The 61,642-nt window shown below is 43.2% G+C and overlaps 1 protein-coding gene across 8 annotated transcripts; it reads right to left on the bottom strand.

Moving 5' to 3' along the window:
- Positions 1-10,644: 10,644 nt before the first annotated feature.
- On the bottom strand, positions 10,645-49,852 carry PENK (proenkephalin). Of its 8 annotated transcripts, XM_069960027.1 has the most exons (7): positions 49,706-49,852; positions 47,515-47,785; positions 46,054-46,168; positions 30,444-30,553; positions 20,592-20,651; positions 20,265-20,405; positions 10,648-11,564 (listed from the first exon to the last, which is right to left on the bottom strand). In XM_069960027.1, exons 5-7 carry the CDS (start codon positions 20,613-20,615, stop codon positions 10,923-10,925), a joined length of 807 nt encoding a protein of 268 aa, XP_069816128.1. In that variant the 5' UTR covers positions 20,616-20,651; positions 30,444-30,553; positions 46,054-46,168; positions 47,515-47,785; positions 49,706-49,852; the 3' UTR covers positions 10,648-10,922. The 8 variants fall into 8 exon arrangements, with proteins under 8 accessions (XP_069816125.1, XP_069816128.1, XP_069816127.1 ...); XM_069960026.1 differs by lacking the exon at positions 47,515-47,785; XM_069960028.1 differs by lacking the exons at positions 47,515-47,785; positions 49,706-49,852 and adding an exon at positions 47,453-47,467.
- Positions 49,853-61,642: the final 11,790 nt, after the last annotated feature.

Raw genomic sequence — 61,642 nt, 5'->3', positions numbered from 1 at the left:
AGTTTTGGAAACTTTCACGAAAATGTGGTAATTTGCTAATAAATTTCTAAGCCCCGTAACATCCTAAAAAAGTAAAATATGTTTATGAAATGAAGCCAGAATAAAGAGGACATATCGGTAATGTGACTTAGTAACTAATTTATGTGATACGACTTTCTTTTTTTAGAAGCAGAGAATTTCAAAGTTCATAAAATGCTAATTTTTTAACATTTTTCATGATATTTTGATGTTTTTCACAAAAAACACACAAAGTAGTGACCAAATTTTGCTACTAATATAAAGTGCCATATGTGACGAAAAAACATTCTCAGAATCGCTAGCATACGTTAAAGCATCACTGAGCTATAAGAGCATAAAGTGAGACAGGTCAGATTTTGAAAAATGAGCCTGGTCTTTTAGGTGCAAATAGGCTTGGTCTTGAAGGGGTTAAGTGATGCCGTTGCCGGAGGCCGTGGTTCAGGGCAGGGTGACACAGCAGCACCTGTTGAGGAGGTAGCAGTGGCACACCGCAAACGTCCACTCCCTAGTTTCTTTGCCCAACTTGCGGGGTCTCAAGGTAGACCGATATTGAAACTGCAGCAGTGTGAACAGGTGATCACGTGGATAGCGGATAATGTGTCCAGTAACTTATTCACCACCCAGTCTTCCACGCAGTCCACCCACGCTACCCAAGGGAGTGAAACCCTTGCTCCATTAGCTCAGCCTCCTTCCCCAAAGCCTGGCCCCTCCAGGGAAAGAAGGGATTCAGATCCACCACCATGCTCCCAGGAACTCTTTTCTGGACCCTTCCCTGAGTCAAAGCGACTGGAGCAGTCTATCTGTCCTGATGCCCAAACTATACAGCTCACACAGTCAGTGGGTGATGAGAGTGGGGACTTGCAAGCGGGGTTGGAAGAGGTGTCTGATGATGACGATGAGACCCGGTTGTCAGACAGTGAGGTTGTTGTCATGGATGTAACTCAAAGTGAGGAGGAGAGTGAGGAAATGGAGTTGACAAAAATGACGTTTAGGATGCACACCGCCACAGTTAATAGTTGCTGTTTGTGCCTTAAAGGGGAGGGTAACTATCACTTCATAGAATGATTGACGTGACTATAACTTTCATATTGACATGTCAGCCTCCTTAACCCCAACAGTTGCAAAAATAGGGCAGAGGTGGTCAGGTTGTCACCTTTTTGTTTCTGTTTGTCTATCCGGGATGTGCTGATCAGGAAGGAACAGATGTCGCACTCTGCTGAGGGCCCTCTACCCCTTCCTTTAAGCAAGTAGGGTTAGGGTCAGCACTTGGACCCTAACAAGTTTGGTGACATGTCAGAAATTTGGAAATGATGGTTACCCTTCAGTTTAATTTGTTGGGATATATACATATTGTAAGTTTGCACAGTATGAGAAATCTATCTAGCTGTGCTCATGCTTGTTTGTTAGCACTTAAACCAGTTAGCACTTAGAATTGTCACATTAGTCAACTAGGGAATGGGATGTCACTATTGTTGGGTGACTGTTTTCAGTTCATAGTTCACATTGTAAAAGTTTAAAGTTTTGCACTTATTTCACTTTTCATTGGTTGTTGTTGTTTGATTGCACAGTTTGAGTTTACTTTTACCACTTTGATAGTTTAGAAGGATGTGTGTTTCCCCCCCCAAACATTTGCACTATGATGTACCGCACCACCCCTTACTAAGACACCATGTATAGATATATTGTACTTTTTTCTTAATTTATTTTTTTATAAATTTTTCTTAATGGTTCTGTGTGCTCACTGCCATGCTGTGTCTGGTATAGTTTTTGGAAAGCTCACTTGCTTCCTCACTCACTTTTAATGGTTCTCTGTGTGCTCACTGCCATGCTAGGTCTGGTATAATTTTTGGAAGGCTCACTGACTACCGTTTCTACCTTGTTCACTCTGTCCTCACTGCCATGCTGTGTCAGGTGGTTCATGATATACTACCTCTGTTTTAATGGTTCCCTGTGTTCTCACTGCCATGCTGTGTCAGGCTGAGTTTTTGGGTGGTCCATATGCCTACCTCTGTTTTAACCAGGCTGTTGTACAGAATTAGGCATATAGGTGCCATTAGGCAGCCTCAGAGGCATGCATACATGCTGTCCCTGCTGTTTCCTGTCCATTTCCGTTGTGTTTCCATCAATTTCTGAGGTTGACAGGTTTTCACACGACCTTCCCTCTACCAAACTTGAGTCTCCTGCAAAAATGCTCGAGTCTCCCATTGACTTCAATGGAGTTCATTACTTGAAACAAGCTCTCGAGGATCGGGAGATATTCGTTTCGAGTAAGGAGCACCCGAGCATTTTAGTACTCGCTCATCACTAGCCCAGACTAAATGCTGCCAGAACTCCCGCCCCAGCTACTGATAGGAACAAGGAGTCTGACAGCTGAGATGAAGACCAATAGCAGCTAGGGAGCAGCTCCTGTGCTCTGAATGGAGCAAGCCTCACAAGCAGCTAGCAACACCTGAAGCTTTAACCCCACGAGCACCAGAAAAGAGGAGTCAGGAGAAGCATGAAGCTGGGTGTTGGCTCCCTGGCAGCACAGTGTGATGTGTGTGAATCAGGTCAGAGAGACATTGGGTGTCGGCTGGTTCTTCCAGCCAAATTCACACACAATGAATGAACTCTACACTTGAGTTTTCGTTGAAAAGTCTTTGGGGGGAGTTCAGTTTTAAATTCTTACAGTGCTCTGGTAGAATAAAAACTGAGTTGTGTTTGGTTTTTATGGGTAACAATGAAATCTTGATAAATCTCCCTCTTCGTGCTTTTATTTTAACCCCTTAAGGACAGAGCCAATTTCGATTTTTGCGTTTTAGTTTTTTCCTCCTTGTGCTTAAAAGGCCATAGCACTTGCATTTTTCCACCTAGAAACCCACATGAGCCCTTATTTTTTGCGTCACTAATTGTACTTTGCAATGACAGGCTGAATTTTTGCATAAAGTACACTGCGAAACCAGAAAAAAATTCAAAGTGTGGTGAAATTGAAAAAAAAAAAAGCATTTTGTTTATTTGGGGGAAATGTGTTTTTACGCCATTTGCCCTGGGGTAAAACTGACTTGTTATATATGTTCATCAAGTCGTTACGATTAAAACGATATGTAACATGTATAACTTATATTGTATCTGATGGCCTGTAAAAAATTTAAACCATTGTCAACAAATATACGTCACTTAAAATCGCTCCATTCCCAGGCTTATAGCCCTTTTATCCTTTGGTCTATGGGGCTGTGTCAGGTGTCATTTTTTGCGCCATGATGTGCTCTTTCTATCGGTACCTTGATTGCGCATATATGACTTTTTGATCGCTTTTTACTATTAACAATACTTTTTTTTTTACTTTTACACTTATACTAGAAGCCCCCCTAGGGGACCTCTAGTATAAGTGCACTGATCTCTCATAGAGATCTCTGCAGCATAGATATGCTGCAGAGATCCATGAGATAGGCACTCGTTTACTTCCGGCTGCTGCAGCCGGAAGTAAACGAGTGCCGAGCCGGGGACGGCGCCATCTTGGAGCGGTCCCCGGCCGGCTTCAGTTACGGAGATCGCTCCTCCGGGATAACATTCCGGGGGAGCAATCTCCGCCACTAGACACCAGGGAACAGCTGAATCCGGCAATCGGATGCAGCTGTCATGTTTGACAGCTGCATCTGATTACTGTATTAGCGGGCACGACGATCGGACCGTACCCGCTAATACCTACGGTCCCGGGCTACAAGCGGCACCCGGGACCGCCGCGGTTCAGAGCGGGGTCGCCGCGCGGCCCCGCTCTGAACGTCCTTACCGGCATCAGGGCATAAATATACGCCCGATGTCGTTAAGGGGTTAAAGTCGCCTGTTTATATAGTTCTTGGTATTTAGCTTCCTGCCTAAGCTTCCCTTTGTCTCTGGGTCCTACTGCCCGTTTGCTGTTTCTGATAGGGAAAGTTAGTCCAGGATATCCATAGGGACATTTGCAGGGACATTTGCTGTTAGTTTCATGTTTAGGGAAAGATTTGGGCTAACTAGCTAAGTCAATCCTTAGTATTTGTTCCTATCTATTATATTTTTCTTCATCCCTGTTTTTCATCATTATAAATTTCTGTCATTACAGAGTTACATAGTTAATACGGTTAAAGAAAGACACATTATCTATTCTTTTTTTTTTTTTTTTTTTTGTTCCCCTTATTTATTGGTGAGTTGCTATTCTTGTTACCTGCCAGTATTTATAGGGAACCTGTCACCCCCCTTGCCGGGGTAAAGGTCGCCTGACCCCCGGCTCCATGATGGCTCCATTCATTCTCTATAGGCATCAGACTCATTTATGCAGCGCGCGCCGGGCTTCCGACAAGAATATCTCCGTCCTGGGACTGGCTCCAGGAGCGGGACTTGGCGAGATGGGGTAAGTATCCGGGGCTCCAGCAGGGAGTCGGGCGGCCTTCACCCTGACATGGGGGGTGACAGGTTCCCTTTAAACATGCTTTGTATGTTTTACTCTAATTGGTTCTACTCTACTAGGGGTAGCTGAGCACTGGGAACCACTGTTAAGACCCCATTTATAACATTAACTATGTTTGAACTGGTAAAAAAGGATAATTATTAGAGATAAGCGAACCGGGTTCGGGTTCGAGTCCATCCAAACCCGAACTTTCGGCATTTGATTAGCGGGGGCTGCTGAACTTGGATAAAGCTCTAAGGTTGTCTGGAAAACATGGATACAGCCAATGACTATATCCATGATTTCCACATAGCCTTAGGGCTTTATCCAACTGCAGCAGCCACCGCTCAGTGGCGGATTATAATGTGGGTGGTGTGGGCGGCCGCCCGGGGCCCGAGGCTCCGGGGGGGCCCACGCCATGCCGCCCACATTATAATCCGCCACTGCAGAGCCACGGCTGATGCGCGGCTGCTGGGGGTTTCTGTTCTATCCCCGGAAGCACGCGCATCAGAGAGCTCCACGTGCGCCTGTGGCTGTGATTTCCGGCGCACGGGAAGCTCTCTGATGCGCGCGTGCATCATTCGGAGGCTGCAGAAAGAGAGAAGCTCGACGGGGGAATGGACGGCAGGTGAGTTGTGTTGTTTTTTGTTTTTTTTTGTGTTATCTGCTGGGGGGGACCATCTATAAGGTGGGGGAAAGGGGGACCAGCTATAAGGTGGGGGAAAGGGGGACCAGCTATAAGGGGGGGGAGGGGGACCAGCTATAAGGGGGGAGGGGGACCAGCTATAAGGGGGGAGGGGGACCAGCTATAAGGGGGGGGGACCAGCTATAAGGGGGGGAAGGGGGACCAGCTATAAGGGGGGGGGGGAAGGGGGACCAGCTATAAGGGGGGAGGGGGACCAGCTATAGGGGGGGAGGGGGACCAGCTATAAGGGGGGAGGGGAAGGGGGTAGAGCTATAAGGGGGGGAAGGGGGACCAGCTATAAGGGGGGAGGGGGACCAGCTATAAGGGGGGGGGGGAAGGGGGACCAGCTATAAGGGGGGAAGGGGGACCAGCTATAAGGAGGGGGAGGGGGACCAGCTATAGGGGGGGAGGGGGACCAGCTATAAGGGGGGAGGGGAAGGGGGTAGAGCTATAAGGGGGGGAAGGGGGACCAGCTATAAGGGGGGGAAGGGGGACCAGCTATAAGCGGGGGGAGGGGGACCATCTATAAGGGGGGAAGAGGGGGACCATCTATAAGAAGGGAAGAGGGGGACCATCTATAAGAAGGGAAGAGGGGGACCATCTATAGGGGGGGGAGAGGGTGACCATCTATAGGGGGGGGGGAGGGTGACCATCTATAAGGGGGGGGGAAGAGGGGGACCATCTATAAGGGAGGGGGACCATCTCCTATAGGATTACCACCCTCCTCTCCTGACATCCTCTGTGCTTCTGTGACCTCCCCTATAAGATCAGCCCCTTCCTCTCCTGACATCCTCTGTGCTGCTGGGACGCTGTGACCTCCCCTATAAGATCAGCACCCTCCTTTCCTGACATCCTCTGTGCTGCTGGGACCCTGCAACCTCCCCTATAAGATCAGCCCCCTCCTCTCCTGACATCCTCTGTGCTGCTGGCACCTCTCCTATAAGATCAGCACCCTCCTCTCCTGACATCCTGTGCTACTGTGACCTCCCCTATAAGATCAGCATCCTCCTCTCCTGACATCCTCTGTGCAGCAAGGGACCAAACATTATGTTTATTGGGGCCATCAGGGAGGGGAGGCAGGCAGTGTTTATTGGGGACAGCATTGGGGGGGGGGAGTAGTGGATTATAATGTGGGCGGATAGACGGGGGGGGGGGGCAGGGTGGGTGGACAGCCCGGGGCCCAGGGTACATTTAATCCGCCACTGCCACCGCTAATCAAATGCCGAAAGTTCGGGTTCGGATGGTCTCGAGCATGCTCAAGGGACTCTCATCTCTAATAATTATTTAGCAAAAAACAAACAAACTAAAAATTTGTGATTCCAAACTTTTTGACTCATTGTTTCTCATTAGCCAGCAACTGTTTTGTGACTCTTGTGACTCTTAACATGTGATATATTGATAATATTTCCTCATTATCCAAGCTTTATTGCTTTACCCAGAGATAGAGTCATAACTGCTGATTATAAAGTATAATTCAATAGACTTTTAAAACGGCATGCTGTAAAATTGTCCTGTAGTTTGTATTGTCCTATTAGGTCCTGAATTTAATTTACTAAAGGTCTGTTTTAATGTATGAATAATCATTATTGTCATTATTCTTTGTAACTGAAAGCTTAAAAATAAGTGGGGCTGCATGGTTGCAGACTGAGAGTGCCCATACTGCCCAGTGTCTATTGTCAAAAGCACCTACAACGGGCGAGTAAGCAGGGGGCAATGGAGGAAGATGACCCTGTCTGATTAAACATATTTTACACTATATCTTGTGAACAGTCAGGTGCATGCATGTCATACAACTAGGGAGGAAACAGCAATAGGATGGACCGTGAGGGCAAGCTTTTGTAGGATTTGTGATGCTGCGTCCACTCTTGAAAACACCTGCAATGGTGATGGACACTTAAAGGGGTTGGCCATTTAATAGTAAAATTGCTCAGTGTACAGTATTAGTGAGTGTACTCATTGCACTTACAGACAGCAGCTTACTGTGTACCTCATAGAACTAAAATCAGAGTCCCCTCATCCAGGCTGGGCTGCCCTGCTCTGTGGTGTTTTGATCCATAATATTGCTGACAGGGAGGAACATGTGACCATACCCCGCCCCCCAGTGTCCACCACTGAGCCTGTATATGTCTATGGAGGACACAGTGGACAGGGCATGGTCACATGCTCCTCCATGTCGGCCATTTTATGGACTGAAACAAAACAGAGCAGGGCAGCCCAGCCTGGTGAAGGGGAGTCTGATTTTAGCTCTATGAGGTACACAGAGAGCTGCTGCCAGTATATACATTGAGTACACTTACTAATACTTTGTACTGACCTATTTTACTATAAAGTGGCCAACCCCTTTAAGCATCAGAACTGGAAAAGAGAGCAATAAAATGGCACCTGGCCTTATAAAATATATATTTTCTTTTATGTGGATGGTTGGGTGCATGTATCTTACTAACATGGGGAAGAGAGGTGGAAGCAAGCCAAAGCAGGGAGCAGGTGATGTATGCTCCGGCCGGCGGGGGGTTTGTGTTAACTTACATACTTGCAGTGGGATGTCAATTCCACTGTGAGTATGTATTCTCATAGGGATGAACTGGTAATGGATTTTGCTGCAAATTTGCAGTGTGAAATCCGCTGCGGATCCGGTGTGTGTGAAGGCACCCTAATGGCAGTGACCTCTTTAGCAGGATAATTTACCTTCCCACAACATCCAGAATTGTTCAGAGATTGTTTGAGAAACATAACAAACAGTTTAACTGGGTTATCCAGCGTTATAAAAACATGGCCACTTTCTTCCAGAGACAGCATGATCCTTGTCTCCAGTTCGGGTGGGTTTTAGCAACTTTGTTCTATTGAAGTAAATGAAGCTTAATTGCAAACTATACCTGAACTAGAGACAAGAGTTGTGTGATATCTGAAAGAAAGTGCCCATGTTTTTCTAACGCCGGATAACCTTTTTCGGGTGTTAACGTGACCTCTTTGATCTCAATCTGATCAAGCAGTTAAGGGATGTAATTTAAAAACATGTCTGTTCAATAAGAACACCTATAAGAACTACCCTGCAACATACAGGACTTAAAGCGACTCTGTACCCACAATCTGATCCCCCCAAACCACTTGTACCTTCGCATAGCTGTTTTTAATCCAAGATCTGTCCTGTGGTCCGTTCAGCAGGGGATGCAGTTATTGTCCTAAAAAAATACTTTTAAACTTGCACCCCTGCCAAACAGGAGTATCTGTGCCCTAACTTTGCACCACGCCTCCGTCCCTCCTCCCCACCCTCTTCATCATTAGGAATGCCACTGAAACATTTTCTACATGCTGAACATGTGCTTAACGATCCAGCCCATGTGCCGGGCTGACACAGCTGAGGAATAGTAGGCAATCTGCCTGGAGCATTACTAATGGGGAGGAGGGACAGAGAGGGTGTGCCAGCCTAATCAGGGGCCGTCTTGGCATTTCTGGGGCCCCAAGCGAAGTTATGTCTAGGGCCCCACCTCGACACGTGTTCCAAAACAATAAACCGCTGTGTGTTGCCCCCAGTAGTATATACCCCTTGTGCGCTACCGCCAGTAATATATACTCCTTGTGTGCTGCCCCCAACAGTATATACCCCTTGTGTCCTGCCCCCAGTAGTATATACCCCTTGTTTGCTTCCCCCAGTAGTATATAGACCCCTGTGTGTTCCCCCAGTTATATATAGCCCCCCCCCGTGTGCTCCCCCAGAAGTATATAGACCTCCTGTGTGCTGCCCCAGTTGTATATAGACCCCCTGTGTGCTCCCCTACTAGTATATAGGCCCCCTGTGTGATCCTTCAGGGGTATTTAGCCCCCTGTGGGCTCCCCCACTTGGATATAGACCTCCTGTGTGCTCCCCCACTTGGATATAGACCCCTGTGTGCTCCTCCAGTAGTATATAAACCCCCTGTGTGGTTCCCCCAGTAGTATATAGATCCCCTGTGTGCCCCACCAGTATTATATAGACCCCTTGTGTGCTGCCCCAGTAGTATTCAGACCCCTGTGTGCTCCCCCAGTTATATATAGACCACCTATGTGCCTCACAAATAGTATATAGACCCCCTGTATGTTCCCCCAGTAGTATATAGACCCCCTGTGTGCCCCACCAGTAGTATATAGACCCCTGTGTGCTCCCCCAGTAGTATATAGCCCCCCTGTGTGCTCCCCCACTTGGATATAGACCTCCTGTGTGCTCTCCAAGTTGTATATAGACCCCATTCTGCTGTCCCAAGTAGTACATAGACCCCCTGTGTGCTGCCCCCAGTAGTATATAGACCCCTCTGTGAAGCCCCAGTAGTCTATAGCCCCCACTGTGTGCTCCCCCTATTATATAGCCCCCCCTGTGTGCTCCCCCCATTTATATAGACCCCCGATGTGTGCTCCCCCTCCCATATAGTATATAACACAATAAAACAAACACTTATACTCACCTGGGTCCAGGCTTCTCCTCTTCTCTTCACTCTTGTGGCTGCAGGAAGGGTTTTCCCTGCGATCACAAGAGGCCGCACTCCCCTTGTCCTGGCGCCGATGCTCCAGTGATGTCACTGGAGTGCCGGCACCACAAGGACAAAGCTGCCACTTGTGACCGCAGGGAAAACCCTTCCTGCGGCCACAAGAGTGACTGACAGGAAGGGAGCCAATGTCTCCCGCCCTGTCAGTGCTGCTGCATGTAACTATGAGGGCTCATTACGAGTGCTCATAGTAACAGTTCAGATGGCAGCAGTGAGCGGGGCAGCGGCCCTGTCCAGCGGTCTTGAGCACAAGAGCGGGGCGTGGGGGCCCCCCTGGATGTTGGGGGCCCCAAGCGATCGCTTGGGGTGCTTGGTGCCAAAGACCGCCACTGAGCCTAATGCATATACAATCTAAGCCCCGACCGTTGGGCACGGGGCTGCCAGTTTAAAAGTTGTTTTTTAGCACAATAACTGCATCACCTGCCGAACGGACCCCAGGACAGATCTTGGATTAAAAGCAGCTATCAGAAGGTACAAGCGGTTTGGGGGGTCAGATTGTGGGTACAGAGTCGCTTTAAAGTGGTAATCTAGCGAATAGTTATTTTTTTCAAATCAACTGGTACCAGAAAGTTATACAGATTTCTGAGTTATTTGTATTTAAAAATCTCAAGCCTTACAGTACTTATCAGCTGCTGTATGCCCTACAGTCTGAAACAGTGCTCTCTGCTGCCTCCTCTGTCTGAGACAGGAACTGTCCAGAGCAGAAGAATTTTCCTATGAGGATTTGCTACTCCTCTGGACAAAGGTGGCAGCAGAGAGCACTGTTTCAGACTGGAAAGAATTCACAGCTTCCTTTAGGGCATACAGCAGCTGATAAGTACAGGAAAACTTGAGATTTTTAAATAGTAGTAATTCACAAATTTATTTTATAACTTTCTGGTGCAATTTGATTTGGAAAAAGAAATAATCAAAAACTGTATATAGAACTAGAAATGGAAGTGTTGTCTTCTGGGGAGGATTAGTTGTCAAACCCTGAGATAACCTGTAGAGATAAAAAGACAACACATAAACTGTGCAGATAAGATGAATAATTTATTTATATACAGTAAGCATTGGTAGATGTATTCTGTTTAAAAGAAAAATACAGTAACAAAAATATTCTCAGCATAATACCTACAGTATAAACTCAAGTGAGACAAACTGATTCTGTTGTTGAGTTATAAAGAACACAGAGCCTGGTGTAACAGATTACAAGTTGCATTGTTAACTAAGACAGTAAAAAACTGTACAGTGCAGGCAACACATTACAATAAAGTATGGTCAATGAGGCAGTCTTTTTCAATAGTTGGATAAGGGGGGGTTAAAACCTCATAAATCCTCCATATCTCTTGTCCATCTCTGGGGTTTCTTTGGAGTAGCTTTCACCGTCTTCATCTGAAGGAAGAAGAGAATCTGCAAAGCGCCTCATGAAACCTCCATATCGTTTCTGGTAGTCTTGCCACCATTCTGGCCTGCCTACTCTTCTCATAAAGCCGCCGTATCGCTTCTGTAATTCTCTTCCTTCGTCTTCCATGTCTGAGCTTCTCCGGTAATCTCTCATGAAGCCCCCATATCTTTTGTTGATCTCTCCTGGTGTCTCACTATTGTTGTCACGGTAGAGACCAGAATCGGGATCGGCACCAGTGCCTAGAATCTCCCTGAGGAGGTCTGAAGTGTCACTATCATACTCTTTCTTCATGAAACCTCCATATTTCTTAGCTAGAATTTCTCCACCATTGGATTCCTCTTCTGGTTCCATGTGGTACAGCTCATCCATTTTCTTTTTCATGAAGCCTCCATATCTTTTCATAAAACCTCCATACTTTTTGGCAAGTAAATGGCTATCAATGCTCTGGTCTTTCTCTGCCTCTTGAGAGTCATCTTTGGCGGATTGCAGAAGCTCTTTGCAGGTGCCCCATGCTTTAGCCGTTGGCAGCTTTCCCTCACATTCCAACGTGCAAGCCTGAAATAGAGGAACAAGTAGTTTAATATAAAAAAGTCATTTTACTTTTCATATTTGAAGATTCATATAAACTAAACCCAATCTTGTGAGAAGCTGGTTATATGGTTTTGTGTCTTCATAGAGTCTTTTAGATTTCTCCACTGCCTTGGTTGTACTTGATGGACACCATACTCACTATATTGTATCACATTTTGAGTCCCATTTCTGGTATGCAGGAGGATTCCTTCAAAAAGATTTTCCGATATATACTGCCACATAACCATGGTCCATAGAGTAGCCATAGACTTTAGTGGACCAAACTAGTGACTACATTTGGTCTATTTCACAAAGGTATTAGGTTAGTTTGTGGGGAACAAATGCATTGCAGACTATATGGACTTAAAATGTTCTATTAAAGAATATTTTGGAGAATATTTTATGTCAAAAAGTTTTGTAAATTATAGATTTGTAAATTACTGACTTAAGTCTGACTCAGTGCTCTCTGTTGCCACCTCTGTCTGTGACAGGAACTGTCCAGAGCAAGAGAGGTTTTCTATGGGGATTTGCTACTGCTCTGGACAGTGCATGTTACATGCATAGGTGGCTGCAGAGAGCACTGTGTCAGAATGGAAAGAATAAACCACTTCCTACAGGACATACAACTTATAAGTACTGGAACACTTGATTAAAAAAAAAAAAAAAAAATAGAAGTAATTTACAAATCTGTACACCAAATTATTAAAATGCTTGTTCTTTTCAGGAGTACCCCTTTAATGGGGCTCTATACAATGTATTATTAGATCTTCTTGAGTTTGTATAGTTGTACTGTTTTTTATAAATAGCACCAAATCAATCAATGGGTTGATTTTAGTATTGCAGATTATCTCTGTTAGGATGGGTTCATACTACGGAATTCTCGCGGATAAACTCCGCGGAATTCCATCGGCTGTCCACGCGCACAGCCGTGCGCCTTTCCCCCGGCTCCATAGACATTATTCTATGGGCCGGTGTATTCCGCTATCCGCCGAAAGAAATGACATGTCAGTTCTTTCGGTAGATAGCGGAATACCCCGGCCCATAGAACAGTGTCTATGGAGCCGGCGGAAAGGCGCGCGGACATACTGCGGAATTCCGCAGAGTTTATCCGCGAGAATTCCGTAGTGTGAACCCACCCTTAAAGTGAATAGGACTGAGTTGCAATACCCCATACCACCTGTGCACAGGTGGGGCATTGCCTACCAGAACACAGCATTGCTGTTACACATCCCAGAATAAGCAAATATTTTACATCCCAGTGAACAGAAAAGCTCCATTTAAGCTTTCTTTATGGATTTGCAGTATTATTATTATTTTTTTCTCTAAGTTAGACTTTTCTTTGATGAAAGATTTATTAATTCATAAAGTTTGAACTCTGAGCTCCTGTCCTATAAACCACTTTCATATGCCTTTCTGATATGCATTCTGACATATCTTTTTCATATGCTTTTTGAAGAATTGAATAAGCCTGAAGCGGATCTGTTCTCTAATTATCCTGTTTTGGAAATGAAGCGGTAATTCGTCTTTTAGGATTAACATTACAGAGCTATTACATTCTACAAGAGAGCTTAGAATGAACAGAGACGTAAACTATGGATTTGCTCGTGGGCTAATAACAGTGCTGACATACTAAGGATAAGTAAACTAAGTATAAGTATAACGTATATCTGCTAATATATATATATATATATATATATATATATATATATATATATATATACAGTATATACACCAGCCAGACAAGGGATCCATTCCTTTTTTTAATAAAGCGGTGACCTTCAGCCCCACATACGATGAATGCATATGCCCCATTCAAAACGAAGCTTTCTGGGCCCGGTTTTCGAGATCATGGGACCCTGGTGGTCAGACCCCTGCAATATGACCCTAATCCTCTATCCTGTTCATAAGGGAAAAGTACTTTTAAATCGCAATATACCTTAATACTTAAAAAGATCCAGAGCATTTAGAGCTTTTGGTTCATTAGAGGTTTCAACCAGACAAAAAAGCTTTGAAAGGTCCAACCTTATAGGCACTATCGGCATACACAGAGAAAATAGAACCCCATAGATTATAATGGGCAACCCCTCTGATGCTGATTGTTGCCATCACACCTCTAACCACTTGAGATAAGAGGACTTGTTTGCCCACACCTCCCTTCCATGGTTCTTGGGTTGATTCCCCATACTGCCCTTTTTTAACACTTGCACAGGTTCTCACCACTTATTAAACAGAGGAGACCAACCTGACTGGCTTCTCTTTTTCTAGGTGCCTATGGTATTTACACCCCTTGCTTATGATTTCATTTAAGATTAGGAAATACTGTTTGGAACAGATTGGAAAACAGTTGATCCCTATTCACCACACTATTATTGGATATATAGATAAATCATATGCCGATGTTTAGGTACTGTTGGTATCTCAATAGCAGACTTCTGTTGACTCCTATGGGCAATTGGATGAAATAGTGTATAAGCACTGTAACATCAGTTATCATGGTGCTGTGACTATATTAACATATGTTAAAGGTTTTCCAGGACTTTTTTATTTTTATTGATGGTGTGTTCTCAGGATCTGTGAAGGAGCCAACACCTGGCCATACATTGTTTGGTGACCATGCTTGGTTACCGATGATCATCCCCCATTTATTCACCAGGAGCTGGGCTGTGGTAATGGAACACAACCATTACACAATGTATGCAGCCATCTGCTTCTGACTTTCTATATGTGGGTGCTGTGGCTCGGGCAAACAACTGGCAGAGTGCTGGGTATTGGCACTCCACACATCTAATATTGATGACCCATCTTTAGCATAGTCCTGGAAGAAAAAAAGTCCTGGAAAACCCATGCCCAGATAGTGGTACAGCTGAACCAAACTAGTCAGACCTTTACATTTTACACATTTGTCTTTTTCCTTGGAGCACTGATCCACATGAAGGCATACAGTTTGCGTTTCAATCCAGAAGTGTCAAAGCAATTGTTTTACCACATCTGTGAACAATGGTGGATTTGTCTGTAGCTTACCTCCAGGATAAATACATACAAGAGCATTGAGTATGGTGACTGTACAGAACAGATTCTGTTCATACAGTATAAAAAGGATATCTACATTAATATAATGTGCATAGGCAGCAGACGTATTTAGGCTTTCCTTGACTTGGGGCAATGATTCAATTCACTTCTTTAGCCAAGTATCTAAATACTGTACTGTTACCAGAATGGCTTGTGCTCACCCCCTTCCCAGAACCTACGTGTCCAGTCAGCCTCCTCTATGTCCCTCGGGGTCAATCTTTTCCTACCAAGCAGGAAGTAATGAAATAGCCAAGAAACAATGTATGTCATATTGGTGAAGGATGCAGCTACATGTTAGAAGTGTGGTGGCCTACATCAAGATCTTGCAAAGATCTCAAGCCAAGTAACACAGTCAAATTGAGAACTCCCAAGAAAGTAACTGGTTATAGATATTAACAAAGTAAGACTATACTCATCCTACCATCTCGGACTATGTTTGGAGTCTCTTTTGACAGGAAGAATAGAACAGCATGCAATTTTGCCCGTCATAATCGACAGAATGTTAGGACCCAGACTGAGCCTCTTGTATATTGGTTTGTTGGGGTGCAGCATCGGTCTCTGATATGAGATAAAAAAGGACGCTGGTTGACCTCAGGTAGATCAACCAAAACACTGCAGAGGCACCATCACATGTCTCAACGTCAGTGTATTCTAGAACATTGCCCCCTGGGAAATCAAATATGCAAAAGAACACTGCAAAGACCCCATCACGTGTCTCGACGTCAGTGAACTAGCCAGACCTTCCTCCGGGAAGGAACAACCAAGCCAAGGAATGTCTCCAATCAAGAAAACCACCCAAGCAAGGTGTCCATCCACAGACAGCTGTTTCGGGGTATTTGCCCCTCATCAGTGTGGAGTAGGTTTCTGACTAGTGGGAGCAATGCCTTATAAGTGCATGCAAAAGGACGCTGGTTGACCTCAGGGAGATCAACCAAAACACTGATATGAGATAGACTTAGCATTGCACCATGACGGGGCACATTAAAACATGTCACATGTAGTATGCCCCACCTATTTATTTAGAACATTCCCCCAAATAGCAAATAGCACATGTGACCTCTTTTAGCAGATACAGATTATACGTCAAACATCCTAAATATATAGAATCCAGGCCTGATCCCCTTTTATATAGGTCAGCCCTGTACACAGATCACAGGCAAGACCCCCCTCTTTATTTAGACCCCATACCAGACCCCCCCATATACAGTCCACTCTTGTACTGTACCCTCCTATATATGGACCCCTTAAAAATTACAAACCCTAGAACAGACCCACTACAAATAATGGACCGCAGACCAGTCCCACTTGTATGTAAAGACCCCTCTATACATATAGACCTAAGAGGTGAGGAGGATGAGGATAATGATGATGATGGTAGTGGGACCTGCACAGCAGAACAGTGGCAGCAAGTAGAGCTGGAACAGAGTAGGATAAGAATAGGCTTCTGGGCTAGGTGGGTTGACAGGCTTAATCCATAAGAATGTAAGTTTGCACGTTACTACCACATCAATCAGCAAAGAAATGTTTCTGAATACAAAGGCAGATGTAAATTATTTTTCTCATGACAGTGTACTTCTTGATGCTGTGGAATGTACCCCTTAGGATCCGCATACTGCAGGCTACGAACCACTGATCTAGATGACGTTTAGTTACCATGATAGTGATGAGTGTGACAGGTGTGTAAGTATCACTAAGCTGTGCCCTGAGCTCCTGTTGAGTATAAGTGTTAGTAAGGTATATCTATGCATGCCACCAATCACAGGTGCCAGAGTAAGGACTATCCACATATACAGGTAGCATTATTGGTATAAAGCTCCAGAAAAACTCCAGTACTAAATGTGGTATTGTATAATATTACAATTTGTCCCCATGTTGCTGTGCAGTAAATAGATGCAGTCAGCATTTGCTCTAAAGAAAATGGGGCTTGACAAGACACATTCATATCATATCTGCCCTGCCTTGGTACTGCCACTAGGTGGCAGGCTGACTTTGCACTGCAGAATGAGAGACTACATCCAAAACAAGTACCCCCCTCGTTGCTGAATCTTTATTATTACAAAGAGCTGTAAAGGAATAGAAAAAAGTATGTGATGTCTTCCTTTGTGAAAATGTGAAAAACCCTGCTTTACTCCATTGGAGATGAGCTGCAATACCAGGCACAACCTATGAATGTAGGGGTGGTGCTGTTTTTAAACAAAAACAAAAAAAACAAACATGTAATTTATCTCTTGCTGTTGGCGCTAGCTGTGATGCCCTCCATCTGCTCCATCAAGCACCCAAGGAACATGCCTCTACCTTAGTTCCTCCTCTGCTGGAGGGATGCTGTATTATTTTAGAATTATAAATTTACATCTATAACATAATTGCCTTCGCAGAAATTATGTTAGGTCTCTCTCTCTCTATATATATATGTAATGTTTCATAGTTTTTCTTCTCTCATATAGAAATGGGTTATTTTTCATGGCTCTGGGATATGAAACATCTGTTCTTTGAAAATAGTTGCAGCACAGCAACCCAGGGCAATGAGGAGACACATATCTTTATGTTCTTTATAATATAACGGTGATAGCACAAAACCAAAATTAGTAAATAAAAAAATTACATTATGTATAGTAAGCAGTGGTGCAGCATCTATCTACAGTATCTATCAATCTATCTATCTATCTATCTATCTATCTATCTATCTATCTATCTATCTATAGGATAGATAGCCTTATTTGTGCATAAAGTTATGCTACTCTGTGCTTGGATGTAGATTACTGGTGAATGATACAGTGTAGCCAATTCACTTGCCATATGGCTCACAAGTGAGACACATATAATATTTCTTACCATCTGTGTATCTTACATAAGGGTAAAGGTAAAGATGTAACAATCACTACTTGATACAAGATCAGTGTATATGTTTTCAGGAATTGCTCACTTAAAGGGTTAGTCTACTTTCTGACATGTAGATGAAGATAGATGACTTGGAGGGGTCTCGGTTTATAGTCCATATCTCATCTGCCAGATACCAGCTGTACCCCTATATAATCAATGTTTTCCTATGCTTTAGCTAATAGAGCATATATTTAGCATATACTGTGTTATTTTATATACAGCTTAAGTGCTGTTAATGGACCACCCAATGAAGGGAGAAGTAGTGAATGTGTGTTCTGTTGGCTGATTTATCAGAGACCCCATATGAATTGCCTATATCAATCTCTTCTATTATTATGTTTGCTATACAAGTGACTGAATAGCTCTATTATTTACATACTTGACATTTCTTATAGCTTCTATGCATTAATAATATTGATATAATACAACATATACAAAACAAATGTGGCAGATGGATGGAAACTGCATTATGTCAATGAAAGAAAGTGTCCAAGCTATGATATGTTCTAGAAGCTTAACATATGTGAGCCATAGTAGTCAATGGTGCATGAATCAAACCAGTGATGATGGGACATTATAGGGGCTAATGCGTTATTATGGCAGATTATAATGCTGGCTCATCAGAAAAGAATCATTATGGACACGAATGTTTGATTCCCATAAGACTATGCAATATGCAATTATGTTTTTTTTTTTAGGTAGTGATACAAATGTAGCAGAGCTGAATGTGTCGTTCAGTTCTCTGAGGCTCTATTGTTTGTTTAACATGCTCATTGCTAATGAATGATGAACATTATTATATTTAAATATATTAAAATAATAATAAAAAATAGTACACTTTGTATATATCCAAGAGTAGTCTCCCATCCAGCTCTATCTGATCTGTATTTCTGTCAGATCATTGTCAGCTAAGCCTAATGTAGGGAAAAGAGAACTGTTATCAGGGACTACACATTTAGATTGTGCCACAGGGCAACTCTGCCCATCCACAGTCATTAGCTGTAGGAAGCTGCGGAGCACCCTGCCCGGAGCACATATAGGAAGAGCTATTATGGGAAGCATTTAACAGAGATACATAGATATATATCAATCAAGTTCAGCCTGGGGATAGGGATAGGTGCGGATGAATGGGTTGGGGCAGGGATACATTTCATAATCATAGAGATCCCGAAATTCTAATTGTTTTATATTAACATAAAAGAGAAGATTTCTCATCATTATCTGTTATGCTTACAATTGAGCAAGAACTGAAGGTGTAGTAGAGCCGAGTTTGTCATCTGTTAACTGTATTTTAATGATGTATTTGTAGTCAAAATTCAATGACAAATTCAGCTCTGCTACATTCGTACATGACCAAAGTTATAATGTAACAATTCAACACATACATACTTTTTTTCCCCACTGATTCCCACCCTCATGACCTGCTATCTGGAGTTGTATAGTATAAATTTATAGATATATAGATTTTATACATATGTTATTTCTACTTTCATTACAAATCGCTGCTCTATACATCCATTCATAAACTAACATATGACAAGAGAGTCTACTGCTACTACACTACCTAATGATGGCGGAAATAGACTGGAAATGTTAACTGTTTCCACTTAACCAGTCATCCACTTTCCCATTCCACACTAGGGATACATGTGCAGAATTATTGTAAATGGTAAGAGAAACTATTACAAGTTATATACAAATATATAATAATGCCACTGCTTAATCATCATATTGCACATGGAAATACGGAAATGCGTCATGACATGAAGTATATTGTGAACCAGTCTTAATGAATGTAAGTCCATGTCTTCAATTAGTACCCTACAGTGTATTTGTTACAAACAGTATGGGTTGGATTGAATATCTATCTATCTATCTATCTATCTATCTATCTATCTATCTATCTATCTATCTATCTATCTATCTATCTATCTATCTATCTTTCATGTATGCTTGCATGTATGTAAGTAAGTAAGTATGTCCCATTTATGTAAATAATATTGATTGTCATCATCTTTCATACATTTTCTTGCTTTAGATACAATTCCCTCTTCTCCACCCTCTACGCTGCACAGAATTACAGTGACCTTGCTGATTGTATTCCTGTCAAGTTTTGAAATCTGTCACTTGCTTAAAATTGAATTGTCTCGTCTTATTTCCCATTACTTTCATCCTGCGCTCTTCAGCCCATCTCTACTACTGATACCATGTTTCTGTATAATCTGAACTAAATTAGAGCAATCTGCAACACTGAACAGATTCAACATCAACATACATCTATGTGACTCTTTCAATTCTTTCAGTCACCTGGAGAACTCCCAGGGAAGGAGATTTCCACAAGAAAAATACTTTGTGGCTCATAAGAGTGTAAATATCATATACAAAAACATCTTAAAGGGGTATTCCCCATCTGAAGAGATTTACCATTGGTAGGGGTCTGACGTCTGGGACCCCCAACAATCCTGAGAATTAAGTAGCCACACAGCACATTTGGCACTGCTGTAACTTACACAGCTGCGCTCCTATCGAGTATGCACTAAAAACCAGTCAGTGAGGGCGGACCCCACAATCATCAAATTATAGCATACCCAAGCCACATGCCACAAACCATGGGTTGTCTCCCCTACTCTATGTGAGGTGGACATGATCCATGCTGCTGTCCATGGTGCTGGACTGCTACCTGAGCTGAGCCATGCACTACCAGTATCCATACAGCACATTACTTTATGAACTTACCAAAGAGTTGATCTCAGTTGCTTGTCCCACATGATAAGCACAAGAAGCGCAGTCCTTGCTGCAGTCTGCTCGAATCGCCACAGCAAGATATATAGTTATAGCCAGGACCAAGCAGTAATATCTAGTAACCAGCGCCATTGACTGTAACAGAAAAGTGGACTATAATTAATACATAATACAATACACAAACTTTTATCTAGTATATTGACACAGATCAGTGTTGTAGGGGCTATATTACACTATAGTTAGAAGTACTATGAGCACTTTCACTAAATAGTGTACAACTATCCTAAACTATTCAGAGACTAGAAGTAGTATGATACTCACTTGCATGTCAGCCTTGCGGATCATCCACTGCTCTTGCAATAAACAGACTGGGAGCAAAGTCTATAGAGAAGCAAGCAGAAGAGGTTTCTAGTGGCTGATACAAGCAGAGATGGAGAGGAGGAGTAGCCCAGGCTGCTATCTGTCAGCAGTCACCTCTTGTAGTTGTGAGCCAGTGAGAGAGCAGCAGTAGCCTCCCCAGCTCTCAGCTCCTTACAGGGATTTGTCTGTGGTTGGAGGCTTGTCAGCACAATCCCACAGCTGGGCTACTTTATAATTACTTACAGGGAGCTTCCCCCAATAGCCTGTAGGCTCCATCTGACGCAACTGCTACGTTTTCTACTCTGTGTCCCATAGCTTATTATAATCCAGCACAGTCATGATCCCCATCAGCACTTCTGGGGGTGGAAGACACCACATACTGGGATTTAGGGACTTGTCCTGCTATTCATATACATTTTACTAAATGATCAATTGCCTGATGACTACTCCATATACACCATCACATTACCATATATATATATATAAAGTTTTACAAAACTCATATATGTAAAACTAAACAAGTAGTATATATATATATATATATATATATATATATATATATATATATATATATATATTGTTTTATGCTCTATAGTAAATATTATAGTTCTAGGATTTGTTTAACTTAACGGGGAACACAAAGTTACAACAAAGATCTATAGACTTTACAGTTGTCCTCTAGGGGGCGCCCAAGACCTGATGAAACTGGTAGTCTTGCAGTAAGTGTAATTGGATGTGTATTTTTTTAATAGATTGAATAGGCTAAATGTTAACATCATTTTGTAAAAGTTCTGTTTGCATTAGGGATTTTCTATCATGTTAGTTATTGCTAAGGAGCACTAAATAGCTTCATGTGGCATAGTCATCATAGGGTGCATGTAATGTGAAAGAACACTGTGTACAAGAGCACTGCACCTATAGACACTACAATATATACTAGGTAAATACATACAACCCCCTCATCAGCTGCAGGCACTATATAAGAATATAGCTTATATACCTTGTATATGTATTAAATCTTTTTATGTATAAAATAAGAAAGTATTTCTAACTTTGTGTTAACAATTTGAAGTGAAAGCCTCAGATGTAGCTAGGCTTCCCTGTACCCTGTAGCCAAATATCCTAATACAGAGTGACTTTTTGGCCTCCCACCATAGGAGAGGACAACGTTTCATGACATACACATATAAAATAATCATAGCAAATAAACAATAGACCTATGCGTTAAGGAAATAGATGCATTTGCCTTTTTATATATATGGTGCCAGTGCTGAAAGCAGAATATAGTAGATGATATCAGTCTGTATTCTCAGGGAAGATGCCAATTTCCATATGTCATACACTCTAGAGCCAATTTCATAGGGAATCAGTTAACCTATCGCTATTTTTGTGGAGTGTGGGATGAAACCCACACAAACATGAGAAGAACATATAAACTCCATATACTGGATAACTTATCCCTGATCTGATTCAAAGCTGCAAGGCAAATATGACATCCAGGGATTCACAGATCACTATGTGTATATCACGTTAATATGCATATTATATGTATACCACATACTGCGTAGAGGTGTATAGGGAATGTGTATAGAAGAATAATGCCTCGCTTCCTGCTGTGGTGGTGTCCAACTATAGAGCTATAAATCTTTTTTTATTTTACGCCATATAATATAGTATACTCACAGTAAGTGTCTGTTTTAAAAGTGGACAAGAACGAACCGCATTTACTTTCCTTTTTTATGGGCGTAAAATGTGTTTGTAATAATCTCGGTTGAAGTATTACTGACGTTCCGATCTGCTTTTGTGTGACAGTAAATGAGCAGAGAACAGTGGAAGATGTGGGGCTTTCAGCATCTGGAAGACGTTTCCGCTGAAGAATATAGTGTGTGGCTTCACTAAGAAGATCAAAGAAAATTCACATCTCACAGAAAAAAAACTATGATGTGATAATAAGATATATCCCCGTAATGTGCTGCAGAATACTCAAACCTGACATGGGGAGAGAAGGATTTCACAAGTCTGGAGATGGGTCTGTCACTGCTTAGCAGTCATTACAGTGATGTATGAGCTCAGTAGCTTATAGTGTTTTCCAGCACCCAGAAACTTACATGTTTGTGCCCTGGAGCCACGTCTTGGGGTGTCAGTATACAGGGGTACGGTGCAAAACCCCCAACTGATCTGTAATATTTGTTCATAGAATCTGAGAATTCTTTTATCATGTTATGTATTTGTATTTATATAACAATCTATTTGTCCAATATATAAACCATATAATAAAACATTTTATCGCCAGAAATTAGATCTATTGCACTATGTGTGATCTAGGACTGGACTACTGAGTTCAGGAGACGGGCCTCCTAGTCATTGTCTTACCACAACAACCCCTTTCCATTTGCCCTATCACAGTATGTGGATTTCATAAAGGCATATGAGCCATTGGAACTATTTACAAAGACTAAGGGGGAGATTTAGCAAACATGGTGTAAAGTGACATAGGCTCAGTTGCCCCTAGCAACCAATCAGATTTCACCTTTCATTTTCCAAAGAGTCTGTGAGGAAGGAAAGGTGGAATCTGATTGGTTGCTAGGGGCAACTGGGCCAGTTTCACTTTACACCATGTTTGATAAATCTCCCCCTAAGTGTTTCTCCAGTAGTACCAGCTATTCTCTCACCAGCCACTGTATTAGGAGGTTTAGACAGGGAAAAAAGTATATGACTTTTACAAACACAAAATTGTGATGTCTACATGAATGGGCCTAAACATCTCCAAACCAGCCGAACAGGTGTGGTGTTCACAGCACTGGTAGTGGATGAAACCTACCAAATGTGGGTCAAGGAGAGATAACCAGTGCAAGCTGGTCTTACTCACCAAGTCCCCCTGAGTATTTTGAGCTGTCTCGTCTTTCTAGCTGCTGCCATTCCTGAGTTACAAGTTTTTCTAAAAGCCAATCAATATACAAGATAGGAAACTACATTTCCTATCATGCATCTAATTGATTGATCCATTTGTGTACTCACCACAGTTTGTGTACTATTGCACAGTAAACACAGGACTGTTTTATTTTCCCTCTGATTTTGCATCATATCACCCCAATATGTATCCCATACTAGCTGATGATGTAGCAGAGCTGACACGTGCATGAGGAAGCTATGTGCTGCATAATGGGCATCTGTTTACCAGGGGGTGTAGTGTAGGTTTAGATCTCTGCTTGCTGACTGTGAATGAAAACATTCTAGTTCCATCCAGACTCTAAAAACATCCATAATACTTACAATATACAGAGCTGAGACACAAAGACAGAGACAAAGCAGAGATAGAGCTATAACTTTTCATATTACAGAAACCTAGGCTCAGGGACACATGTAAGTTTATGGAAGCAGCACAGGTGTATAGAGATGATGCAGATGATGTCAACAGACAGCTAACCCGGCCCCCAGAGAGGAGGTCACATGTCCTGTGCCTTCAAATGGAGGGGGAAAGAGGGAGCTGAGCGTGATCAGAGTGGACGCAGAGTAGAGGATTTTTGACAACCAGAGTGGATAAGAATGAGAAAAAAAAACAGGGAAAAGGTGCAAGATAGGTTATACACATATATGAGACATAGGGTGATATTGTGAAGGAGGGTTGTTTAGAATATTGTTTTTGTTACCCGGATAACCCCTTTAAGGGTAGCTATCTAGTGCAATCCTGAAGAACGGCTACTGTAGCACAAAGTGCTAGGATAAGAAACTACATTGTACAATAGAGGCTTTGTAGCTGCAGACCAGTGTCCATGTTGACCCCTGGAGCAATGATAGAAGGTGACCTGGCCTGATGGATCATGTTTTATTTTATATTTTACGGATGGCCAGTTGCCCGTGCATCACTTACCCGGGAAATAATGGCACCTGGATACATGAGTGCAGAGACAATGTGATGCTCTGGGCAATGTTCGGCTGGGACACCCCCACCTTCCTGTGGTCCAGGAACACCTCTTTATGGCAGTGATATTTACTAGAGACAGTGAAAAGTTTCAGCAGGATAATATGTCTCTGCTAAAACAATGTGTTTGAGGAACATGACACAGAAATCAGGGTGTTGAATTGGCCTCCCATACCCAGAGTGCTAGGAAAACAAGTCTCATTCATGGAGGCTGAACTTCACAACCTACAGAACTTAAAGAGGTACTTTATAAAAAAAAATAAATCTTTTAAATCAACTGGTGCCAGAAAGTGGCAGAGATTTGTAATTTACTTCTATTAAAAAAATCTCAAGTCTTCCAGTACTTATTAGTTGCTGTATGTCCTGCAGTAAGTGATATTTTTCCAGTCTGGAGAGAGACTTCTCTGGGCAGTTCCTAACATGGACAGTGGTGGCAGCAGAGAGCATTGTGTCAGACTGGAAAGAATACACCACTACCTGCAGGACATACAGCAGCAAATAAGTACTGGAAGACTGGGAATTTTTAAATAGTAAATAAGTAAATTACAAATCTCTGACCCTTTTTTTTTTTTTTTTTTTTGCTAAACCCCTTTAGATGCTATTGAAGACAGTGAAGACCAAGGTGTTGTGGGGTCCATGCCTCAATGGGCCTCATGTGGTGTATATATATATAACTGTTATATTTTGTATATTTATTATTTATTTATATTTATATGATATATATCATACTGTGCAAAGGTTTTAAAAAAAGGTTGAAAACATTACAATATATGTATATATTACAATTCAAAGAATGAACAGTTTATATTCCATATTGTGCCATAGAAAATGGCCAGCAGCAGTTAGCTGAAAACAGTCTCAGGGCTCAGGCACGTCTACAATTCACTGTGACCTAAAATAAGGTGCTTGAATTCTAAACTGCTGGTTGTTTCTGCGATCAATAATGACATGTTTTCCAGTTTAGATCTTCCAAGTCAAAATGACCTTTATTATCTCAGAAGCTTACCTAAAATGAGTTTTCTTCTGCATGAAGGAATGGTCTGTAGAAACACTGACATAGCCCAGAAATTATATCAAACGGTAATGAAACTTTGTTTGGGATTTGCAAGATCAATATGAATCACACATCATGTGTGAGCGCATGTCCTGAATATTTCACAGTATATACTGTAAACCCAAATTTTGTACAGTGCGGTGCATGTAGAAATATAAAGTGATGATAATAGATCCATACTAGTGATGAGCGAACATGCTCATCCGAGCTTGGTACTTGTTCGAGTATTAGGGTACTCGATGGTACTCGTTACTCGGACGAGCATCTCGCGATACTCGAGGAAATCTCATCATCCGTTTCCTGTAAGTTTCGGTGCAATTTCATAGCCAATCTACATGCAGGAGACTCTTTGGTACATCCTGCGATCACGTGGGACCCATACATGTTGATAGCAGGGATTGGTTGACCAAATCAGATGACCCTGCCATATAAAAATCTCGGACGCCGAGGCTCGGCTCACATGCATGCTAGAAGAGATTAGGGACAGAGCTGCTGCTGGTCAGGGAGAGCGGTAGGGAGGGAATTAGCGTTCCAGTAGGCAGGGAATACTAGCAATACAACCAAACAGCCCTTGTAAGGGCTTAAATCGTTATTATTTTGTATTACTCCAGAATGCTGGCTGGGACTTGCAGTGCAGCTACCACGATTTCACCAGCACACTGTGGTGATCGGCTGCTGGCAGTAAGAGGACATTAGGTGTTGCATACAGACTCCTAACTAGTGCTCAGTACTATTTTATTGGGACCACTAGTTCTGTATTTCTTGCTCAAGGGATATCTAAGTTCACTACTGCTTGCACAGTGTAAAGGGGGTGTCACAGAGTGTGTATAGGTGCAGCCATCACCAGATTGTATATCACAGCCTCCCTCCCTCACAATTACTTTGTGTTGAGTGTGTACTCCTTTAACCTTTATTCTACAGTTCTTCATAAAAGATTGTGCTTTATGTCATTTTCTGTTTTGTAAGGAGATTAGCAAGGTCCCTGCCAGGGAAAGCTATGAAGGAAGTAAGAAGTAATACTTCATAACAGTATATGAAGGGGTAAATATTAGTAGATCACTTACAATTGAAGAGCTTTAGTATTGTATTTAGGAATCATTTAGGAATCTAAGGAGGAAAGAGCAATATGTGGTAAGGAAATGACTGCAGCTTGACAGCCAGATTATTCTGTAAATCACAATTAGGGATTATAAAATATGATGGAGTGGAGGCCTTCATGTAGCTAGAGAAATAATGATGTAAATCAGATAGAAAATGAGCCCTGATTCAGAGAGCGCTTATCTGAGTCTCAATTTCACTTAGACAGGGAAAATAACATATGGGAGAAAAACTGATGTCTACTAATACCATATGCTTGACTCTTTCTGCCACTCTGCTTGGGTATTGAGCATAAAGTGAATTCCCTGGTTGATAGAGACAGATTAAAAAAAATAAATAAATAAATAAATAAATATATATATATATATATATATATATATATATATGTTTTTTTTAAATTTTATTTTAAGGTTTTATTTTAAGGCCTATTTAAAGGAGTGGCCTGGTTTATCCAGAGTCATCTGGTCGTTTAGAAACTCAATTATATGATGCTTATTGAAGCCAGTGAATATCCATTGTTTTTACAGCTGAGTCATAAATGGCTTCTAATAAATTTAGGTGACAACCAATGTCATAAATGTCATGTGACACAATAACATAAATATCCAAAAGCGATTGTCAGTCACATTTATTAGATTACTGGATGGCAAAAGCCATCTTATCGCCATCATACATTTAGAGGAAAGACCTCTACGTCTAGAGGAAAGAAGATTTCACCATCAGCACAAATGGGGATTCTTTACTGTACGAGCGGTAAGACTGTGGAACTCTCTGCCACATGATGTTGTCATGGCCGATTCATCAAATAGGTTCAAGGGAGGCCTGGATGCTTTTCTTGAAAAATATAATATTACAAGTTATGGACATTAGATTTCTGGTGACACGTTGATCCAAGGATTATTCTGATCGCCATTGGAGTCGGGAAGGAATTTTCTCCCTGTAATGGGGCAATTGTCATCTGCCTCATAGGGGTTTTTGCCTTCCCCTAGATCATTACAGTAGGGTTTCCCTAGGTAGAACCTGATGGACTCTTGTCTTCTTTTAACCTTATTTATTATGTTACTATGTCCAGCTTATCCTTAAAAACATATTTGGAGTTTTCACAATAAGACTTTTTAGTAGAGATGAGCAAACCTCGAGTGTGTGGCTTGGGATTTCCGGTGGCTGAAAAAGTTGGACGCAGCCCTAAGACTGCTTGAAAAACATGGATACAGCTATAGGTTATCGGCTGTATCCATGTTTTCAAAAACTCCCTAGGGCTGCATCCTACTTCTTCAGACTCTAGTAATCACATGCCGCACGCTCGAGGTTTGCTCATCTCTACTAAAAAGTCTGAACTGATGCACAATTTGAAATTATGAGAACATGTTTCAAGTGTACAAGCATTTTGCAAATGAGATACACAGTGGCATCAAATTATTATGGCCCCTAGCTAATAAGTTCCTGGTAGGATGTCACAGATATCTGGAGCAATACTGACTGCAATGCATCCTGCAGCTACTGGAGCGTGCTTGGGGTGAATAAGGGAACATGATGATCTTAGTGATCCCACAGATTCTCATTTGGGTTCAAATCTGGAGCATTAGAAGGCTAGGGTAGTACTTGGAAGTTTTGGTCATGCCCTTCTAATCAATTTCAGGAAGTTCTAGCCATGTTGCATTGTCTTGTTGGAAAATCCCACCCAACCCAGGGAAGAAACAATCAGCATGTATGGGTGTGTAGGATCTGCAAGGATGCAAGATAAGGCTATGCTCCCATAGCGTATGATACCGCCCCGCATGATGCGGGCGCATCCGTGCACGCCTGCATCAGAACTCCCACAGCACACTATGGAGCGTGCGGCCGCAGGTGGCGCAGACGGGGCTAATGCGAAAAAAATATTCGCAAAAATACAGTTTGCGAATATCTTTACGCCAATTTGCCCCATCTGCGCCTAAAAAAGGAATCTACCCCTTTTTTATACATGTCCCCCTTTGTGTAAATGCTTCGGATGGGATCCCATAGACGGCTATGTTACGTATATTTCCGTAATAATCACGGCCGTTGTACAACAGCCGTGGTTTTACGAAAATATATGTTGTGTGAACATAGCCTAAGTAAGTTTTATGTGATTGTGTTATGTATGGTGATAGTATGTTAAGGGTACAAAACTTCTCACTGTATATTTATGTTGGTGTTCCTATCACCTTTACCTACTATGCTCTTATACGTTACGGACTTACTTTCTGCCTCTCAGTGACTTCCTTACACTTGTTGAAGTGATGTGGCTTGGCATTTGGACTCACACTTGACTCTCACCTGGTATACTCTTTGCCTACTGCACACTGTACTGTGTTCTCCATATTATAACATGCTGGTTTCTGGTTGTTTTCTTTTTTGTTATGGAAATTCCTCCCTGCCAAGGGTTTGGGACTCTAGATGTTGGTATAGTTGTTGATGTAAACTTTGGGGCAGTAATTAAATAAAAAGGTGGGTGTGGTTTTGCACAAAGAGGGCGTGGCTCAAACACATTAAAAATACTACCTTACATAATCACGCAAACAAATGCACCAAAAAGAATCAGAATCTAAGCCAAAATAAAGGTGGTGAAAACAAAACAGTCTAAGGTACCAGATGTTGTAGGCCCCCTGCAGATTGTACGCCATCATGGGCACCGTTCTCTCTCTCTCTATGAATCAGTCTATTATTTACTTTATTCATGTCGATTTACGTTACTTTTTGTTTGTTAGCCCCTTATCATATGTACAGTACAATGTTCTGGAATTAAGGGTCCTTTAAAAATAAGTAATAATAATAATTATAATAATCAGCCTGAGCTTTTGAAACTTTAATGGGTTTGTAGAATGTCTACTTAAAACTAAGAATCTTTTTTTTTTAATTTCCTCCATTGTCTTTGCAATATGTAGACTGTTATGCTGATATTTGGTTCCTGATGCACAGTTAACTCCACTGTTCTTCCTATGCTCCCCTCTTCCTTCCTACCTCATCTTCTCTTTTTCTTCCATCTGGGTAAGTTGCATCCTAATGTTAAAGTGCACCCTGTGTCTTTTTCTTTCTGGTTTCAGAATAGGAGCTCCAACTCCTCCGCTACTTCTCTTAAGGTGTATATACCGCGATACATATTAGACAATCTTAATGCCCTAACAAGTCATAAGTTCATTGTCTGCTTAAACTTCTTGAGAAACTACAGGCTTTTACTGAGGGTCCCATCATTACTAGGCAGGGATCTCAAGTTGAGGGCCCTATTACACGGGATGAGTATTGCGCGAAAAATCGTTATATTATTCGAATTTAAAGGATAATCACCCTGTGTAGTAGCAGGCAACAATAAAAAAAAATTGATAGTGTGTCGTTGATCATTGATTTTTATCTGACCCCCAAATCATCGTTAATCGTTTGCTGTAATTCCGCATTCTTTCACTAATCATTCAGTACCCTGCCAATCTATATATATTTTTTAGGTGTTGAGACACTTAGAGAGATAGCTACTTAAAATTAGAATATTAGCCACTTCTACATGTTTCGTGGCAGTAGCGCAGTAGCGATGCCATCAGGATAGCCACAAAACAGATTTGTTTAATTATGATAGTGTTTTTTACATTCATTTATCCGCTCAGATTTTGTCCCAGAGACTTTTTCTGACCATTCACCAGTCTTTACTGTCTTATTCCTCACTCACATCCCTAGACGATACCGGATCTGGCACCTTAGCAACGCTATTTAAAATAGGGATACCCACCACCAATCTCTTAAGTGCAGACCTTCTTTAGCATTCATCTTATCCTTGATGTCTCCATTGCTTCCATTTAGAAGATGTGCAAAGAATACATGAAAGGCCTGTTTATTTCCCTAGGAACCAAGGTAAAATGTTAGAAATCTAAAGAAATTATTTTTACTTGCACAAATCTCTTCACTGGAATTACTTCACAAACATACCAGCTCAGCAGACACTTGATGTGACCTTCTAGCCCTTAGGGAATGGCTTAAGGATATCCTTAATCAGCAATATACTAGAAATATGGTCTTCAAACAAAGATGATATGCGCATGGTGACAAGGGGGGTGGGGTGTGAGGATTGATACTTTGCTAATGAAAGGCAAAAGTACTCTTTCTGGTCTGCAGATAGTCTCCCTTACGTCAATAGCAGATACTGCTGGAAAAATCAGCCAATCTTACTCTACTTTGTACAATTTAGACACCGCATACTGTACACCTACTGCTTTTCTTAAATTGTCTTAAACCTCCCTTCCTCTCCCATTCGGATTGTTGTAAGAAGGCGAAATAAATCCCCTCCCAAGAAGAGTCCATGACCCGATGGCCTGACTCCTGCCAATACATACACTTTTGATACTGTAGCCTTTATATTAGTAAATACATTCCATTGGGAAGAAGAAAAAGGCTAAGTATAAAGCCATTAGAATGCTCTACACGATACAATATGCCTACAGCCACATCCAATTGATGGCCAGTAGTATGTGGTACAATCTGACCGGCACCATACTCTACAGGCTCTTTCATTCACACATACGCCACTTATCATCAGACCGCACCACACAGCCTACAGCAACATCACTGAGGATGAAGGAAGTGCGTTATCGGGGTCGGCCAGGCCATGCTGAATGGGCAGATGGCCTAGTGTATGTCCACAGAAGTGCTTAGCGATGTCCACTAACTTAGTAGCTGGCGTACAGGGATAAATGGCCAGAGCCCACAACCAACTAATTAATGCAAAAAAGAAAAGTGACCACATACAAAATATATAGGAAAACATTTGCCTGTAAAGTGACCCAAGTGATATCTAAACCAATATGATTATTGCAGAATGAATAAATTAAAGTGACAAGAGCTAATGCTGAAGTTGCAAAATGAAACCATGTAAAACCGAATAGGTGTAAAGGTGAGACTGAAGATTAAAGGGATGTGTTAACTGTAAGGCTTCAAATGAAATCGTGTAGACCCAAAGGAATATGAATATATGACTGAATGTGAACATATACGTGAAAACGAATATGGTTGTATGACTTGTGAACCAGTACCTAATTTTAAGAAAAGTATTAATGTGAAAAAAATGTGTGGATGGACAGTGTGACTGGGAAAAAGAAATGTTCGTGAAAAAAAAAAATTTTTTTTGTAATACAAATGGTGAAATAAGTGTAAATAAAAATAATTTCAAACCAATGAAAAGTGCACAGATTGGTGGAAATGTTAGAAAAAAAATAAATAATAAAAAATGTAAAACAATAAGTAAAAAAAATTATACATAAGGATGTGGAAATTGTAAAAAAAATGTAAACAATTTTTTAAAATAGAAATATATGTGAAAAAATATATGTACTTAATATACCTAATAAATGTATCCAATGAATATACAGTATATGTTATTGGTAGTGCTGGCCAAAAAAACAATCCCTACTCATCAAATATATAACAAGAAGAAAAACAATTAAAAAGCTAAGAAATAAATAGTAATAGTAATTGTAATATACACAAATTATAGAAAGATCTCAGTGACACAGCTGTAAGGTGCTGCACAGTCTGATGGCGGGGCAGGGTGTACGAATGGAAGTGCCGGATAAGTATTGAGCCAGTCAGAGATTATACTTATACCATTGGCCATCAATTAGGGTGGGGGTATATATTTCCTTCCTTATCTCCTCCCCCTCACCATTCCTCGAGGAAGGACAAGGATATGCACTGGAGGACGAAGTGGAGGGGCATTACTTGAGTTTGGGTAACCTGTTTCTTCTTCGTTACCACTCACTGCAGGGGTTATGTTTTTGTCAACTACACTCTATACTTTATTAGTAGCACTTTATGGTTATTTGGATTCTGCTATACACAGTTATGTCATAATAAGCCTATGTTCACACACTGTCTTATTTTGGCTGTTTAACAACAATCTGCTCATCTTTTTGGGTCCACATAACAACAGTTCTTTTATAATGACAGTCATTGTTGGTATAATCAGGGCTGTTATTTGGAGTCAAAATGACAGGCATCCTAAAAGACGGTCGTCAAATGGCCAAAATAAGACAGTACGTGAACATAGCCTAAAATAGTTTTACCATTTGGCACTTTATGGTATTGTGGTGGATTACACTGTGTAGTTTGATGTGACCTGCAGAGGATGTATTATACATGAACTTAAGGATATAGATTTATTGGTGACCCTAAGTTCTGTCTTGTAAGTGATATAAATTTGTTTGATGTCCCTCCACCCTGTTTTCAAACTGTCTCGTGTATATGTTTTTATGGGTTATTTTAGTGATTCCTGTACTGATCGTCAGTATAGAGGAAATAATTGATATAATTGATAGCCATCCAGGCTTGATTCCCATTTGAGCATAGTCACAGATCTATCAATCAAGCCCACATGGTCAGGAAGAAACTGGTGAGGACCTCCCCAGTAACTCCAAGCCCTGTTCCCAGACTGTTTTAAAACTAATATTCCTCTAAAGAAATGCATGTTTTAGACATTGACAGTACCCCCTTTACCTCTAGACCACCATGGATCCAAGTGTAGAAAATGACTTGTCAGCAGCTTTTAAGGATTAAGGCCATGTTCCTACGTAGTAAGACACAGGCCATTCCGCATCAGTGTGCACCCAGATCAGAATTCCCCTGCTGCACACAATGGAGCGTGTGGCCGGAGCCGCATGCTCCATTGTGTGCACTGACAGGTTTTCTGTGGCCGCTATTCAATGAATAGTGGCCGCAGAAAACTGACATATCAGTTTTTTGTAGTGCCGCTACTATGTGTATACACTTCGGCCAAGATTTCCTCAGTTGCAGCACTATGTGAGTTTCATAGTAATCACGGCCGTTGTTCCAAATCGGCATCAGCGGCCGTGATTACTACGGAACTTACATAGTGGGAACATAGCCTAAGGCAAAATTGGTGGTAATCTTAGCTTTCCTGGTGGTCTAAGGAAAATGGGGGAATAATTACTGTATCCCTGGTGGTCTTAGGAAGTGACAAGGGTCTTGCCTGTATCCTTGGTGGTGTAAGAAATTAAAGGCCTAATGTCTGTATTTATACTATGTGGCATAAGTGAAAAAGTAGAGACAACCCGTTTACAAGCAGTGATGTCACTCATATAATTTGTTATCCATCCATATCTAAGACGTGATTGGGTTTATGTTCTAGCAGATATATATATATATATTTATATTTATTTAGATGTGTATTTTTTAGATTGAAATGCTTATATAAAGCAGAGGTTGACTGAAAATTCCATTTCATTGTATCAGAATAGATTTGGAGACACTATCCACATACATTTCCAGATACCCTTATGTGACTTGTGTCGGAGATCTATTACTAATCTCAGGTCCGGATGTTCTGGCAAATGACATATAATCACTATTCATTACAATTGCAGAACCAAATCATTACTTTACTTAGCGCTGGGGTATTAATTAAAAATATTCTAAAATTGATAGAGTTAAGTTCTTGAGTACGGGCAGAGGTCAACAACTTACAACATTAGCCTTCATCTAGCCGAGCCTCTGCGTTCATATTATAATGTATATTCTGCACATCGATGACTTATTTAACATGGTTTAGATTTCGGGAGATGCCAACTACATAGAGACGCAGAATGGGATTAGGATGTCTTTATCTGTACAGCTCTCTGTGTTGTGTTTTACTGTGCCAGGCACAGTGCAGTACAGCCAATTGTCAGAAGATTCTGCATTTTATCCTCATGTACCGCAGCTACTGGTAGATAAGTAGATATAGACATGATCTTTTCTTTGATAACAAAGGTTTCTACCTTGTTATTTTTCCACGAATCCCTCTTTAAAAAAAAAAAATCTATTCTTTATTGTAGAGTCAAAAATATATGTGTTAGATAGGTCCGTAGCCTTTCTGGATGTTCCCTTGGGAGATTTTTTTTTAAAATGTTTACACCTCATCCTTTCACTAATTGGCTGTCACCATGGTTCAGTGATATTCTAAAGCCTTACTAATAGCTTTGCCACCCTTATCAGGTTGATTCATTTCAACACTTTCTCTTACCTCATTCCGTATGTATTTTTCTCAGTGGTGCGCAAAGCAAAAATTAGCAGACGTTTATGGCTAAGGAGTTAAGAAGCGGTGTAATTCTCTACAAGGATTTGTTCACACAACGTAAAAAAAAAAAGAAATGGCATCCGCCTTTTATATTTAAAAGGATTCCGTTATTGACGCAATTTAATTGACTTAATGCAATGCATCGAAGTCAATGGATTGACGGACCTCCAATGCACACAATGTATAAAATAATGGACGTTATCTGCACCGATGTCAAAATAATGATCATGTCAATTATTTTCGGACGTCTTTTGCAAACAGCGGACGTTATTCTTTAGTTGTTCACACAGTTTTTCTTTTTTATTACCGTCCTTTCACCATTTTTACTATTAATTTCAATGGACTTTTCAATTAAAGACTCAAAAGGCAATCAGTCCACCTGACCTAGCATATTGTACCAACAACTGTCACTGCACTGACGGACGTCATATAAAATGGAGAGGAAAAACTTTATGTGAACATAGCCCAATAATGTCCTCTATTGAGGAAGTTCTGGTAAGCTTAAATAATGTACAGTATATTGCCACTTCAGAACAAATATTGGCCTCCATAAGCGAAAGGATTTATACCTATGCCCGATGGTGTGTACTGTAAATCAAGTATATTACTGATGAACATTTTTAAACACACCCTAAGGCAGTCAAAACACTAGGGTCAAGTAAGGGAGGGGTACAAGTGCTCTCTCACAGCTATGTAGATGTAAAAGCTCTCCCTGCCTTTTGGGGAACCAACCTCCTTAAAAGGGTGGCCCCAACCACGGAGTCTGTCCCTCCTTCTTTGCTAAGTGCAAGGGAAAAAACAAAAAAGTGTGACAAAGTGATTAAAACCACACAACCACCCTATATACAACTATATACTGTAGTTCCGACGCGTGTCTCCTGTCTTGTAGTACAGGTTCATCAGGGAAACCGCTGTAAACAATTGTCTGTAGAATAAATGTATCAGATAATGTGCTGATAAAGGAAAACGATACTGCAACTATAGCCTCGACTAGTATACCCACTTCCCAAAAATTAATTGATAGGACATGGACTATTAGCCAATATGGATAATTGCACATGCCCATTCACAAAAAATTCTACCAAAACAGATAATTGCACAAGCCAATGCCAGTATAGGTAATCGCACATACCCATTCTCTATAAATCCTGCCCCTATAGTGATTTTACGCTCATATTAAATAATATTAGAGACCAACCAGACTGATACTTATGTGGACCAATCTAAAGATAAAGTGCTAAATAAGATATAATCGCACAGAATCAAAACTATTGCACATGATAGAGCTACCCCCACTCCATATATCAGAGCGGCCAGGACAGAAAAACGTAGCTGTTTTAGGTGGCGGTAATAATGACCTCTGCACGTCTGGTCCGTTGGTTGTACATCTGGCAAGGTTTAGGGGGCTGTCAGTGGTGGCACCCCACTGATCAATCCCATACAGACTTCTTTTGACACTGAGGCAGGTGGGATTCTGCTGCGGAGAGTTCTACCATGTTTTCGTGTACAATAAAAGTAACCATTTAAAAATGTATCTGTTAAATGGACTGAAAAAACATAGTGGGAATCTAGCCTTCAAGAGGTTTCATTTTACTTATCCTGTACATTATTTACAGGCAGGCAGTAACACTGAGGAAGGCGGGGTTTCGCTGCGGAATTCCGCCACATTTGCTTAGTTTGAACATACCCTAACTTTGTTGTGAAGTTCAGGGAGGGTGCCATGCTGGGAAAAGCCAGCCATTAAAGGGGAATTCCGGATAAGAAAAACTTGTTTTCTATTAAAAGTACATTAAAAGTTATATAAATGTGTCTATACAATGTATTACTGTAATTGTACAGTTCTGCCACACTGGTAGCTGATAGAAACCCAGGAAGTGAAAAAAAAATTGCCTCTCAATCCACATTGTCTTTTGCTATCCCCCCTTAGGAGACAAATATTCCATGCCTCTGTCTCACATTGTGTGTGTCTGCTAGTCTCAGTCTGCTCGTCTCAGCAGGTGTTTAAACTTTCGCTGATTGTGCAAAAGTCTACAGAGAAATTAGGGCTGTGTTCACACATGTTGGAGAGTCATTGCAGTACTGCAGCATCTGCACAAAAATGATGCAGTAACACAAATAGATAATGCTGAACAACAGAGAGGATAAGAGCCGGCACTGCCAATCCCACCTGCACAAAAAACAAGGCATAAACAGTATATCCCATGTAAGATAATATCGGATAAAGTCCTTTTTGTGGAAATCAACTTCAAAGATAAAAGATGCTTGATCATAATATGTGTGTGGAAAGGGGAAAAAAATTATTTAAAAAGTTCTTTTTATTCCAATATCAGCATTACAGGTAGAGAATACAGTGTGCTGTGCGGGTGGGACCACAATGAAATGATAAAGTACTGCAAATAATTCAGTAACACAATGAAACTGCAATGTGTGAACACAGCCTAGATGTTCTGCAACAGCTTTGGGCGGGGAATAGACAGGGTGGGGGACTGTGATGGAACAGCTGAGGGAAAGCATTGCATTCTGGATACTGTAGTACTGAGTACATCTGCTCAACCTGGAAGTACAGAAATACAAAACAGAACAAAACCCCCCAAACAAATAGATTTTGGGTAGTTTCAAAACTGGGATAGATAGGTAAGTATTGTTATATGCTTCTGCAGAAGTTTCATTTTTTTTTTACCTCTACCCGGAGTTCCCCTTTAAGCTGGCCTATTTAGCACACCGGTCCATCTGGAATTTCCCTTAATTGCCTAATGTGCAGTCTAGACCTGGTCTGAACTGTACAATAGGCAAGTTCCCTACTGCTATTTACTTGGGGTTTCTACACCATTGAGCCTCATCTTCTTTTGCTTTTTTTTTCAGGAATATGGGAATGTAGAAAGTTAAATTCGGTGTAATAACACGGTTTTGCTGTCACTGTGCCTATAGTGGGACGTGGCTCATTATTAACATGGCTTAGCCAGGCAGCAGAAGTACTGTTGGTCTGCAGGGTTGCTCTTCCACAGCCATTGGCCTCTGTGTAATACTGCATTCTATATTAAGACCATGTTCACATGGTGTATGAGACAGGCCGTTCTGTGACCCGGCCCGAGTCACAGAACGGCCGCTCTCAGAGAAGATCATCTCGGCTGGTACTGCAGTACTGGCCGGATGACCTTCCTTTGCGCTGAATTGGGATGCGGGCGCATCCATGTGCGCCGCATTCCGATTCACCATAGCTCCAGCCGCACGCTCCATTGTGTGACTTGTCAGGCTTGTCTGGACGCTATTTAATGAATAGCGGCCGCACAAAACTGACATGTCGTTTTCTCGTGCAGCCACTAGCGATTGCGGCTGGAGTTTATACTACAGGGGACATTTAATAAGTCCGGCATTTTCTGTACCGGACTTAAAAATGTCCCCGCAGCTCCGACAGTACGGAGATTTATGTAGAGGTGCACTGCCTCTACCTAAATCCCATGCGCACCAGTGTGTGCGCCGAGGAAACCTAAGCTAACTCAAAGCTGGTGTAGGTTTCCTAATCATTTTTCTGCTAGAAAAAAGATGAATTAAGCGGACCCTGAGTCTGCATCCCCCGTTCCACCCCCTCCCCGCCCCTCTGGCGTACCGGGCGGAAAATGTCCAGATGCAAATATTTATTTGCAAAACGGCCATTTGCAAATAAATGTATTCGCATCTGGCCATTTTCCGCAGAAAAATACGCCTTTTTAGCTTGATAAATGTCCCCCTATGTGTATACGCTCTGGCCGGGATTCCCTCTAGCTGCAGCACAATGTAAGTTAAGTTTTTTTTTTTTTTTTTTGTAAACTTTTTTATTCAGTTTTCAATTTTCAAAAAACATGAACAGACGCGGAGACAGTACTCCACTACAGGTAAAACATGAGTGTACATAACCAAAATTATTACAGACAATTATGTATTGGTCCACACATACAGGGACCTAGAGGTCCCAGAAAGAGGTCTGGGTCAGGATCAAAATCAGAAACCCACCAATAGAAGAGAACACCCTCCCCCCCCCCCCCCCCCATCCTCCCCCCGGCTTGCGATCACCCCGAAAAGCCCTCAGTAGAAACCTAAGCTGTATCCCTAAGGACATAAGAGAGAGAATCTCCGGCCCATGCTCACTCACACCCTCAAACGGCCAAGCGTACTTGCCACGTCCTTAGCCAGGTACCATTTGGTATCCTTGAAGGGCAGCACTACCTGGCGTATTTCAGCAGAAGAAAGGAAGGCACAGATGAACGTTGTCCATTTCTTAAAGAAACCTTTTGTAGACTTTTCCTTGGCCCTTAGCACCTCCAGCTGGTCATACAGTAGATATTTTTTAACTTGGTTCACCACTTCATCAGTGGAGGGCATCTGAGATTCCAACCAATGAGCGAGCAGGCAACGCTTGGCCACCAAAACAAAAACATGGGTGAGCAATGTAGGCCTCTCCTCATTTTGGGGAATATGCATTACCAGAAAAGCAGGTTCCAATGACAAGGTAACCCGCAGCTTAGATGATAACAGATCTTTTAGCCTCACCCAGAAATGTCGCACAAGGGGGCATGTCACCAGTCCGTGTAGTAAGTCAGTCCCCCCAAGGTTACAATTGGGGCATGCATCAATCCTGTCAGGTCTATCCAGAGTCTTGGGCACGGTGAAGCCATACGTCGCATGATGGATGATGCGGAATTGGGTATCCCTCCAATTTTCGCTGACTATCGCCCTCCTCACCACCGCCCACCCATCTAGGATCGGTTTAGTCAGTTCAGCCAGACCTAATTTGCCCTCCCAGTACTTAAATATGCCCTGACAAAAGGGCTCTGAAGCCTGCCGTCGCAGTGCCCGATAGAGGTACGACAGCGAGTGCATAGGCGCCTCCACTTGCAGCAAATCATGGACCAAACTAGACCCGTAGAAGGAGGAAAGATTCCGCAACCTAGGTTTAGTAAAGGCCATGACCTGGTTATATAACAGAAAATTCCCCTCAGGCAGCCCATATTTGGCTCGAAGCTCTATAAAAGTTAAGTATCTGTGCTCAGAGTCATGCAGAAGATGAGATACACAAGTTATCCCTCTGTCCCTCCATTCTAAGTACGCCTTATCAAGCTGGTTCACTTTCAGTTCCGGATGCGCCCATAATGTCATATATTTCCCTATAGCGGCGGGTAGTTTGATATCTTTTAGGCCTGCCTTCCAGGCCGCAATCGTATCCCGCAACAGCAAAGACCTTTTTATATGGGATGGAATGGCAGAGAATTTGGAAAATAGTAGCGCCCCCAGAGACCAAGGGCCCGCCAGGGCCGCCTCCTCTCTAAAGTTAGTGTAGGGACCCCCACCCCTCATCCAGTCGAATCCATGCCTGAGCAGACATGCTACATTATATCTTCGGATATCGGGGAAATTTATTCCCCCCTGATCCTTAAAGAGTTGTAATTTTTTTAGGGCTATACGAGGTCTCTTCCCCTTCCAGATGAATCGGAGAAAGGAGGATTGCAGTTTATTTATATCTGAGTGCTTTAACAGAACCGGGATTGTCTGCATGGGATAAAGAAGTCTGGAAAAGGCCAACATTTTCAGTAGGTGACACCGGGCCATTGTAGGAAGGGGTAATGATTTCCATCTGTCCACATCACTAAGGATCGACTGGATGAGTGGTGGATAGTTGAGCCCATAGAGTGAGCTGGGCGTTCTGCCTATCATGATGCCCAAGTATCTAATTGCTCTGCGTTCTACCGCGACTGGAGTATTTCCCCGAAAGCCTCGGGATCCCACCGCCAGATCTAACAGTATGCTTTTGGAAACATTAACCTTGAATCCCGCCCCCTCCCCGAAGTCTCGTAAACATTCAAATACCGTTGCGAGGTCAGAAGCCGGATTCTCAAGGAAGAGAAGGATATCATCTGCAAAAAGTGCAGTCGTGACAGGGATGCCCCCTACCTTTATGCCCCTTATGTCAGGATGTGATGCTAGAATGCGCGATAGCGGTTCTATAGCAATGTTAAATAAAAGAGGCGATAGGGGGCAGCCCTGTCTGGTACCCTTAAACAACCGGAACGGCTGAGATAAAAAGCCCGGGGTGCCCACCCTGGCCCAGGGAGCAGTGTAGAGTGCTGACAAGTACCTCATAAAGGGGCCCTCGAAGCCCATTTCAGCCATCACCGCCCACACCCACTCCCACCGCACGTTGTCGAAAGCTTTTTCCGCGTCAATCGACAATATTGCGGGGGAGGGGTGCAGGTCAGGATGAAGCTGGACCTCATCCAGCACACTGATGACCTTCCTCAAGTTGGACACCGCTGATCGTCCCTTGACAAAACCCACCTGCGAAGGTGAGATAAGGCAAGGAAGGACAACAGCCAGGCGGTCAGCCATGATTTTTGATAGTATCTTGAGGTCGATGTTGATAAGGGATATCGGCCGATACCCCCCTGGTGACGTTAAATCCTTTCCCTCCTTGGGCAGAACTTTTATGACCGCTGTGTTCATGGTGGCAGACACTGGTGTCCCCTGTAAATACAGATTATATAAGGATTGGAGAGCGGGGCCTACCTCCGTAACTGCAATCTTATAAAAGTCTCCCGTATAACCATCGGGCCCTGGAGCCTTATTCGGCTTCAGACCCTTAATAGCTCTAGTGATATCCTCTATTGTTATAGTGGCATTCAACAATTCATTTTCCTCATCGGTTAGCCTAGGAAGGCGTGACTCATGTATCCAGTCCCTCACCTGAGCGCACTGCGGGGGAGAGTCCATATAGAGAGATTCATAAAAGGATCCCAGGATCTTATTAATTCTACTCGGGTGAGTTTGAAGGGTTCCCTGTGCGTCCCGCATGGCCTGAATATGATGAAGGCCATGCCGGCCTTTGGCCAGTGTCGCCAGCAGCCGACCCGGTTTATTCCCATGTCGGAACAGAGTGGCCTCAAAATGAGACCTGTTGATATTCTCTCTACGTTCTAGCCAGCTTTCGTACGTCAATTTAGCCATCTGCCACTTCTCCTTGTTCTCTGGGGAAGGCACCTCAATAAAAGACGTGTATGCCTCTCGTAGGGCCTCACTATGAATTTTAAGCTGGGAGGTAATTTTTTTCTTCTGCCCAGAAACATATGACATTATGCGACCCCTTAAAACCACCTTAGCAGTTTCCCAATAGAGTTGAGGTTGGGAGACATGTTCTGCATTATCCCTAGCAAATTCCCACCACCAGAGTTTCAGGAAGGCCTGAAAGTCCTCATCCCTGGACAGTCCCTGTGGGAGCCGCCAGACAAAGTCAGTGCCCCTAGGGATAGTATCCTGCAACACAATGGACACGGGTGAGTGGTCTGATATAATCATATCCTCTATCTGCGACCGCTGAAGACGCGGTAGCAGTGAGTCAGAAACAAAAGCATAGTCTATTCTGGACCAGGAGTTATGTGGATGGGAAAAATGGGAGAACTCCCGTGCATCAGGATGCATCCACCTCCAGGCGTCCAAGACACCCACTGTCCGTGCCCATCTCGGCAGAGCAAGATCCCTATTACGGGGACCCGCCCCAGTCGACTTACCCGACTTTCTGTCTTCTGCATGGCTCATAACAGAGTTAAAGTCGCCCCCTATCACCTTTGGTGTCGTCACATCTTGAAGGACAACTGAGGTAAGAGATTGGAAGAAGGTATTATTAGTATCATTCGGGGCATATACATTGATCAATTCCAGCTCCTCGGCAGAGGTCTTTATACACACTTTGCAAACCCTCCCCTCTGTATCAGACCAGACCCGGGTGGTTTCATGACGGAAAGCTTTATGGATGAGCATCAGCACCCCGGCTTTGTGTGATACAGCTGCCGAGCCATATACCTCCCCCACCCAACCTTTGCGCATCCTAAAGAAGTCCTCCTCTCCCAGATGAGTTTCTTGTAGCATCACTACATCCGGTGCAAACCGCTTTAGGTGGCGCAAAATCATATTCCTTTTATGGGGCGATCTCAGGCCCTTCACATTCCATGATATCACATGTACCATAATGGAGCAATGAGCCGGTAAACTATCCTAAATTCCCCTTTGAGCCACAAGGTAGATCGCGAGCCGGAACCCTCCCTCCCTCCCAAAATAAACAGCCCTCCCAAACAAAAACAACAACATAACATTATGACCCATGCCCAAAAGAAAGTCGGGACATCCGACCTCGGGCAGACTCTGGGTCTATGGACCTCACTTCTTCCCACGCTGGCCATGAGGCCGAGTACCAATGGTACCATCAACATATTGCATGGTACAGGAGACCTCCGGCTCCTCGGGCTCAACAAATGCAGCATAAGACCTTATATAGTGGGCAATGTCCTCTTTTCTCCAAGGACCATCACATAGGGATAGAGGGAGGGGAAGGAAAGGAGGGATAATAAGGGGACCAGGGAAGGAGGGGGAAGAGGGGAAGGAAGAAGGGGGCGCCAGGAAAAATGGAGGGGGGGAGATATGGAGAGGATAGGGGAGGATGGGAAAGGAAAGAAGGGGGGGTAGGGAAGAAGGTTAGGAGAGGAGGGGAAGCAGGACAGCATGATACTGGGGAGGAGACAGGCCAATATTCCGGAGACAGGTGTATGATGAGCAGTTCACCCCGGCCTCCGGCCCCTTCAGGGAGGGACAGAAAATGACAGATTGGTAAACCGGAGTCAGGAAACATGGCCTCACAATGAGCAGCATAGCGTCCCAATATGGAAGTTACCAATTGAGGCCCCCTTATAATACCAGTACTTTGGCGGTGAAGCCCGTCTTCTAGGTAGGGCGAGTTCGCTGGCTCACCGGCAGATCCGGCCATTGATCCCGCGGGAGCTGCGACAGCAGCTGGGTAGAAGGTGTGCCGCCTCCCGCACGTCGCGGGCTCCTAGGCAGGTCAGGAGGGAGGTCAGCCAAGTATTCTCTCAGACTGTCGGCCGCATCATCCACTTCCGCGAAGGACTGCATGGAACCATCCTGGTGGAACACCTTTAGGACCGCTGGATACAGTAAAGCGAATCTGATCTGCTTCTTAAACAGCGCCGTACAGATCGGGGAGAACATCTTCCTCTTGCGTGTAACTTCCACAGAGAAATCACCAAAGATAAGAAGGCGATGTCCCTCCAGTCTGAGTCCTTCCTGGGCATTACGGAACGCCCTTTGAATAGCCACCTTATCGGTAAAGTCTAAGTATTTGACAATTACTTGTCTGGGTCGTTCTCTCTGCGCGAGTCCCGGGGGAATGCCCTTGTCTTGTGGTTGGCGTATTTCCGGGCCCAATCTGTGTGCCCTCTCGACTTTACAGGGATGCGGGATACCCAATAGGGAGGGGATGGTTACCTCACAGAGACGGGGCAGATCTCTTTGCCTGACAGTTTCAGGGACTCCCACAATCCGGAGGTTGTTGCGGCGGGACCTATTTTCAAGGTCCTCCACCTTGTCCCATAATCGCCTGCTCTCTCTTTCCGCGGCTTGCAGACGCGCGTCCCATGAGGAGGTAGAATCCTCTAACACTCCGATCCGCTCCTCAGCCGCCATTACCCGCGCTCCCTGTGCCTGCACTTCCGCCTGTAGCTGTTTCATGGCCGCGGTCACTGCCGCCGTGACCGAGTCCTGCAGCCCCGGGGTAATGCGCTTTGCAACCTCCGCTGCCAGGGCCGCGTAATCCAGGGTGAAGGTGTCTCCCTCCTCCTCACCTCCCGAGAAGTCCCGCTCCGATCTCTCCTGTGAGGCCGCTCGGGATGATGCAGGCGACGGCGCCATGTCGGCCTCCTCCCCTCTGATTCTGCGGGACCTGGAGCGATGCAGCTGCTTAACCTGCTTCGCCTTCTTGTGGACAAAGCGATCCATATGTGTGCCCCGAACAGGTAAGGGTACAATTTACCCGTTAGGATCGGTGGTGCGGGTGTTAAATGAGTAGGCACGATATCTGCTGAGCGGAGCCGAGGTCACTCGTGGCTTACAGCATGGCGCCGGAACCGGAAGTCTGTAAGTTAAGTTTTAATTACGGCTGTTGTTGCAAATCGGCAACCGTAATTATTACTAAACTTATGTTGTGTGAACATGGTCGAAAGAGATATTCCCATTTCATCTAATACAGTTATTTTAGTAGGGCTTGTCAAGTCAAATACATCTAGTTTCCTAGGTTATAGACCACCACTCCACTGAAAAAAAATAAAAAAACAAAAACAGTGGTCAGTGGTGGTATGTACAGCAATAAAGTAAATGTATAGAGATATAGTATAATATTTATGAATATGTATAGTATCTATCTATGATCTATCTATCTATCTATCTATCTATCTATCTATCTATCTATCTATCTATCTATCTATCTATCTATCTATCTATCTACCCTAGCCAAACCATTGATTTTAGAGCAGAGTGGTGGTCTGTATCCTAGGAAACAACTTGTTAGCAATGGCAGGGAAAGAGGAGAATATAAGGAGGTGACAAACTGCTTTCTACAGTTTGATAAAATGGTTATTTGGAATCTCATCTCCATTTTCAACAATCCAATCTAATAATAATAGATCACTTGACAGTTTAGAGATCTGTTATATGATCTGCTAAGCAACTGAGACTCTGAACATGGCTACCCCACAGACTCATTCAGACATATGCAAATTTAATAGAAGCTTATATCAGCTACAATACATTTTCAATGAATTGCATTTATCTGAATTTTCCTCAAAAAATGTTATTTTTTTTAAACCTCAAAAAACAAACAAACAAAACAAAACAGAAAAAAAACAGTGGCAGGTGCTCCGATATATAATGCTGCCGTGACCTCAGTGTAAGACACGTTTGGAAAGGTTTGTATGATTGTCAGATTTACTTGGATTACATGAGAACCGCAATTATCATCTGTAATATGTATTTCAGTATTAATCCCGGCATGACTAAGGGTTTACTCCTAGTTTATTCAGAAATGGGACTGCACCTCTTATCTAGGCTTGGTTAGAATATGTACAATGTTATTGTCATTTTACCATTTTAATCCAGGTCCGGTCTACAATCTGGGAAAGATTTATCAGTACCATTTTATTATGTATTAAACTGAAACACTTGGCCTGATAAATGAGTGGTCATGTCCGCCATTTTTATTTCTCACAACTGGTATACTATACATACAGGGGTGTCACCCCCCTCATCAATAAACAAGGGAAGGGGAACGTCTGGAAGACTCAGATGATTAATACATAAAACACAAGGCCCTTATAAATCCAAGGGCCACAACATAGCCAAAAATAACTTTTTTTTAGTTAAATATTTCATTCAGTCATACATTATAAATGGTATTGGGAATTACCGTTATGGAGCCAGTGTCTTCAGTGAGAAAATATTCTGGAGTTGCCAAATTACTGAAAGAAAAGCCGTGGAATCGCTATCCCATCTTCTCCTTTGTCAGAAAGATGTTTGAATGTCTGAAATACAATCAAATTTTGTCAAATAAGAGCAAAACTACCTGCAATTGTTTTTAACTTATTTACTATGTTTTTTTGAGAGACTAACTGGCGGACATGCTTCCTATCAGTGTCCTAAGAGTAGTTTATTGACTTCATTGCTACAACAGTGTCACAAGCTACCAGCTCTGATCTGTAATAGATTAACATAGTAGTTTGATCCTGCTTTTTCTTCAGTTTTTCACCACCTCATCAGATACAGAAGCCACAGGGCTTTTCAAACATCCCTATTCTAGGCCATAATAATTAACGAACAATACAGTGAACGTAATAATAAAAATGATTAATGTGTTATTAAGCAAATCTGTACCCAAACTTCACCCCCACAAACCGCTGGTACATTAATCTATGACCGCTCCTGGGATCCTCTTTGGCTGTTGATGCCATTGTTTTCTAAAAAAAAAATCCAGCGGCGCAGTGTCAAAGGGATGGGGCCTAGACTGTTCATGCCTTAGGCCTGTGGTACCTCTCAGGTCTTCCTCAATGCCCTCTTTCTCTCAAATGATGCCCCCAAGGTCTTCCTGCACGCCCTCCTTCTCTTAAGCAGACCCATCCGAAATCAACTCATGCATCATTGCAAACTGACCCTGAAGAAGAAAATCCTGCCGGAAAGGGGAAGAGAGGGAGAAGACTTAAAGAGACTAGGCCCCGCCCTTTTGATACAAAGCCAAAGGATAAAAATATGTTTTTTAATAAAATAATTTGGGGGGGGGGGGGGGGTTTGAAGGGATTTTTGATACAGATTTGCTTTCAATAATTGAGAGATTATTTACTTATGTGATTTATATAAATTGCCAATTCAAAATGGAATGGCAGTGGAATGCAAAGACAGAACAGATATTTATTAGAACATAATTCTGTGTAGGGGGCCTCTCTTTAGAGGTCCCTGCTGTGCCCTGGCTGCCATATGAAATAGGAGGTAGAATGAAATATAGTACAGTAAGGCGCTATGCACTTTTCTTGGTATTTTATTACTGCTCCATACAAAACAGAGGCTAGGTTCACACTGTGTTTTTGCTGTCCATTTCTTGGATACACTTTGAAATGTTTAATTTACAGAACATACAGAAAACCATGGTCAACCACATTTTTTAATAATATAAGTCAATACAAAACAGATACATACATACATTTTTGCATCCATTTTTATCCATGAAATAGATACATTAAATGGATAGCAAAAATGCCCAAGCCTAATAGTGCTGGGGATATGAGGCCTTAATCTCAAGTGAAATGTCAAAATACCTATCAAGAATGCACAATGATGGCATGTAGGGAGTGCGGAAGTGGCGCTGGCCTTGACTGACCATATAAAAGGCGTTCTTTTCAGGCTTTTTCATTAACCTTCTTCACAATAACACTCAAATATCCCATAATACTCTTTTTTTTCTCTATGATGCTTATAAGGTGATTTTCTGGCTTCAGACAGGATTTTTCCCCTTTTCCAACAGAAGTTTCACTTTGAAGTCGGTGGAAGTTTGCAGATGTGATATAACAGGATCACCTCATATCAAAAGAAAAGTGCACTTAGAGTAATTTACTGTATACTCCATTTTACTTCATCTTACTGGATTCCATCTGAAAGGAAAGTTTGCAAAATTTTTCTTTAACATTGAATACAACTTTTATCCTGGGAAAATCAGGGTTTGTTGGCTGGAAATGAGCTGAGTCATCGGGCCTTATTACATGCCTGATCAGCAATGTAAACGAGCGCCAATCTGCTAGATCAGTGCTCATTTACTGAGCCTATTACACAGCCCGACTATCGTGCAGCAAGGCCTGCATGGACCTCATTAGTTATCAGTGCTCATGTAATGAGCCTATTACACAGCCCGACTATCGTGCTGCAAGGCCTGCATGGACCTCATTAGTTATCAGTGCTCATGTACTGAGCCTATTACACAGCCCGACTATCGTGCAGCAAGGCCTGCATGGACCTTATTAGTTATCAGTGCTCATGTACTGAGCCTATTACACAGCCCGACTATCGTGCAGCAAGGCCTGCATGGACCTTATTAGTTATCAGTGCTCATGTACTGAGCCTATTACACAGCCCGACTATCGTGCAGCAAGGCCTGCATGGACCTTATTAGTTATCAGTGCTCATGTACTGAGCCTATTACACAGCCCGACTATCGTGCAGCAAGGCCTGCATGGACCTTATTAGTTATCAGTGCTCATGTACTGAGCCTATTACACAGCCCGACTATCGTGCAGCAAGGGCTGCATGGACCTAATTAGTTATCAGTGCTCATGTAATGAGCCTATTACACAGCCCGACTATCGTGCAGCAAGGCCTGCATGGACCTCATTAGTTATCAGTGCTCATGTACTGAGCCTATTACACAGCCCGACTATCGTGCAGCAAGGCCTGCATGGACCTCATTAGTTATCAGTGCTCGTTTACTGAGCCTATTACACAGCCCGACTATCGTGCAGCAAGGCCTGCATGGACCTCATTAGTTATCAGTGCTCGTTTACTGAGCCTATTACACAGCCCGACTATCGTGCAGCAAGGGCTGCACGGACCTCATTAGTTATCAGTGCTCATTTACTGAGCCTATTACACAGCCCGACTATCGTGCATCAAGGGCTGCATGGACCTCATTAGTTATCAGTGCTCATGTACTGAGCCTATTACACAGCCCGACTATCGTGCAGCAAGGGCTGCATGGACCTCATTAGTTATCAGTGCTCGTTTACTGAGCCTATTACACAGCCCGACTATCGTGCAGCAAGGCCTGCATGGACCTCATTAGTTATCAGTGCTCGTTTACTGAGCCTATTACACAGCCCGACTGTCATGCAGCAAGGGCTGCACGAACCTCATTAGTGATATCCGTACAGCCCTTGCTTTTAATGTAAAATAATAAAGTATATACTGTCTTGGCCAGTAAACCTCTGGCTTACTACTGACCCTGTGCCCTATTCACTGATGGCTGCTGTGTAACGGAAGTGAGTGTCTCCCACCAATTTCCCTTCATTCCCTGCTAATGGCCTTCGCTGTCCCCTTAGTGTCACTATGACGTTGCCATCCCTGGGTCAATCCTTAGGGTGAGTGCTCACAATGCTGATATTGTCACCTGAGTTTTCCTGTGTGCTGTTATTGGCACCATCAGTTGCAGACAGTGTCACTAAGGCGGGGCTTAGTGAGGAGTGTGGATAGCAGCACTGGACCGAGGTAGGAAGAGGGGGCTCAACAGACGCTAAGCCCCATCTAAGTAAAACTGTGTGTAATTGATAGTGCCTATAACAGCACACAGGAAAACTGGATCTCCCTGGTGTTCCCTGCTGACTAAAGCTCTGTCACTTCTAAGATGAACTTGTTTTGAGAGTGACAGCCTGCTCAGCTAGTCACTGGCTGTGGGTCTATCCTGTCTAAGCCAGCTGGATAACCCCTTTAATATGAGCTGGCACTCTATTTAAAGTGACTCTGTGTTCACCACCCAACCCCACCAAACCACTAGTACCAGCTGTTTGATGAGAGTAAATCCTTACCAGTCGTGCCTTTAAAAATGTGTCCGATGCCTCGCTTAGAGCAAAAAAGTATCTTTAAGGCTGGGTTCACACACAATATATTTCAGGCAGTATTTGGTCCTCATGTCAGGTCCTCATGGCAACCAAAACCAGGAGTGGATTAAAAACACAGAAAGGATCTGTTCACACAATGTTGAAACTGAGTGGATGGCCGCCATATAACGGTAAATAACTGCCATTATTTCAATATAACAGCCGTTGTTTTAAAATAGCAGCAAATATTTGCCATTAATTGACGGCTACCACTCAATTTCAACATTATGTGAACAGAGCCTTTCTGTGCTTTCAGTCCACTCCTGGTTTTGGTTGCTATGAGGACCTGACATGAGGACCAAATACTGCCTGAAATATACTGTGTGTGAACCCAGCCTTAATCTGCAGCGCTCTGTCATACTGGTGTGGCCTAGATCATCTGTGCCCCAGGTCTGCTACGTCTTTCCTTTCTTTCTCCCCACCCGCCTCACCATTAGAAACACCCCCCAGGCAGGATTTCTATTCATCACTTATCTAACCAGTGCACCTGTGTCGCTATGGCACATGTGCACTGTTAAGACAAGCAACGAATAGGAGAAAACCTGTCTTTGTGTTTCCAATGATGAGGAGGGTGAGGAGGAATAAAGGAGAGGTGTCGCAGACCTGGGGCACAGATTATTTAGACCACACTAGTTTGACTGGCCTGATAATTTTTTGCTCTAACCAAGGCACCAGGCATATAAAACTGTTAAGGATTACTCTCATCAAACGGATGGTACTAGCGGTTCGCTGGGGGTGGGTTGGTGGATACAGAGTCGGTTTTATTTAATTTTTTTAACTGTGGATGTTGCTTATATGGCAAAACATAGTACTTTGAGCTCTGAGGGTGCTTGGAGGAGGGCAAAAGCAGACATTGGAGCATTGATTGGTTCAAAAGCTTTGGTAAGGGCAAGCCATGTGTCAGTTTTAGGATTATCTTTGGGGCCCACCTACTTTTAGAGAGGGTTTATGTTAGACCATAACTTTTTCAAAAAGTTTACACATCTTAAGTTCTCAAATCTTTATTGGTTATTTCTACTTGGAGATAAGAAAGAAAACTTTGAAGTTATCTTTAAGCATTTATCATCCTTACGAATATGCAAAACACCAACGAGCAGCAAAATATTACCTTTTGAATGAGTCTTAAATGGCTCTTGTGGTTTGTAATTTTACACCGCTTGTGATGCATTGTTTATGTAAGAGCCGCGACATAAAAGTTACGCATGGCAAATAAAGATTAAATCACTCGTGAAGCAGTCTGGAGAATATTACATCCATTAATCTACATTTCTGAGTCATAATCTTTTAGTTTAGCGCAGTCCACAGGCACTTTAATTATTAATCTAAGCTTTAACTAGGCGAGAGCTCGGAGCTATTTCACAGATGCAGCGTTCTCCATAAATGTTCTGTTACGCTGAATTATATTCTCGGTCACCTATTTGTGTAATCATGCATTGTACAGTGCTAAGTGCTGAAACGTTAGTCTCCGCCTCATGTAAGAACAACACGTCACTTGCCATAAACTAACTAAACAACAATAAATGGAGATGTGACCCTTTAATGGTGAATCTTTGCATAATGTCCTCTATTTATGAGCTACTGCATGCCATAAACAGATGCTGATGGGATGCTGTATGACAGTAACAGGTGCCTGGAACATCAGTGGAAGTTGTTGCATTATAGTTTATACGTTGTGGATATAAAATATATAATTGCGTATGTTCTAGGCTTATTTTTCATCACTTACTCTGCGGGGAGACAAAGCATAATATACTATTCATATCCTATTTATATTAAAACTGAATTCTAGGAATTAGTAAAAAATACATGTTGTGTGTTGTAAGCAACAAAGCAACATAATAGAAACTGTTTGGACTTATGGATAAAGAGCTCGTGTTCCAGGATGTGACAGCGTATCCAAACAGCCTGTGCAATTGTGACAAATCTGGCACATTGTTAGACCATCTGGTCTAAAGGAGGTATTACACCGCCCAAGCCTCGATGTAAAAGAGAGCAGATCTTATAGATCCTAGATCGGCGCTTGTTTACAGAGCCTATTACAAGTGGCCAGGGCTGCACCAATAATCACTAGATTGTTTGTGCGGCCCTTTGCTTTAAAGTATGCCAATCATTGCTATTCTGCTTATAATGCAGTTATAATGCAGTTATAATTGCTCCTAATAGAGCTGCTATAGTGCTCCCTTACCATATCTTGTGTGCAGTGTTCGGTAAGAGTATATCCAGGAAAATGTGCTTTGAATCTGGCGCACTGTGTAGGCAGAGAGCCGTGAAATAGACATCAGGACAAAGTCTGGGCCATAACTAGTCACTGTTCTCTGTTTGTCTGCATGCTCTTTGGAGTGATTGACAAAAGAGAGGCTTCTAAAGGGCCCGTCCTGATGCCCAATATGTCTTACCAAACACTGCACACAAGTAAGTGTCCACTATGGAAGGCACTATGATGAGCTGCTAACAGCAATATAAACAGAATAGTTATATTGACTTGCTTTAAAGGAGAAGTCTGGCTGATGAATTGCCCGCTCAGCTAATCAGTGACTGCAGCAGTGTCCCACCAAAGTCACTGATTGGCTGAGCGGGCAGTCAATCAACCGGGTTGTGGCATCAGCTGGGAGAAGATCCCGGTAGGGGTCCTAGAGAGGCAATCTGATGATGGAGAGGCATGGGTGAGTTAAGCTTGCTTTTTATGTTCCTCCCTGCCCCTGCCTTCTTAAAAAAAGTCCCCTCGCCAGACTTCTCCTTTAATCAACCCTCAGCCGCGCATCCTCCATTACATGGGGAGATGCACAGCCGTCAGCCGAATAATTCTTGACATGTCACAAATGAGCAATCTAAAAGTTGCATAGTTTAAGTAAATCTGGTGGGATTGGTGTTTGTTTGTAGAACCTTAACAAGACTTGATTTATCGTGTTGCCGGGCAGCATGAATGCTTGTGCAGCTGCTTAAAAACCTTGTTGTTGTTTCCAATTCCCATGTTAAGACAGGTATGTGTGCAACCAATAATGATAATTCAGATGGCTGCACAAAAGATTCAATCAGCTGATGATTAGATGGGCCGATTATCAGGTAAATGAGCGTTGTGTGACCAATCTGCCATAATAACATTCCTATAAGAAGCGGAATGAATGTACGTCTGGAACATACATATATTTTTGCTTTCTTTAAAGTTTTACTGATCTTTTTTTTTTGTTTAGGGTGCGTTCACACATACAGGATCCGCAGCAGATTTGATGGCCCAGATTTGAAGCTGCAGATCTGCTGCGGATCCTGAACGTGTGAACGTACTCTTAGGCTATGTTCACACAGCGTATGAGACCGGCCGTTCCGTGACCCAGCTGGGTCACGGAACGGACGGTCTCTGCAAAGATCATCCCGGCCGGTCCTGCATTACTGGCCGGGTGATCTTTCCGGGCACAGTGTTCTGATGCAGGCGTATCAGCGCGTGCCCGCATAAGAGCTCTTATAGCACACAATGAAGCAAGCGGCCGGAGCCGCAAAGTTGCATGACAAGGATTGGCATTTGTAGACTTCTGACAGTGGTTAGTAGCAAAACAGAAAATTCTACTGGGCATAACGGCAGCATATATTAACAGAATATCTGCATGACGTTAGCGACATAATACTTCTAAGACACATAGATGGATGGCCAAACTTACCACTGTTGGGGAAGATTTGTTTCCTCTGTTATTGCACAGTGGTCTTCTTAATGATTTTAGTCCTAGAGGCGTTCTAGTGCAGAAAAAAATGTGGTTGTGTTGGGATTAGTCGCATTTGCAGTAATGAATTGATTCCCAGAGATCAGAAGGATATAGATTAAAGAAACACTTGGTCTCAAGGATATGTTATATGTACTTCCCCTGCGTGTAGTGCCGCTAGAGTTTTACTCATCTTTTATCTTCTTATTTTTAAGTTGAGAACTGTAGATATAATACACATTGTTTACCTAGACAAGAGCTTTACTTTGGCTTTAGGGTATACTCATGGATGTCCTACTGGATCCTCAGAGGGATAAGCCTTATTTTCGTTGTCAGATGTTTTTTCATGAACCATAAAAAGTTCTTTTTTTTTCCCCACCGCATGTGAACACAGTATAAAAACACCTATTTAATTTGGATTATCTGATGTTTCTGGACAGATTCAGGCATGAAATCTGTGTGTAGAAACCTGGCCGTATGTTACGATCAGGAAGCGGCAGAATATGAGAACATCAGAAATATAGGGCTCTTTTACACAGGCTGATTATTGGCAACAAGTGTTCCTAGAAACCCTACTTTTTCTGATTGTCTGCCCATGTAAAAGTGCCGCTCGCTCGTTGGCTGATTGCATCTTTTGACCATCAGTAAACTCTAGAGATGAGCGAACCTGGAGCATGCTCGAGTCGATCCGAACCCGAACTTTCGGCATTTGAATAGCAGTGGCTGCTGAAGTTGGATAAAGCCCTAAGGCTATGTGGAAATCATGGATATAGTCATTGGCTGTATCCATGTTTTCCAGACAACCTTAGAGCTTTATCCAAGTTTAGCAGCCACCACTAATCAAATGCCGAACGTTCGGGTTCGGATCGACTCGAACCCGAATCCGGTTCGCTCATCTCTAGTAAACTCCATTGTTATAGACCACAAATGTTTCTGTGTAAACATGAGATGTGCAGCTGATAACAACGAACGTTGAAGGCTACCCGAACGATGCATCGATTTATTGTGCCTTGTAAAGGCACTGCTCACCCATCGTCTCTCATTTGTGTCCTTGTATGACCCCATATTGGGCCATGTAAAAGGATCCCAACAGGCTGTAAAGAATAGAAAAAAGATTTGCCAAAAAGGTTTGCCAAAGTAACAGAATGTAAATTTTTTATCATTTTTCCATGCTAATAGAAACAGAGAAATAGAGCATACCACAAGCATTTTCACGGAAACCTATTACAGCACGACAACTTTTAGAACTCCATACGCATGGCAGAACTGACCGAACCTTTACAGAGTCACAATAAAAATGCCATGATTTTATTTTTGTTTATTGTTATATTTTTTAGCTTGAATATTTACTTTAATTTAGTAATAATTTAGTAATAACACCAGCCAATGATTTACACATACTACCATATATTTTTGCATTCAAATTACACTGTACGTTATAACAGTAATGTAAAATTAACTCTGGGGATAATGTATGTTTATTCTGTTATCCATTTATTCTAAATCTGACATCTCGTGGAGCACATATGCCTGGAGTAAAGTGCTGGCAACTTTAACATGAATCTGTAATCTCATGCCTGCCTTCCGCTGTCCATTATCTCACATTTATCATTCAGCTGGCTGTGTTTCTATTGTAATGATTGATCACCCACGTTTCTTCCTAGAGAGAAGCAAAAAGCTTTTTTTTTCCTTTAGAATTTCTGATCCGTTTTAGCTGATATAGGTGTAGGCAGCCCGAACAACAGCGACATTCTGTAAAATGAAGCTTGATAAAATAAACAGTCCTGACACTAGTGATGCCTCAGGAATCGCATTTTCTTTTGTCGGCGGGTTCCATTCTGACAGGTGGTATTTACATCTCACAGGTCTCTGCATATTTCGTATTATTCCGATGGAGAAAAGTGCTCAGTAGGAACAATTTCTTTAGTAGGAACTTTTTTTTTTTCTTATAAAAGAATTTGTTCTCCACATGTGTCTGTATAAATTTGTAGACGTGCTATTAAAACAACTAAGCGTGAAATGTCATATAGCAGAGCAGTATTTACAATCTCATATTTCCATCAATCAAATAAGAAATCATAGATGTGTACATTTATGTATTTTTCCTATCGCTGGCTGGTAAATAGGTATATAAAGTGAGAAACGCTTGAGAAAAGTTTTTGCTTAAAGGGATATTGTCAGGAGTTTTATGCTGCACGTACCATATCAAACATAAACTTAACTTATTCTTGACTTCTTGCCACTGAAGTGCTGCCATGGACATCTTAGAAGAACACTGTCAGGAATGTGCACTGAAGCCTGGTGTGAACTGGGCCTGTTTTGCCTTTTGTCTGACACACCCACTTTCCTTTCAGCCTCCTGGCAGTGCAAGAGTTAGGGTACTATTACACGGTACGATAATTGGCTAAATCGGCCCAATTCAGCCGTGTAATAAAGACAACAATCAGCCGATGATCGTTGTCATCGGCTGATCGCTGATAGAGGTTACAACCTATAATTGTCGGGTGCCGACCGCGCGCAGCTACGTGTAATAGCCGACTGACGATCCACATTACCTATCTACGCTCCAGTGCTGCTGCTGCGGTCCACTTCTCCCCGGGTCCTGCGCGCTCTAGCTTCAGAGTGGCCTGTCAGCTGACAGGACACTCAGCCAATCACAGGCCGGGACCGCCGCGGCCTGTGATTGGCTGAGTGGCCTGTCAGCTTACAGGCCGCTCTGAAGTTAGAGCGTGCGTGACCTGGGGAGAAGCAGACCGCAGGAGCAGCCCTGGAGTGTGGATAGGTAAAGTATATAGTTTAAGCAAGGGCTTCAAGGACATCGGTAACGATGTCCTTGCAGCCCTTGTTAAACGATTATCGGGCCGTGTAATAGGCCCAGTAAACGAGCGCCGATCTAGCAGATTGTCGCTCGTTTACAGTTGTTATCGGGCCCCTATCGGCCCATCTAATAGTACCCTTACACTGCTTACTAATGGCCTTGATTGTTGCAGCTGAGCAGTGTTCTTTGACTGACAGATTCCTCTGCCTGTCTGGAGCTTGGGAGATCAGAGCACCGGTCCAATGAGGACCTGGACCGGGCTCTTGGTCAGCATGAAACAAAGCTGAGGCAGTCTCTAAGCGCTGGCTATTAGGTTAACACCCTGGTCCCAGCTCCCCCTGTCTATTCCTGTGATCCCCGTCCTAACTCCCTCTGCTTGCTTGACTGTGTTACCTGACCTCTGGCTTTGACTTTTAACAATCTGATTGTTACTTCTTTTGTACTGCGCTGCCCGTTTGGTTTTGACCCTGCCTGTTTGACTATCCCATTTTGTCTTTGTTTGTTTGTCTTGTTCTGTGTGCACATATTCAGCACAGGGAACGCCATCGTGGTTGTCCACAGCAGCCTAGGGCCAGTTGAGGCAAGTAGATAGGGACAGTTGGTGGGTTCAGCGTCAGGGCTCACTGTCGTGTCTTGCCCCTACCTGCCCCGCCTTGCCAAACACCAGGCTTGCTTCTTCCTGCTCATGGTAACTTAGGAATTTAAAAGAGGATGTCCAGGAAGAAGAAGATGGTTGAAGCCTTCTGCTCCCCAGGCCTTATTTCCTGTTATGCCACGTCTCAGAAGTACCCCTCCTATGGAATGTTGGTGTCATGTCTGTAGGGTTACAGTGAGCCCTGAATCAAGCCCACTGTCCCTGTCTACTTGCATGACCTGGCCTAGGTGGCAGTCCCCAACTGGGTGAGGTTCCCTACACTAAGTGCAGGGTCCTTGAGGAGTAGAATGGTCTTCAGTCTCAATCAGAAACCAGTCAATCATGGATAAACTAAAAATGCAAACCACAGCAATGCAAGTAACAAGCCAGGGGTCAAAAGTCAAAAGTCATCAAGAAGGATGTAGTCATAGTCAGAAGAACAAGCAGTGGTCAAAATTTTCTGCCAGCTGTCACTCCAGAGAGCTGGGTATATTAACTTATCTTATAATAAATATACGGACCGGTCAATACATTTATTATAATATATTTTTGGTGGAAAACCTCTTTCTTTACAAGTTATAAGTTTGTCAAGATTGTGTATAACAGTGTTAACATAGAAAAGTTTTTGAAAGATAGTTGAACATTTTCTTAGTAAGATGGAGCATTACATGATGATGTGACTACGTTCATTCTTATGCTGATGACTGAAAAAGACTCCTGTTTTGCAGCGATCACAACAGTTTGGCTTGTCTGACAACACAAATTTTGATGGCAGCCATGATGGTAGAGATTATTATCTATTGAAAACATCTGCAATTCCATTGTACAGTATAAGCTCTACTGCTAATAGTAGCAGGAAAATAAAGGGGACTTGCTGTATATACAGCCAAAAAGAAGTATCACCTCATTATCACTAAAAGGTGGGAGAGGTAAAGCCCTATTACACAGAGCCATAATCTGCCCAATTTGGCTGGCTCGGCAGATTACCGCTCTGTGTAATAAAGACAACAATCAGTCATAGAAACACTCATCTGCTGATTGTTGCCTTTAAAGTGACTCTGTACCCACAATCTGACCCCCTCAAACCGCGTTTACCTTTGGATAATGGCTTTTAATCCAAGATTTGTCCCGGAGTCCATTCCGCAGGTGATGCAGTTATTGTCCTAAAAAAAAACAACTTTAAAACTTGCAGCCCTGTGTCAAATTGGCGTGGCCTAGAGTACCCATGCCCTAGGATTGCGAAACCCCTCCGTCCCTCCTCCCCGCCCTCCTCATCATTAGGAATGCCCCTGGAACATTTTCTCCTATTCCTCACCTATGTGAACACTGCACATGGACTGGATTGTTAAGGTACCTGTGCAGTGTTCATACAGGTGAGGAATAGGAGAAAATGTTCCAGGAGCATTCCTAATGATGAGGAGGGTGGGGAGGAGGGATGGATGGGTGTCGCAATCCTATTGCACACACTCTCAAGGCCATGCCAATTTGACACAGCACTACAAGATTAACCTCTTAAGGACCCATGACGTACCGGCACGTCATGGATCACTGTCACTTAAGGACCCATGACGTGCCGGTACGTCATCCCTTTAAACGGGCGCCGCGGCCGGCCGGGTCCCGATCGGGGGAGATAGCCTGCTATAATACATAGCAGGCCATCTCTCCCTGTCGGCATGGAGGGTTGTTAACCCCCCCCATGCCGACGATCGCCGCTATTGGCTGATAAGCCCATAGCGGCGATCGGAACCTTTCCGGGCCATCGGTGGCCCGATGACCCAGAAAAAAATGGCGGTCGGTGCTGTCCGAGAACGGCACCGACCGCCATTACTGTAAAAAGTAATGGTGGTCACGGTACCACCGTCCCGATCGCCGTGAACGGCCGGCCAGCCGGCCGGCCGTTCACGGCGATCAAAGTCCCCACAAGTAATAAATACCTGCTCCGGACCCCTCAGCTAGGTAGCTGAGGGGTCCGGAGCAGGTATTTGTACATTACTCACCTGTCCCGGGGTCCTGATCGGCGTCTTCCGGGTTCCCGGCGTCCACTTCCTCTTGTTGGGACTTCGGCTTCTTCCGTGAGTCCTGATCGTCTCTTTCCGGCTCCAGCGTCGTCTATTTTCGTATTCTTCCGGCTCCAGCGTCGTCTATTTTCGGATCTTGCGCTCTGCTGCCCCCTAGCGGCTGATAAGTGTAATACACGTATCAGCCACTACAGGGATGTTCAGAATGTAGTAAAAAAAAAAATTTTTTTCCCAATTTTTTTTTTTTCTATTTTCCGCACCCTATCGCCGCTGAGTGTTGATCAGCATCGCACGAAAGTGCGCTGCTAATCAGCAACTCCTCCTTTTTGGCGTAGGGTGTTTTTTTTTTATATCCTACTGCCACGGTCTGCTTATAAGTGCCGAACATAAGTGCGGCATTCATCAGCAACACCATTTTTGGCGTAGGTTTTTTTTTGTATACTTACTGTAAAAAACACGTAAAAAACCACTACATTACACCACACTACATTGAATAAAGTTTTACACTACACCACTACATACCCCATATACCAATCCCCATATAAAGATGGCCCCCAGGGTGTTTTCGGTGTCGGACGCATACATTATTATTGCCTCCGACACCGAAACAGCCAGTGAGGATGAATTGGGGGGATCCTTCTTTCCTCCATTCATCCTCATCCTCCTCATCATCCAGTGACGTGTCTGGGAGTAGCGTAGCGTACGCTGCCCCCCAGACACGTCTTTTCCGCCAGTACCGTCCCAATAAGAGATGACGGTATGGCGTGAAATTCTACAAACTCTGTGAGAGTACCTCAGGGTACACTTACAGATTTAGGGTACGTGCACACTGCGGAATGGCGAAGGATAACCCTTCGTGCATTCCGCAGCTGGCACCCGCCGGCGGACTGATGCAGGGGCGCGTCTCCGCCTGTGTCATAGACTCTATCCTATGCATGGGCGGATTCCATTATCCGTCATTCCATCAACACGTTGGACGCAGAGCGGAATCCGCCCGTGCATAGAATGGAGTCTACGACACGGACAGAGACGTGCGCCTGCATCAGTCCGCCGGCGGGTGCCAACTGCGGAATGCACAAAGGGTTATCTGTCGCGATTCCGCAGTGTGCACGTACCCTTAGAGTGTATGAAGGAAGGGACACTCGAATCCAGCCGCCAGATGCCCCCCCCCCCATCCTCGGAGTTAGTGGGGAGATCGTCCGGGAACTGATCTTCCCACTGCTGGATAAAGGTCACCACCACCCGTACGGGGATAACTTTTATACCAGCACCCCCTCTTCCGGTCCCTCGCTGCCCGAGCTACTGTAGCTTGCGGCACGATCCGAACATATCAGAAGCAGTAATAGAGCCCTAATATTTAGCAGCCATGGAGCGGACCCAGCGCTTCTGGATATGAAGGACCCCGTATCGCACCAGGACAACATTTTCCAGGTGACGTCCCCCACACTGGAGAACAGGAGACCCCAGAAGAAGTGCAGAGTGTGGGGTAACAGGGGGATCAGGAAGGACACCATTTACCAGTGTGACACCTGTCCTGATCCCCCCGGCCTCTGCATACTGGATCGCTCCAAGGCGCACTACACGTCATTGGGGTTCTACATTATCTAAATTCTGTCCCTTATTCCTATTTCAGGGGTCACGTTGATCCAGGGATTATTCTGATCGCCATTATGGAGTCGGGAAGGAATTTTTCCCCTGTGATGAGGCTACTGTCGTCTGCCTCACGAGGGGTTTTTGCCTTCCTCTGGATCAACACAGGTTGAGTTTGATGGACACCTGTCATTTTCCAACCTTATAAACTAATAATTGGCCTAATACCCCCAAATAAATTAGAATTGTCCCTTTTCCCCAGCTAAGTAGGTATGGCCGCCATTCCCATTAGAGGATGCCATGATGCAATTACAAAGCCTCTGTGCGGCCAGGACAATAGAAACCCCCCACAAGTGACCCCATTCTGGAAACTACACCCCATAAGGAATCTAACAAGTGGGGCAGCGGGTATATGGCCCCCTGGTGACGGCCACATTTGGGACGTGAAAATGAAAAAAATGGTATTTTTTATTTTCACGGCACATGTCCTACACATGTGCCCATCACTAGTGGGGTCCATATGCTCACTGCACCCCTTGTTAGATTCCTTATGGGGTGTAGTTTCCAGAATGGGGTCACTTGTCGGGGGTTTCTACTGTTCTGGCAGCACAGGAGCTTTGTAATTGCGACATGGCCTCCATCCCCCATTCCAGCCTCTAAATGGCGCTCTGTCCTTTTGGTGACTTGCCCTGTGCCCATATGGCAAATTATGTCCACATGTGGGGTATTTTCGTACTCAGGGGAAACTACCCTACACGTTTTGTGTTCATTTTCTTTTTTAACCCCTTGTGGAAATGGAAAAAAATCAAGGCTAGACCAACATTTAGTGTAATTTTTTTAAAATTTTTACTCTAAATCATTGATCTTGTCTTGATTTTTTCATTTTCACAAGGGGTTAAAAGATAAAAAAAAACACAATGTGTAGAGCAATTTCCCCTGAGTACGGAAATACCCCACATGTGGACATAAAGCGCCATGCGGGTGCAGGGTAAGCCTCCAAAGGGAAGGTGCGCCATTTGGTTTTTGAAGGCTGGATTTGGATGGAATGGATTTCGAGGGGCCATGTTGCATTCAAAAGGCCCCTGTGTTGCCAAGACAGTTAAACCCCCCACA

The sequence above is a fragment of the Dendropsophus ebraccatus genome, chromosome 2, assembly GCF_027789765.1.
Source record: "Dendropsophus ebraccatus isolate aDenEbr1 chromosome 2, aDenEbr1.pat, whole genome shotgun sequence".
In the NCBI taxonomy this organism is placed as follows: domain Eukaryota; kingdom Metazoa; phylum Chordata; class Amphibia; order Anura; family Hylidae; genus Dendropsophus; species Dendropsophus ebraccatus.
This window is presented reverse-complemented; position numbering and strand designations above follow the sequence as displayed.

Excerpts from the sequence above, each read along its gene's own strand:
- PENK (XM_069960024.1), bottom strand. The coding sequence starts at position 22,849 with ATGATAAAAGAATTCTCAGATTCTATGAACAAATATTACAGATCAGTT. Across the intron at positions 20,406-20,591 it reads TCCGCAAGGCTGACATGCAA|TCAATGGCGCTGGTTACTAG; the intron begins GTGAGTATCATA and ends TTTCTGTTACAG. Across the intron at positions 11,565-20,264 it reads CAACTGAGATCAACTCTTTG|GCTTGCACGTTGGAATGTGA; the intron begins GTAAGTTCATAA and ends CCTCTATTTCAG.